Below are 52,759 nucleotides of genomic sequence, written 5' to 3'. Positions count from 1 at the left end.
ACACCTGTGGGGTTGTCGTGTCCATGAGGAGTCCTGTAAGCAATCTGGGAGCTAGAAGGGGCAGCTGTGTAGGCGAACAAGGGTGTCAGGTCACAATACAGGGAAGTGCTGGGCTCTGACTTACACACTGGTAAAAGTTGAGAGGTGCAATGGTGTCTCAAGACCACCTGACCAACAACTGAAAGGGAATTCGAGGAGTTAGAGAGAGGGCTCAGTAGGTATGAACAATGGTTATTCTTTCCAAGCATCCGGGTTGATATCCAGCACCCACATGGAGGCTCACAACTGGCTGTGACTCCAATTCCAATGGATCCAATATCCTTTTCTGGCCTCTGGGACACCAGGTTCACAGGTAGTGGAAGGCAAACATGCAGGCAAAACTAAAATAAAGATGAATAAATCTTTAAAAGGGAATTGAAGGCGTATAGCCAAGGGCAAGTTGAAAGGGTACAGCCAATCCTAGGTCACTGGTAGATAGGAACAGGAGAGAATTTGGGGAAAGAGAGAAGGCAAGGAGAGGGGAGAAGGAGGAAGTCATGAAAGTGAATGAGATTTGGTTAAATCACATCAGGCACATTTAGAAGATATAAAAAGGAGATCAGAAGGGCAGATAGAGTGGTAGAAGGGCAGAGGTGGCTGACTGGGATCACACTCAGCCCTGGGCAAGGTCATCTCGGTTTAAGAAAATGTCAGGGGCTGGGATCATAGTTCATTGGTAAAAGGCTTCCCAAACACACTCACGACCCCAAGTTTGATCCTTGGCAATGGAAGGCAAAGAGTAAGGCCTGGAATAAGCCCTCAGAGTGTTCAACTTACAGACAAGCCCAGAGCAAAAACAGGACTCATCACCCATGAGGAAGAGTTTCCCAGCAGTGGGGACGGGTTACCCGAATGAGGAAAATGACTTGAGCAAATCCGAGGTGAGGGAAAGCCTGCATGAGAGGTTGGGTAAAGAGGAATCCGACCCTGTCTAAGAAAGCACACTAATGGACCCCCCCCCAGCTGCTGTCCCAGATCCTGTTCCCCTGGTAGACACCTCTACACCCCCAGCAATAATCACCACTTTCTCAGCCCCTAAATGGAGCTAGTGTCTGAGCCTGGGATGGCCAGATTCTTGGCTACCGCGGGAAAGGTTTGGCTTGTCAAAAGAAGAAAAGCCACAGGGTGCAGGGGCAGGTGCCAGCAAGAGAGGCAGACATGCCAGAAAGACACCCACGGTGAGAGGAGCAGGTGGCCTGAGGGTGAGTTTGCTCACCTCACCCAGGTTTGCTCTTGTTGGGGCCAAGAGGATTCATGTGCCTAGGCCAAGGGCCCTTGGGGGCTCTTGCAGCTGGCTTATCAGGGCCCAGGCTCTGAAAAGCCAGGAACAAACAAGCTTCAAAGCCAAGGACTTGGCTGGCAGGCAGGAGACCCAGTCCTTCACCTCTGTCCTCTCTCTCTCTCTGATGATATATATAGGACACTGGTCACACCAGAGAGATGAGAAGAAGAGAGAGCCTACAAAAAATGGACGTGGGTAGCAAAGAGGTCTTGATGGAGAGTCCACCGGTGAGTGTGGCTTTGTGTGTGTGTGTGTGTGTGTGTGTGTGTGTGCGTGTGTGTGTGCAGAGTGTACTGGACTTGCCTGTTCCATGCTCGACAGGCTTTTTTCATCTTCTAGGCTCATATAGTCAATTAGTTTGGGATTGGGTTGTTAGAATGTAGACACCGTGATTATTAAAAGTCCCTGGCAGAGACAGGCGTGGCAGTCACGAATTCTTGTCCAGAGGGGTTGAGAGTCACCAGAGGGTTCAATAGGAAGGCCTGTGAAGAACAGTGATAGAGTCACCAAGTCATCAGGAGATCACAGGAAGCATCACAGAGAAAACGGCACATGAGGCTGGGATGTAGACCAGCAGGGTGGAGGGCCTTGCAAACATGGGTCCTGGGTTCAGTCCCCAGGACCACATAAGCCAGGCATGGGATGCATGTCATTTGGGAGTGTAAGCAAGATAATCATTCAGGGTTATCTTTAGAGATGTAGAGAGCTGGAAGGCAGCCTGAGTCATAGATATGATCTCAATAAGTAAGTAAATAAAATAAGAAGGAAGAAAGAAAGGAAGAAAGGAAGGAAGAAAGAAAGAAAGAAAGAAAGAAAGAAAGAAAGAAAGAAAGAAAGAAAGAGAAACGGTTCTGCAGATAGATAGGAGGGCTTGGTACCAAATATGATGGCCTGGGTTTAATCTCTGGACCTCATAGATGGAAGGAGAGACATTGTCTCTGAGTTTCACACACACACACACACACACACACACACACACTCACTCACGTAAATGTAAAAATATAAAGACGACACATGAACTGACTGGGAAGAATATTCAGGCACTCACCAGGCAGAGGAGGAAGGAACGGAAGGAAGGAAGGGAGGCTACATAAAGGTGTGGAGATGGCGCTCCCTGGATCCTTGGAGGGAACAAAAGGCTGGCTATGTCTGAGGTGCCAGGAGCCTTGGGAAAACAGAAGACAGAACTGCTAACTGGTTCTCTTGGCTCCTTCCAAACCTAGATTTTACTTCTAACTTTCTAAGTATCTATGAGTTTGTTAGAATCCAACCACCCTCCCTAAAGCCTTCTCTGATCTCGCCAGCCCTTCTCTGCATATTCATAGCCTAAAGGGGCATGAGAGGGTGTTTGGTTTGCACAGGGAGAGGAGTGAGCATCCCTCAATTGCCTGCTGGTCTCTCTGCTTCCCCCACTTCCTCAGGATTACTCAGCAGGTCCCAGGAGCCAGTTCCGCATCCCCTGTTGCCCCGTGCATCTCAAACGCCTTCTCATCGTGGTTGTGGTGGTAGTCCTCGTTGTCGTGGTGATTGTAGGGGCCCTGCTTATGGGCCTTCACATGAGTCAGAAACATACCGAAATGGTGAGCGGGCCTGGGCTGGGCAAAGGTCAGACGGCGGGTTGGGTGAGATGGGCAGAGAGATGGGTAGCTGCTGGAGAGGAAGAGAAGGGAGTGGACAAACAAGGGCATAACTTGGGTGACATAAGCAGAGATGGGGTAGCGGTCCAGCATAGATGGTTTTCCTCCAGCCCCTGGCCTGCTGTGTGATAACCACCAGTCTCTCTGACACCAGCTACGTTCAGCCTTCCTGAGATCTCAGGAAAGGAGGAATTGTATTTGAATAGGGGGCTCTGGGCAGATATGGGTACCAAGAGGCTGAGAGAAGAAGGAGGAATGCTAGGCGGCACTCTGACACCCTTTCCCTAGGTCCTTGAGATGAGCATTGGAGCACCGGAAATACAGAAGCGCCTAGCCCTGAGTGAGCACATGGACACCATTGCTACCTTCTCTGTTGGTCCCACTGGCATTGTTGTGTATGACTACCAGCGGGTGAGTATGTTTGAGGGACCAGTATGACTTTACTGCAACTGCCCAGTCATGCCACCTCTTCCCAGAGGTCTCTCCCCATTCTGTGCCTGGCTTGCCTCCCCTCGGATGCTCGAATCGTTGACTCAGACGTGTCTCTCATGGACAATCGAGGTTGGGGAGTGAGCAAGGCAAGGGACCTTCCTGAATGACCTCCAGTGTTACATGCCTAGCTTGTGACTGCCTATAAGCCAGCTCCGGGAACCTACTGCTACATCATGAAGATGACGCCAGAGAGCATCCCCAGTCTCGAGGCTTTCACTAGAAAATTCCAGAACTTCCAGGTGGGTATGTGAGTGAAGGGAGTGAGCTGTCTCCCTCCAAGGGCTGGGGAGAGGAATATTTAAAATGATGGCGAGTGCTATCTGCACGGTATTGATTCACCTGGGCCAGATGTATTCTTGCTATGGTCACCTGTGCCACACCTTCCCCAGGTGTCAGCTGGCCTGCCGCTAACTTGATGGCCTTGGCTGAGCTCAGACACTACCTGTGGGCCTCTGGTTCCAGCCCAGTCCCTTTGTATTGGTGAGGAAACTGAGCCTCAGAGAGTTTGCCTGGCCAGCCTAGTATCCCATAATAAGGACCGCAGGTGAGATTAAACATAGGTGCTCTTCCCAGGTCAAGCCCTCAGCAACCACCTCTAAGCTGGAGAGGGAAGAAGGGCATGAGACCGGTTCCGAGACTTCTGGGAGAGACCTGACTTTCCTAGGCCTTGCTGTGAGCACCTTGTGTGGAGAGCTACCACTGTACTATATCTAGGACTCCTCAGGTGAGTACCGGTTCCTTTCAGGATGCTGGAGCAACACTGGGAGGGCTTGGGCTGCCTGCTTTGTCAGCAGAATAGGGATCTCTTGAAGTCAGTGGTCTGGGGAGCTCAGAAGATAGCAGGCTCACAGACACAGCCCACATTGGAATCAAGCGGATGGGTCCTCAGTCCCCCTTCTTCACGTGATAAACATCAGTTCTTTGCTTCACAGGGTCGGTGGCCGCATCGGGACAGGAAAGACCGGCAGCAAAGGGTCTTTTGCAGACAAGCAGGAAGCTGCTCCTGTTCATGCCCGACAGGAGATGGTAGAAGCCAGTAGAGGAAAGGTGTCTCCTACGGGCCAGGGGGCTCCTTCCAGAAAACAATAAAGCAACCTGACTGAAAAACAAAGGGTGGCATTTCTTTTCTTCCCCGTTTTTTCAGCTCTGCTCCCGAGAGGAGCCGTTATGGGAAGGATATCGGGTTTGGGGGAGTTGGGGCGCTTTGCCACATCCTTTCTAAGAGTGATGGGGATTTGTTTCTACCCTAGGTAGTGTAGAAGGGGGCAAAATGCGGGGATACAGGGACGGGACCTAGGTGCCATATACGGGTGTTAGGCGCCCTCCAGCGGTGCGGCCACAGGGAAGGACAGCGACAGAGACAGGCAGAGAGACAGCAAGACAGAGAGACAGCAAGAAACGAGAGAGCAGGTCTGACACAGACAGACTGGAGTCTCAGGCTGAGGGAACGGACCGCTGATCCAGGGACCGAGAGGCTGGAACGGACCTGACAGCGTGTCCCGTGCCCCGAGGCACTCCGCCCGGCGCGGGACAGCGGCCACTAGGGGGCCCCTCGCGGGAGCCGTGCCTCCGGGCATCCCGGGCCCGCGCCCCCTCCCCGGCTCCGGCCCCAGGCAGCCGATCCCCCTCCGGGGCGGGCGGCGCTACTCTCGCCCTCCCCGCCCGGCTGGCGCGCTTCCCGGCCCGGCCGAGCACGGTCCCGGCCCCGAGGGGGGCCGAGCTGGGTGAAAACCCGCCCTCCAGCGAGCTCATTTCCCTAAAAGGGGGGGGGGGGAGTGGGAGGGCGGCGGAAAAAAAAAAAAAGAAAGGGAGCGACCGAGCCGAGGGCGAGGGGACGCCGGAGCCCAGGGCTGGAGCGAGCCGGGCCGAGCGGGGGGCGGGAGACAGGAAACGGGACGGGAAGAGGTGGCCGCGGGGGGAGAGCACCTCCCCTTCGCCTCCAGCGCTCCCTTCGCCGTCGCCCCGCTCCCGCGTCCGGGCGCGACCGCCACCGCTGCCCGCCAGCATGCCCGGCGTGGCCCGCCCGCCGCTGCCGCTGCTGTCGCTGCCGGTGCTACTGCTGCTGCTGTTGCTCCCGCGCGCCGGGCGGCCGCTGGACTTGGCCGACTACACCTACGACCTGGGCGAGGAGGACGCCCCGGAGCTCCTCAACTACAAAGACCCCTGCAAGGCGGGTGAGCGACCCCCGGTTCCCCCAGGGGCGCACGGGAGCCGGGCGTGAGCAGGCCGGGATCGAGGCTGCGAGCCGGGCAGGAGTAGGGGTTGGGGTTGGGGGAGGACAGTCCAGTGTGGGAAGCTGGGAGCTGCTTGGTTGGCAATGCAGTGGGGGAACAAAAGACCGAGGGAGAAAGGGAGGGGGAAGTTTGGGGGACTTTTAGGACTGAAGTTTTGCTGCTGTTTGTGGAAACTGCTGCGGCTGCTGCTTGTCTTCGAAGAGGATTCCTGGGGAAATCTCCCTGGGTCTCAGCGAATCCCGCTGGCAAGGCGGCTTTTTCTCCACAGGGAAACTTTACTGGCCAAACTCCGAGTGTGTGTGTGTGTGTGTGTGTGTGTGTGTGTGTGTGTGTGTGTTCTTTTCCCTTCTCCCCCGTTCCTCCTGCTTTGTGGAATATTGGTGTTTGCCCGCTTGTCTGTTTGCCATAGTGCTACACATCTGTCTGGTTTGATGCCCAGAAGGCCTGCAGCTCTAAAGGAATACACTTCCCGGATACTCAGCCCAGTGGAAGGAGAAAAGTTTTTCAGGGGGTTCCATGAGATCCTCCTTCTTGGGCAATTCTGTGCTTCTTACTAGCTGCAGCACCTCTCTGGGCACTCAGGAGACAGCTGTCAAAGTCAGAGAAACCAGGCTGGGGAAGGACTTACCTGTGCTGTGCTCCTGGGTGCCAGGAGAGCTCTGCCAGAGCCAAGTTGGAATAGCAAATGAGACACACACACAAAGAGAACTCGGATATTCTCCATCAGCTCTCTCACCCTACAGACACCTGAGACTAATTAGTCAAGGTCAGGGCTTCGTGTGTGTGTGTGTGTGTGTGTGTGTGTGTGTGTGTGTGTGTGATCTTTGTCCATGAGGACAGCCATGGTCCCCCGGAGTGGCCCAATACCAGGCACTCAGGCCATTGGCCTGATTGATATCCCTGAGCAGACTGCCTGGAACATACTGGACAAGATGTCACAACTTTTCCTCAACTTCCTGCCTCTGACTTCAGCCTTTCTGTGATGAGCTAGAGCCAGGGACAGGGACACAAGGAAAGGAAGTGAACACAGAGTCTTGGGACAGGTGGCTATAGTTCTGACCACAGGGGGCTTGATCTATCCCCTCTCCTTGCTCCAACCACCCTTGGGTGGATAGGGACCATTTTAGTGTGGGCAGGACAAGCCAAACCCTCAGTGCTTGCTCCTCCATGTCTGATGGACTGTGGGCAAACCGGGATATTAGCTGTCTCCATCTCATTGTGTGCGGTGGATGGGCAGGAGGAAGAATGAGCAGGGCATGGACTCTGAGGCACTCATTAGGCCCCGGGAGCCAAGCATAGTCTCTGAACTTCGGTTTTCTCATTAGTAAAACAGGAGCTGGCACTATATCCCTTCATAGAGCTGGTGGTAAAGTCTGCATCTGGGAACACATACAAATCTTGATGATTAGCATACAGTAAGCACTAAATAAACGTTTAGCCCTTGTGCTTTGTGCCTCATTTCTCTGGAGAGAGCCTAGCCTTGAATTTTAGGCAAAGCTAACATCTCCTCCACCCTGCTCTGTGTCTTTTATTCATTCAGAGATGCACATTCCCTGACACATCTCTGGCCTGGGTTTGATGTGGGAGGTGCAGAGAGGTGCCAGACAGAACTCTGTTCTTAAGGAGCTCACCATCTAAGCCAGGAACCCAGAGCACGCTACAGTTACCCGGCGTAAGCCGGGAAGAATAGGGGTTCCCTTGGCATCTCAGAGCAAAGTGATCACAGGGGTCTGGGAAGGTTTGCAGAGTGGAGGCTTTGTGGAGGATGTGGGACAGAAACCCAGCCTCAGAGAATGAGTAGGAAGCCATGCTGATGTTGAAAATGGGAGTGATTTGGGGGAATGGCAAGAGGCTCAGGGCTCCATCCCCAGTCTCAGATTTCATGTTAGGGTGGGGCCGGCTGAGTTGGAGCTTCAAACAAGGGCTGTGGAGAAAGCTCTCCACCAGGGTGAAGTGAGGCTGGTGGGGAGCTCAGCCAGGCCTGAGGTGATGGAGAGGGCCTAGAGCCTGACAAGGCCCAAAATCAGGGTCAGGTCAGGCCTTCTCCTTGGGTGTGACTGATGCCCAGGCCGTGTGGCCCACCCCTGGAGGGAACTGGGCTAGAGTACATATACATACACCTCGGCTGAACCTTGGCCGCTCACCCCTCTGCAGACCCACCAACTCTCTTCTCTTGCTGCTCCTCCCTGCCTGACTTTGCTTCTTGGTCCCTCCATAGCCCTGACTACCAGATGCCAGGGTACCCATGGCAGGAGCCTGTCTCTGCTTCCTTTGGAAGTGTCTGGTAGACCTCTCCTTGTTCCTCTTCCTTCCTCTTCCTTCTTCCTCCTTCCTCCTTCCCTACCTCTTCATCCTCCTCTTCCCTTTGCTTCCCACACAGAGGACTAGCAATGAAAGCCCTTTGATTCTTGCAGCTTAAGTGGAATCTCTCTATTGATTCTAGACATAGCCAGGCCTCATCATTTGAAAATATCTCTGTAGTGACTGTTTGAGTTAGATTTTTTTTTTTTACTCTATCAATGGTGTGTCACCAAATTGGCCTTGAACCTCATCATCCTCTGCCTTTAGCCTCCCACACGCTGAGATTACAGGGGTGAACCACCATATCCATCTATGGCTGCTGTTAAAGACAAAAATTAAGACCCCTGATGTCCTGGGGGAAGGCTCTGAATTTTTGGGCCAAGAGCCAACCTGGGCTGTTGGTGTGCTTAAGGCTGATCCTACCAAGTCTGCTGGCAGGGGATTTACTGGAAATCCTGGTTTCTTATATGTTGAATGCCCAGCCATGTAAGAGGATTTCAGATATTCCCAGCGTAGTGTCTCTGCCTCAGATGTCTTGCCCCTGACACACATGGCTTCCACTGATACCTCAGCTGTCAGCCAGGGGTTCTACAGGAGGAGAGGTGGATGATCCCTCTCCCCACCCTTACCCCAGAGTCCTTGTGGCCTAGGTGTGGAGTCCAGAGGAAGCACACGATGTTATCTCTCACCAGACAACATTCCCTCTTCCAGACACCCTGAGTGAGTCACTCCACCCACTTAAGACCCTGCTCCCAGCCTGAGTCACCTTCACTTTTAGGTGCCCCAGGCAAGAAGGAAAACACATTTCTGTGGGCGCTCATGGAGGGAGACGAGTTACATATTGCAGGAAAAAGGGACCCTTCCCTTGTTTTGAAACAGGATCTCACTATGTGACTGGCCTGGAACTCTCTTTGTGGACCATTCTGGCCTGGAGCTCACAGAGATTCACCTGCCTCTACTTCCTGAGTGCTGGGATTAAAGGTGTGCGTCACCACAGCTGACAGGAAGAAGGGACCCATGAACTGTGTGTCTCCAGTGATTTGGGAAAAACAGGCCTCTCCTGAGGGAGGTGTGTGGTGGCTCAGTGGGTCCCTTCCTCCCTGCACGTACGTACCTCGGTCCATTCCTGGAATCCCTTCTCCTTTGAGGGGCGTGGCTTGTGAAGTGCAGCGACCTGCTTTTGTTTTCTTTTTTGCATATGTCAGAACACCCTGGAACAGGCACAGGGAATTGGTTGCTGTTTGCATCTGCAGATGTGTCTTGCTTCACAGCAGGCCAGTTCACCTGTGTGTGTTGGGCTAGCACAGGTACAAGTGTGCACCGGCATGTATGCGGACAGGAAAATAAGCCCGTTTGCATATTCTGGGGCCACAAGTACATCTTCCCTCTGCTCCAGTTCTGCATCCATTGGGGTGGATATATACCCATCCTGAATACATGGCCTTGGTGCTCCATCACACCAACCAGGCTTCAAAGGGAGGGGAGGCCTGGCCATGCCAAGGGGGAGGGGACTTTGGAGTCCAGAGACTGACCTAGGGGCAAAGATTGCTCTCTAGGTCCACATGCACATTGATGTGTCTCTGTGATCTTTCCCCTCCGGCACCGGGCCTGGTGACAGAGCACCTTCAAGTGCTTCCTGGCTGCTTTACAGCCAGAGAGCAAAACAAAAACTTTTGATCCTGTGTGTGTTGAAAACAGCTGCTACTTTGACCCTGACCTTGACCCCGGGACTTCCTTTGGGCCAGGAAAGCATCCTGAACCCTCCTGCATCTAGATTGTCCAACTTCCTAAGGTTAGGATCCCAGATGAACCAGCTGTCAGCCCAGCTCCTGGCCATAGGCTCCTCTCCAACCCCACCCTGCCCCCATTCTGTTCCCATGCATTCTTCAGTCATGACATCTCCACCACAGGGCATCCAGCTGAGCTCTGTAGCTAGCCCTGCTCCTTCTACTTGCCCTGCCCTGGTCCCACACAGCCCTGGTCCCACAGGCCAACGTGGTTCTAGAGTCTCTGTCCATAGGTTTGTTCAGCTGGGGAGTGAATGCAAGGGACTGAGTGTGCATGGGGAAGACTTGGCGCTGACGTTGAGTCTTTGGGGTTGAGGTTGGTGTGGTGAGCGTAGTGAACCGTTAAGCAGTTGCTTTTTACGCTATGGGCTTGGTCTAGATGCTTCCTCTACACACCCGATTGCTTGCAGTCATCTTAGGAGATGCATTCTATCGTGTGCTTTCTTTTAAACAGAGGAGGAAACTGAGGTTTCTAAGAGTTTACATGAATGTCAGCTCGTGGGAGCCAAACCGAGATGCAAAGATCAACCTCTGCCTCCAAAGACTGCTCTTTGCTGGTAGTCTAGCCCCGTGGGTACAGCTGCCTTCTGTATCTGTGGGCTCTGCACCCACCGGTCTCACCAACCATGAATCAAAATTATTCAAGGAAAAGATTGGTCTGGATGGAACATCTACAGACTTTTCCATTTTTCCCTAAGAAATGCGGTATAAGCCAGAGAGACGGCTCAGGGGGTAGAGCGCCCGACCGCTCCGCCCGAGGACCTGAGTTCGATTCCCGGTCCAGCGTAAGTAGTTCCGTACCGTTCGTCTGTCAGTGCCCTCCGCCAGCCTGCAGAACGACACACAATCTTCCACTATCCACCCTAGATCTGCATAGAGTAGTAGGGGGGAAAAAAGTGGTATAATAACTACTTAACATTTACATTGTATGAGGTAATTTAAATCATCCAGAGATGATTTGAAGTATATAGGAGGGATGAAGCATATAGGTAGAAGGCTTGCCTAGCATGCACAAAGCCCTGAGTTCAAACCCAAGTACTGTTATTCAGGTAGGGTGGTTCCTGCATTTGGGAAGCAGGAAGCAGGAGGCAGGAACTCCACGGTCATCTTTGGCTATCTAAGGAGTTTGAAGCCAGAGTGGGCTACATAAGACCCCGTCTCAAAAAAGAAAAAGACAAGATCAGAGAGAGAGAGAGAGAGGAAACGTTTGAAGATATGTTAGGTTCTATGCAAACACAATACCATTTTATATATGAACGTGAACATCTGAAGATTTGATATCTCTAAGGGTTCTGGAATCGATACTCTAGGGAGACTGAGGGACAGTTGTGTCTGGTGATGCCCACAGGTGTGGGTGTAGAAGTGTGGAGGTGCCATGTTTGTGCAAAAGTACAAAGTGTACAGTAGTGTGAGGGGCTCCTGCATTGTCATATAGGAACCTACCATCTCCTCTATGGAGTCTCTCCTGTCTCAGGCCCTTTTGTGCCCTCCTAAAAAGACTCTAGCTAAGTTACAGGCTGGTGACCTTGGACATACTTTGGCCCCAGGGTCCTGATCTCTGTATTCAAGGGTGGGGGCTAGCATCCAGCTGTGAGGTTATCTCTCCAAATGTTTGTAATGGGACACACCTAGGGGTGTCATCTGGCTTACTGGGCATGTTGTGGGTGGGCCAGGATTAAGTGGACTCATTAATGAGCGAACACTGTGAACTGGAAAGCGCTGAGTACGTTTCAACAGACATTTACATAAGGTGTCATTATTGCTACTATTACTGGCTTAATGAGTTCTCAGAGCCGGCCACTGGCTTGTGTGTGTTGGAGCTTGTATCTGTGTTTTTTTAGAACTCTGTGACTGTGTGTCTATTTTTTTGTGTGTGTGTGGATGTGTGTGTGTGTCAGAGTGTCTATTTTCGTGTATCCGTATTTACAGTATGGGTTCCTGAGGGCTGATGAACTTGAGTAAATCCGCTGGACTAGGAATGGTGAAGCCTGAGTATAGAGCAAGTCTTCCAGAGGCCTGAAAGTACAGTCTATGGGAGGCAGAGGCAGGCAGATCTCTGTGAGTTCGAGGCCAGCCTGGTCTACAGAGTGAGTTCCAGGACAGCCGGAGATACACAGAGAGACCCTGTGTCGAAAAAAAAAAAAAGTATAGTTTAAAGTCAGTTTCCTTGTGGGCCTCAGTTTCCTAAATTGATAAATGAAAGACAGGCTTGATGATTGCTAAGGTACATTCAGGTGATGGTGTCTGAGTGAGCTTATGTCTCTGGGCATGCATTTGCAGACCAAAAGAAAACTGGCATGATCATTCATTCATTCATTCATTCATTATGTTCCATCTGCCCAAAAGCCAGTGCTGGGTGCTCCTTGCATGCGCAGGGGTGTAGTCCCTGACCTCAGTGGCTCTGCACAGACAGCATGGGTTTGGATGTCACCATATGCCCATAGGGACGTTAGCCATCGGTGACTAAGTGTGTGATAAAGTAAATGTATATGTATCCACCCAGTGGGGCCAACTGGGGAGGCGGAACCGGTGCGTAAGGCCTCAAGGTTAAAACAATTTGTGTAATGCTGACTCTGCCGGGATGAGAAGCAGATGTCACGGCTGCAGGGAAGCTCCTCCAGTTCCAGCCCGGCCTCCCACCTCCCCTCGGCCAGCCCAGCCCAGTGTGAATCTCACATCTGGGCTCCTTCCAAGGCAGACAACGCTATGCCTCTGCTTCCTCTTATCCGAGATGTCTCAGAGAGGAGACCGGCTGCTCATCCCACCTCTCCAGAAGCTTCTCTTCCCAGGCCCAGTCATGGAAATGACCTCTTGGGGTGTGTTGGAGAGATAAGGGTGCCCTACCTCTGGGCTTTTCCTCCCCAGAGGGAGGACCCAGAAACTATGGATTTGTTTGAGAGCTGTTACACCTTGTCCTGTTAGCTGAGCCTCCTGGTCTAAGTCTTGGCCTCTCAGATTTGCCTACCCGTGCTAAGTCTTGTCAGGCCAGGAAAGCATAGTAGACATCTCATAATACTTCCTGCCCTCCCCGGTTTGATTGCAATGGCATTTGCTATGTGACATGGCATACTCAATACAGAGTGTGGGCTCACAAATAGACTGCTAGTTAGTCCGCTTTCCAATACTATAACCAAGAGGGCTGACTTAGAGAAAAGGTTGATTCTGCCTCATGGCTCCAGAGTTTCCAGTCCAAGATAGTGGAGAACTTGGTTCTGGCATCTCTTAAAGACAGCGGCTTGTGGTGGGAACACTTGGCAGAATAAAATGGCTCATCCAGTCCACCGGGAGGCAGAGAGAGGCTGGGGAAAGGGCCAGGCCCCACGATCCCCTTCAAGGGCGCACACACACAGTGACATGAGCATCCCTCAGGCCCCACTTCCTAAGGGTGCACAGAACCGCCCAGTAGCACCACCTGGGGACCAAAGCCTTTAACTCGTGGCCTCTTAGACACCAGAGCATCCTTTCTTCAACGTGTCCCACCGTCAGAGCACTTTTCTCTCTGTGAACTTCAGTATTTGTGTGAACTTTGTGTTGTTAAGGTGGGGCCAGGGGCCTCTTCTGCCTTGCGACTGTCTGACTTAAGTCTGGCCCGTCATGGGGACTAATTATTTGCTGAAGATAATGGGAAGAGTGACCCAATTGTGTTTTCATGGGACTATTTATTTATTAGCAGCTTTATTTTCTGTCTGTCTGTCTGTCTGTCTGTCTGTCTGTCTCTCTCTCTCTCTCTGTGTGTGTGTGTGTGTGTGTGTGTGTGTGTGTGTGTGTGTCTGCAAAGCCCAGGCCCACGTGATCCTTCTGCCTCCGCGGCCTGCATAGCTGTGGCTATCAGCCTGTGTTATCGCGCTTCCTTCTTGTTGGGATTTGAAGTAAAGAGCAAGTATAATCCCTAGAGAGATTCTGGAAGCTGACCCCGTCATTGTCCTTCTCTGTCTTTCTCAGGTGGCCCCTGAGGATCCGAGTGGCTACAGGGGTCAGGGGCTGTGTATCACTGTGTCAGAGCTGTAAACGCAATGCACACAGCCGTGGGTAAGAGGATTAATTCAACCTCTGGCCGCTTTCTTTCTCCCCAGCTGCCTTTCTTGGGGACATTGCCCTGGATGAAGAGGACTTGAGGGCCTTCCGGGTGCAGCAGGCTACAGCTCTCAGACAACACACAGCCCGAAGGTCGTCCCTTAAAGCCGCAGGTACACCGGGGACAGTCTCTCTGTGTCCTCAACATGTGTTTCAGATCTGGGAAACAAGGATTTCTGTCCCCCACTCCCACCCCTGTTTCCAGCCTGGCCTTCCCAGGACAGAGGCCATGAACTTGAACCCAGCACAGGGGCTATCTTCCTTTGGGATATCTTTATCCTTTCCTGTCAGTAAATTCTGTCAATCAATGTTGACACCTGTGGGAACCAAAAGCTAGTATTTTTCTAGCATACAACTTACAAGGTGCTTTCAAAAGTGTTATCCTACTTGACTGTCTCCAGCCACCTTCAAGAGTGTCTTAGTTAGCGTTTATATTGCCGTGGTAGACCATCATGAGAAAACAGCACTCAGGTCAGACTTCACCACCGAGGGAAATCAGGGCAGGGACTCAAGGCAGGAACCTGGAGACAGGAATGCTATTCACTGTCCTGCTCCTCCTGACTGGCTCTGTGTAGCTTTGGAGACTGTCCTGGAACTTTCTCTGTAGACCAGGCTGGCCTTGAACTCACAGAGATTTGCCTGCCTTTGCCTCCGAGTGCTGGGATTAAAGGCATACGCCACCACCGCCCACCTCAGTTTGTTTTCTAATACATCCCAAGACCACTTGCCCAGGAGTGGCACTACCCACGGTAAGCAGGGCCTTCCCACATCAATAATTAATCAAGACAGTACCCCACAGAGTTGCCTACAGGCCAATCTTATTGAGATATTTTCTCAATTAAGAGTTCTTCCCAGATGACCCTAGCTTGTCTGAAGTTGACAAAAATATCCAACCAGGATAAGGGGTGTCAGGACCACTCATCTTTCTCAGAAGCCGTTCCTAAGCCTCGCAAAGGTAAAGTAATTTGCCCAGTATCACACACACACAGTGTGTAGATGGCAGAACCGGAACTAGAATTCAAACCATTGTCTCCCAATCCATCAGCTATGCCCAATCCCACAGTTCATCCTGGGTCTCCTGGTCCCAGTGTGTAAGCTTCTATGCATTTTGGGGAGCCATCCTCAGGAGTTTCTTCAGTATCCCTTGCAAACTGTCTCCAAGACCCAACTGTTCATCTTTACTTTCAGTGTTCTGCTGTTCTGTGTCTAGTTAGGATCTTTCCGTACTTTTCCCAATCAGAAAGGATTTATGTATGTGTCCTAAAGCTGGGCTCAATGCTTTTGGTTTCCTGGTGGCCCAAGCACCTACCAACCTATGTAGCATTGGTGATAGGGAAAAGAATGGCTGGTTTGGCTTTTCCTAGCCTTCTTGCTGCGATGCTGAGGGCAGTCTCACATCAGGATGGCACTGGACCGTGGTTCGGAAAATCTGCATGGAGCTCTCCGTTGCACAAGCGAGGGATTCCTATTGAGGTTCAGTTCTGGGCATACAGGAGCGTGCCGGGCCATCTTCCCTGTTCAGCAGGAGGGATGATTCTGGTATGAGCAATTGGGGGTTATAAACCAAGAGGGCAGTTGGCATCCAAGGGTAACCTGGTGTCTCGGGGACAAGAGACGTTTACAGGACCCCAGCGGAGACTAGTGAGGTTGCCACAGGGGAAAGTCTCACTAGAGTCTGCTGCCAGCTCAATAGGTGACTTGGGGCAAAACTTTGGCCTTCAGATACGGGCAGTGGCGCTTGCCCCAATGCCAGAGAACTGCTGTGTCATATGGGAAGCTGGGTCCCCAAGCCCTGAGACAGCACATAACTCCATTCTTCACTGGCATCGAGGCTTCTTAGACAAACAGGGCCATCTTCCAAACCTCGGATCGAGTCCCCCTCGTTCCTGGGAAAGGAGTACTCCTTGTCTTTGTCTGGAGTCCTGGCCCAGTCTTGCTCTCCGTGGCAGTTTCAGCTACTTAGAGCACAGCCTCAGCTGTTAGAGAACTTCATAGTTACTTTATCTAGTCACCGTGAAGAATGAATTAGCAAATAATGAGTCATTGCCCCTAGGAGAGACGCAGGCTCCCACCAGCCTTTGGTTACAGTCATCACTAGAGGACCCCATTTTTTATGTGTGTTTCTCTTAAAGGCACCTTATTTAATATAAAGTTAGTTCGTTAACACTGAACTCATAGCTACCAACATTGACTTCAGCCAGAACAAATTTATTGAATGCGGGCATTTCTTAGGAAAATACATTCCAGATTTGTTTTTGTTTGTTTCTGTACGCGTGTGTGATAATGTGGGTAGAACCTGAGACCTCATGCAAGCCAGGCAAGCATTTTACCACTGGGCTACATGCCTAGCTCCATTGTTTTGTTTTGTTTTGTTTTGTTTTGTTTTGTTTTGTTTTTCAAGACAGGGTTTCTCTGCCTGGCCCTGGCTGTCCTGGAACTCTCTGTAGACCAGGCTGGCCTTAAGCTCATAGATTTGCCTGTCTCTGCCTCCCAAGTGCTGGGATGAAAGGTGTACGCTACCACCGCCCGGCCCCCTAGCTCCATTTTTACTTCTTAATTTTAGATAGGGTCTCTCTTAGTTGTCCAGGCATTAAACTCACTGTGGAACTCAAGCTGCCCTTGAACTCATAACTCTGCTGCCTCAGCTTCCCCAGGAGCTGGATGACAGACAGGTCTGCATCACCAGGCGGGGCTTATAGCCCAGCTTTTTTGCCTTGGGAACACAAGAAAGCACAAGATCACTTTGCATAGGAGCCGTTTTAAACAGCCAAATTAAAGAAAAAAAAATACTTGAAAAGTATCGCTTGGTTTCCCTAAGAAAGGACATTTGTTTATAGTGTGAGGGGTGAAGCAGGCAGGCAGAGTTCCTTGGCTGGGAATGTGCACCCACTGGACCTTTCTACTGCTTGGTGCACGTCCAGAGGTGATCATGGAAGCCTGGCGATATTGATCTGAGAATTGCAAATAGGTTTTTAACAAAGCAGGCGAACGCAGATCCAGAATCTACAGCTAACAGAATGGGTTCCATCGATTCTGCCTCCCCCACTCTTCCTGGCCCCTTACTTGCTACCACTGACTACTGTTTCCTCCTTCCCAGGAAATTCTTCGGCCCTGGGTGGTCAGAGCACTAGTGGGCAGCCGCAGAGGGGAACCAGGGGCAGATGGAGAGGCAGGCCTCGGAGCAGGCGGGCAGCGACATCCAGACCAGAGCGAGTGTGGCCCGATGGGGTCATCCCCTTTGTTATCGGAGGGAATTTCACTGGTGAGTGTGCCGCGGTGAGCGAGCCTGCACCTGACCTTTGGCCTGTCCACAGCCCCCTGAGCCTGCAGAGCGCTGTGACATTGTCTCCGTGGGTGGAAGTGCCTCCCAGCTCACTTGATTGACACCATAACAGCCGGGCTTCTATCCTTCCGCAGGCAGCCAGAGGGCAGTCTTTCGGCAGGCCATGAGACACTGGGAGAAGCATACCTGTGTCACCTTCTTGGAGCGCACGGATGAGGACAGCTATATTGTATTCACGTATCGACCCTGCGGGTGAGCAGGAACCCCTGGACATTATACCCTTGGTGGTGATCCCCAGCCAGGTTCTGCCCTAGGCACTCCTGCTGCCCTCAGCTGGGCCTGCCCACCCCCTCTTCCTGCTGTGGGCATCCCCCATTGATCTGGCTCTGACCCTGGCCTACAGCCTGTGCATTGGGTGTTCAGGGCCATCCCCACCCCCTCTGCACCCCTGCATACTCCCCCTCGGCAGCCTGGCCCGGCCCCTGAGTGGATGCACTCCCCCAGCTCGGGACCACCCCCCTGAGCTGGCCCCGCCCTCCAGGTGCTGCTCCTACGTGGGTCGCCGAGGTGGGGGCCCCCAGGCCATCTCCATCGGCAAGAACTGTGACAAGTTTGGAATCGTGGTCCATGAGCTGGGCCATGTCATTGGCTTCTGGCACGAGCACACGCGGCCCGACCGGGACCGCCATGTCTCTATTGTACGCGAGAACATACAGCCAGGTACACACACCCCAGGGGTTGCATCCCATCCTAGGGCTTATGGAGCTGCTTGGGGGTCTGGCACAGGTCCTGGACATAGGGGTCAGGCTGAGTAGCCGAAAGCCAGCACTCCTGAGGAGAAGGCTGAGCGCAGCCAGCTTGTCCCTGGATATCCCCACAGGCTTATGTCTTTGCTAGTTCTGTTCTTCCTGCTTCCTGTCTGTGGTCTCCTGACCCTCCCCTTTCGGCAAGTTCTCCAGTCTCTTCTCCTGGAAAGGACTCCTGTATAGCCTGTCTCCTTTCCCCTCTGCATCCTCTACACCTTCAGATAGACAGCCCCTCACAGGTACAGGGAGGACACAGGCCACTCCCTCCACCCCACCCCCACTTCTCTCACGTTCTTTTCAGGGCAGGAGTATAACTTCCTGAAGATGGAGGTTCAGGAAGTGGAGTCCCTGGGCGAGACCTATGACTTTGACAGTATCATGCATTATGCCCGGAACACGTTCTCCAGGTGAGAAATGGCCTGGGCCTTGCCCAGGGTAGCCCAAACCTGCCTTCTGAAAGCCATTCCCTTGCTGATTTCCTAGTCTCTGTCCTGCCCTGTTCAGTCCTCTGGGTGCCTGCAGCCCCTAAACAAAGGGCTTGTGACTGTGACTGTGACTGACTGTGGCTATGGCTGCCCTAGTAGCTTTTCCCATTAGTGCAGCTGGCAGACCCCAGGCTTTGCCCATTGCTATGTGAAGCGAGCGTTTGTGGCTGAGAAGACAGGAACCCTGAGTTCACAGGTCCTGCTGTGCGGGGTCTCCAAACTGTGCCAACCCAAAGCAGCCGAGCTTGTCTCTTGTCTGCCACGCGCGTCCATTTCTTTCTCCTGTGATTCCCAGGGGTTCACCTCTTTCTAGTTGTCTGCCCCTCCCCATTTGTTTTTGTTTTGCCGTACTAGGACTCGAACACAGGGTGTTGTGCATACTAGGCAAGTGGTGTGCCCCTGGCTTATATCTCCAGCCCTTTTATTTATTTATTTATTTATTTGTGATTTTGTTTTTATTTTATGTGCATTGGTGTTTTGCCTGCATGCGTGTCTGTCAGGTCCCCCGGAACAGGAGTCATACACAGCCTTGAGCTGCCATGTGGGTGCTGGGAATTGAACCTAGGTTGTCTGGAAGAGCAGCCAGTGCTCTTAACCACTGAGCCATCTCTCCAACCCCTACTTTTTATTTTTGAGGGGGGCGGTCTTACTAAGTTACTCAGACTGGCCTTGAAGTCACTATGTGACTCAGGCAGAGTTCGAACTTAGAATTCTTTTTCTTTTCCTTACATTTGTTAATTTTTGTGTGCATGTGCCACACGGCACCTCATGGAGGTCAGAGGACAACTTGCAGGAATTCTCCTTTCTTCACAACGTGGGTTCTGGGGACCAAACTCTGTTTAGCAGGAATGGTGGCAAGTGCCTACTTACTGAGCTGTCTCGCTGTCCTGCGGACAGGCTGTCTTGCTTCAGCCTCTCAAGTCTCCTATTACAGACTAGGGCTGGCTTTGTCTGCTTTGTGACTAGCTAATCTGAACACAGCTTGGCCCTTGCCTTGCACTGACCCCACCTTGTCAGTTCACAAGCGACCTCCTTAACCAGGGCCTGATGTGAGAACACCCTCCTACAAGCCTAGGGGAAGCGCCCCACTCCTCATACTCCTCCATCAACTGCCCTTCTGTACCCCTATCCCTGTCTGGGTGATGGCCCTTCTCTCTTCTCTGAGCTCCCCTAGACCCATTCTTCCTGCTCTGGGCCTGGGAATGGAGACCAGGGAGGAAAGTGAACTCATTCACCCCTCCACCCCCACAGACCCTCCTTCCATTTCCCATCATACCCACACCCCTTGCTGAGCCCTGCCCAGCTGGATGTGAGTCAGGGACCCTGGGGATGGGGAGAGTGGCTGTCTCCACTTGGTTCTGCTCCTCTGCTGTGGAAACACAGAGATGAGCAGGAAGGAGTTGGGAAGTTGGGAAATAGGAACACTGTGCCCTGAGAACTGGCCGGCCACTGTGGAAGCTTCCCATCGGCCTCGGTCCAATCACAGCCATGTTAGAGGGCTAGCATTGACTCTAGGAAGTCAACGGAGAAGTTGACTGAGACTGAATCATCGTTTGAGGGCTGGAGGTGGGGGCTGGGTGGCGTTGCAGAGATGGCAAACAAGGGCCCAAAGCTCTCTCAGGGCTGCAAGTTGAAGTCAGTTTGAACATCAAGGACCTAGGTCCTTGGTCCTCAAAGCATTTCTGGGGCTCCCCCCCAGCTCCTGTGGTATTGCTGCCACGGAAGAGGGTGGCTGCTGGTCAGTGGGCAGCTTAATGACAGGGTGAGACATCTCCACCCTTCCCTGACCCGGCCAAGGAATGTCTGGGCCCTGACAGTGCCATGCCCTGTGGCTATAGATGAGCACGCTGTCCTTCTTCTTCACCCACCTTCCAAAAGATTCAGTCTCCTCATTTCCTTCTCAGGGGCATCTTCCTGGATACCATCGTTCCTAAGTACGAGGTGAATGGGGTGAAGCCTTCCATTGGCCAAAGGACCAGACTCAGCAAGGGGGACATCGCTCAGGCCCGGAAGCTCTACAAATGCCCAGGTTAGAGCCGGGAAGGGAGCGACCAGGAGGGATGGAGGGTAGAGTCCAAGGAAGGCAGGGGCCAGGGCCTAGGACCACCTAGAAAGTCATGGCTGTAAGTCTTCAGAGAAGGGTGTTGGGAAGGACAGACAATAAGGAAGGACAATGTTAAGGACCAAACTGGAGCTCGGCTAGTAGGTGGTGGGAGGGTAGGTAGTAGGAAGAGGAGGATGAATGGGACAGCAAGTAGCCTCTCTCCTGGACAGTGAGGAGGAGGTGGGGCCCACCAGAAGAGCTTGACCTGAACTCTGCAATCCATGTTGCCTTGACAACAGGGCATCTGGTTACCCTGGCAGCACTCGACCAGGGAAGTGCGATGGTTTATGCTTGCATGTAAGGAGGAGGGGTACATCTTAAAGGGACAGAACCCCTCTCTTCAGCCACTCATGTCTCCGTTATGGGTTCTAGAGCTGAGGGGTGAGCCAGAGACGGGGGTCTGGCACCTTCAGTCAGCAGCCTTGTTACTTTTTTGATTGACAGCCTGTGGCGAGACCCTCCAAGACAGCACGGGCAACTTCTCCTCCCCCGAGTTCCCCAATGGCTACTCTGCCCACATGCACTGTGTCTGGCGCATCTCGGTCACGCCCGGGGAGAAGGTAACTGTGATGGACCACCTGTCTGAGTCTCCCTTCCTCTATGGGGACCCCAGAAGTGGGAGAGCATCTCTCTCCAGGAGCCTCAGCCCAGGGACTTCTGACCCAAGGGTGACCATGAATGCGTTAAGTACGCAATGAAGGGGGCTCCCACCAGTTCCGGCCTCGCTCTGTCCCCCTCCTTCCAACGAGCTGTACATCTGTGCTAACCCGAAGGTGTTGCTATGTACAGTTACCATGTAGTTCTCTCGTGGTTGTCCAGCTCTTCTTGAGTGCTTTTTAAAGTGCTTGTCACATGGCTCCTCTTTTAATTTTCATGGCTACCCTAAGTCTTCATTTTGCAGAGGAGAAAACAGTTCACAGGAAGATGAATTTAAGTAACTTGCCCAGGTCATACGTACAGTTAACAAGGATAGGGTAAGATGTGAACCCTTCCTAGAGCTGGGTTCAGTCCCAGCCTTTCCTGGGATGCCCTGGGTGGCCTTGGGCGAACCACTCAGGCCCTGCCCTGGATTTTCTCCTCGGTGTCATCAGAGTTGGAGTCAGGGATTTCCAAAGGGCCCTTCTCAATGCTCACAGGCTGTGGTCCTGAGAACGGTTAAGAGCAAGGCAAATGTCTCCGGCCCTGCTTCTGGTCATGGCTGTCCTTCCCGCCCTTACTGTCTGGGACCCTCAGGTTCTGGCTCTGCCTGCTGTTCATGCACGTGAGCAGCATAGAACCAAAGGCGTGAGGGGCCAAGAGCTTGCCTAGTGCACTACCCCACTGCATGATTGATTAGCCTTGTTTGAATACCTGAGGTGACGAGAGCTTGGGACTTTCCTTACTATTCTGTTCTGTTCTCTTGCCAACTCTTCTTGTTAGTTTGTTTGCTTATTTTTCAGGACAGGGTTTTGCCGTGTACAGCTCTGGCTATCTAGGAACTCAATCTGTAGACCAGACTGGCCTTGAACTCAACAGAGACACCTGCCTCTGCCTCCCAAGTACAGGGTGCACCACCACCGCCCAGCTCTTGCTAGCTCTTAATGCTACAAAGTCTCCTGGGGAAAGGGAGACCTTCTATCCCTGAAAACCCTCAGGGCTTCTCAAGAGCAATTCATTGTAACTCACCCCCTGTTTCCCAGGCAGGAAGGTCGCTCTCCTCCCTTTTTAAAAATGACATTGCATGCATGGGTATGTGTGCCTGTGCATGCAGGTGCCCGAAAGGGCCAGAGGCATCAGATTTTGCTGGAACTGAAGTTGGGAGTTGGGAGCTGTCTGATAAGGGTGCTGGGAACCAAACATGGGTCCCCTGCAAGAGCAGAGACACATCTCCAGCCCCTCTTCTGACTTCTTAGGCTCACACGTGGGCTTGTCATGTGGCGTCTTGATTTCTCAGCCAACCCTGGACCTCTTGTGCTCCTCATATTTTTATTGTTCCCAAGAGTGAGCTGGTACATAATTGGAATTTTCCAATAATCCCGTAATTGGAACATGGTGTTTAATTTGATGTTACTGTTTTTTCATGGAGCCTTCCAGCACCTTGTGCAAGAGGGCTTAGAATCAAGGATCCCACTGTCCAGCTGGGCACTAGTAGCCTCTCACCTCTGCCATTTCCCATTGGATAGCTCTGCCATCTGAGACTCTGTCCTGAGCTTTATTCAGAATGTGGATCAGGAAACAGGCCAAAGTGGGCCTAAGATCTCCCTCCAAACTGCCATCGACCCTAAGCTGCTGGTTTCCACCAAGTCTTGATGTCCGGCTGATGTCCAGCTACAGACAGGCCACTACCTGAGGGTGATATGCACTCCTCAGGACCCTCTGTGGTCTTTCCCTAGCCTAGGAACCTATCCGGCAGTGATGGATACAGAGCTGGAACACGTCACCATATCACACCCACTGTCCCGATAGTTGGGAACAATCCCTTCAGAGAGGAAGTGTCCTCAGCAATGGGCCTTGTTTCTGGGCACCATACCCCACCCCCACCCCCACCCCACTCCACCCCGCATCCCTAAGCACTTCTTTCCTAAGTAGCCGCAGACTGTCTCTTTAATTACGGACTGGTGTTCTGGTTTACAGTTCCCAGAATCTGCTCCTGACCCCCTCTCCACAGGCACACACACGCGGATACACACATACGCCCCTGAAACTTGAGAACGCTTTTGCCGTGAGCTGGTCGCACTCACAGATCACATCTGTGAGTTATTTGACTGACCTCTGATGTCATCTGTGAAAGCCTAGGGACAAACGTCAGTTAGGAGCTCCTTACTCCTCCCGTCTGTCTGATTGGGCAGCGGCTTTCCTTTGCTTTCCAGATGAGGTGTGATTTTGTTTCTGCAGCTTGAAGATCATGCTTTCGTGTGACAGATTCTTGTTGAGAATTTGGTAATTGTGTTATCTCTCTCTTATTTGGCGGACTGCCACCTTCCCTCAAAAGCAATCTTGTCCCTTGTTCTTCTCATTCCAAATCTCAAAATTGCAAGCCTTTCTGCTATTTTTCAATAGGCTGAGCCCTGGCAGCCTCCTGAAAGGTCTCTGCTACTCCAGTCTTTGGAAATTTGGAAATCTTATCCACAAGTATGAATAATAATAATAATAGCTAACAGTTATCGAACTTATGATTAGCATGTGTTCAGTGATTTCTGTGTGTTAGGGTTTTATTTTGATTTGGTTTCTCGAGACAGGGTTTCTTTGTGTACCTTTGGAGCCTGTCCTGGAACTAGCTCTTGTAGACCAGACTGGCCTTGAACTCACAGAGATCCGCCTGTCTCTGCCTCCCGAGTGCTGGGATTAAAGGCATGAGCTACCACCACCCAGAATTGTTATTTTGTGTGTGTGTGTCTATGTGATGGGAATCAAACCCAGGGTTAGCTAGGTAGAGGCCTTACTGAACTATAATCCCCAACCTGGATTGTGCTTTTTAATTAGCATGATGGCATTTTAGTCTTGGTACTGACATGGTCTCTGTTTTGCTTATGAGAAAGAGAACTTAGAAAAGTTGATACCTGGTCCAAGGTCACATAGCAGCTGGATTTGGATACACTGGTCTGTGATTACACGGCTGCTCTGTTCTGAGGCCCCGTTGCAGCATTTCAACAATTCTGGTACTCTTCAGCAAACCTGTAAGCCTGCTAAGTGTGGGGCTGTGTCAATACACAAAAGAGCCTGGCCCTTGAGCAGCAGTCAGGGTAGAGCATGGCTTTCTTTCCGGGTCAGGAGTGGGATCAGGGGGCTGGATCAGCTTTCTCCGCAGCAGTTTCTGATTGCAAGGCTGACCCTCGTCTCTCGAGTGGTCCCAGGGCCCTGGTCCTCCCTGAGCTGTAAGCCCTCCATAATTTTCAAGAGACCTTTATCCTCTTTCAGAACCGTGCATAGAGCTCCAGGGCAAGAAGTGGATCCAAGATAGAAGTTATAAATGCACCAGTTGCATGGTTGTAGAAATGCATCAATTACAAAATGGTAAATCCAGCCTAGCTCCGTGAAATGCATCAATTACAAAATGGTAAATCCAACCTAGCTCCGTAGCGCTCGCCTTTGATCCCAGCACTGAGAGGCAGAGGCAGGCGAATCTCTACAAAGTGAGTTTCAGGACAGCCAGGACTACATTGTAAAACCTTGTCTGAAAACAAAACAATAACAACAAAAAACCAAGATGGCACCCTGGGGACATGACCCTCTGGAGGCGGCTACTTTCATAATAATCACCATTTTCTCTTATTCTTGATCTGTATCTCACTTTACAGTTGTAACCTTGGGCCCTGGATTTGTTGTTAGAACAATTTTACACCAAGCAATGAATCAGGCGTGTGATGCGTGGAGTCTCTTATGCCCATAGACGTCTTTAAGCTTGTCACTGTCTCCTCTGCTGTGTAGACAGAGAATTGAGGCGCTGGCGTGTAAATGTGACCTGGGAGTTCTAAACTGTGTGACTCCCAAGTCTGTCCTTTCAACAGCAGCCCTTAAATCAAGCCCCTGCCTGGGCAGATGGACTTTGACATCAAATCTGGCTGCTGGGAGGTGCTACTCTAGTGCTTAGCTCATGGTCAGGAGTGTGGATGACAGTCCCGTCTTGGTATGTCATGGGTACTTTATCTTCGAGAAGGAGTTGCTTCAAGAGCTGGGAGGTGGTGGCGCACGCCTTTAATCCCAGCACTCAGGAGTCAGAAGCAGGTGGATCTCTGTGAGTTTGAGGCCAGCCTGGTCTACAGAGCAAGTTCCAGGACAGCCAGTGCTGTTACACAGAAAAACCTTGTCTCAAAAAACAAAACGAAACAAGAACAAAACCACAAAAAAGCCTTCTGGTGGCCCAAGTGCCTGTCAACACTCATGTACTTAACAGCTGGCCTTGGGACTTGGCAGTGTTTCCCAAGTAATGAAGCAATCTGTGTCTTTGTTTTCCTACCTGCAAAATGGGCCCAGTGATTTGTGGGTTTATATGAGGATTAAAGGAACTCATATTCAGAAAGAGCTTGAGCAGTACAAACGTGTAGAGACATCTCAACAAAGTTGTGGTTGTCTTCTCTGTATTCCCAGTATTTCGATGGGAAAGTGCTAGTGGGTTTCCCCGATGCCCTACTTTTCTCTCTCTACTTCCAGGATTCTGATTTCGACCACTACATATTTCAGAATGTCTTAGCCTAGAATGGCTGCACAGGACTAGAATCGCACCTACTTGGAAGTCAGAGGCGTGAAGCTTTTAAGTTCAAGGCATGTCTGGGTAACTTGATGAATCCTTGTGTCAAGATTTTTAAAAAAAAACCTGCAGGAAGGGCTAGCAATGTGCAGTTAAGTGATAGGGCGCTTTCTTAGCGTGTGCAAGGCACAGGATTCAATCAGTTCCCGGTACTGCGAAGACTCAAATAAACTGAGTCTACTAAAAATGAAGTCCAGGCTTGCTGTCTGCCTACCTTGCACCAGATGGTGATGTAAGGTTTACTCATCTCATTTCCACTAAGCCCTGGGTGGCAGGTCCCATGACCCACTCAAAGATAAGAAAACTTAGTGCCAAGGAATTCAGTGACGTGTCTAAGATTGTGGAGTGAGGCCACCTTGAAGCCAGTGAGTGGTCTTAGGGGTGACGTGGTTAATGGCCTCATGCAGCTCCTCCCCAAGAGAGTTCTTCCCTGAGATCACCCCCCTGTGTGAGGGGACCTCTTCACAGATGGATGCCTACACTGTACTGTAGCCCCAAATGTCTCCAGTGCAGCCGCTGAGACCCTGTCCGATCTGTAGACAAATATCCGGAGGCGTAAGGAGCTAAAGGCCCCAGGTCCTCAGCCGGGAAATAGCAGAGCTGGCCAGGTTTCCTTTGGCAAAGGGCACTGCCGCTGCCACCAGGGCACAGCTGTGTCCACATGACAGAAGTTAGTACAACTCTTAATTAGGCACCCCTGCTCTCAATATAGCCACTGCTGTGCCTCCCTCGAGGATGCTACTGACCACCAACACAGGTCTCTCCGCCACCCCCCCAAATCAGGTGACCTCTGTCTGTCCAGCCCCTTGGGAGGTCTTGGGTGGGCCCTCTGGGGTTCTGCCCTCTGGGTGTGGTGACTTTGGAGCCTGAGGGAAAGTCGATGTTTGTTCTTATTCCAGCTGCTGAGCAGAAAGAAAGACTGGCAACCCAGGGGGCCGTCTGCACGAGGGGCAGAGGGTGGGAGCGTGGGAGTCGGGGCTCTGCGCCTCAGCTTTCCTCACCCCTTCCTCCATCTGGCATTCCGCGAAGGATATTTTTGTCGTGCGTTAGATATATAAAAATAACATGTGCATGATATAAAATGCCTGAACAGTCCATAAACACAATGTAAAAAAAAAGGAATATTCTCCTCCTTAATCTTTTATATCCCACTTTCCAACACGGACTGAGCACAAGGAATGCTTTGATGTGTGTGTCTGTGTGACACACATAAAGCCAAAGGGACTCACATTCACACAATGGATTTCTGCAGCTCGCCTTGCGCTTCCCAGTAAATCCTGTCCTTGCTCTGGGTCAGCTTGTATAGATTTACCCCATCTATTTTTACGGCTACTTTCCCTCAGTCCGCCTCTGTCTCTCTCTCTCATTCTCGGTGATAAGGTTTCTCTGTGTAGCCCTGCCTGTCCTGAAACTCACTCTGTTGACCAAGCAGAGCTTGAACTCAGAGATTCACCTGCCTCTGCCTCCCAAGCGCTGGGACTAAAGACCTGCGCCACCACCCCCGCATTGTCTTCATTTGTCTTCATGTAATTTTTCAACTACCCCTTGCAGGACTCTAGTGAAGGACAGTTAGTGTTAACTTTTCATTATTACCCAAAATGCTTCAGTAGACGTCTTTATACTTCCATCGTTATACATTTAGGCAAGTCTGCCTGAAGAGTCCTAAGAACAAAACTGTATTTGAGAGATAGTTTTTAAGTACCTACTAAGTGCCACCTGTGCAGATTTTGTGCGACAAATGAGATTTCTGCCTGTATGGGTTTGCGTTTCCATGTTGGAGGAGAAACAGAAAGAGTGGGCCAGAAACTCCCCAGGAGCAGGAGATGGTGATGCATGCCGGGGAGCAATCAGCAAGGAGAGTGACTCACGTGGGGTTTTCAGACTTCATTCCTGGCAGGCGTTTGGGGGCAAAAACCAGCAGGAAGTGAGGGAGCTCCTGCAGGCTTCTGGCGTGAGCTTCCAGCTGTACGTACAAAGGTCCTGAGGTAGGCGTGGTGTATTTGAGGATGAATGTGGCCCACGTGGCTGGAACCTCGTAAGGAGGAATGGTGGGAGACAGGGCCAGAGGTAGCAGATGAGACAGAGAAAGGCCTTTCAAAGTAAGGACGTCAGAGTTTATTCTGAGTTATGCATCCGTGACCCGTACTAAATGATTCTGAGCAGAGGTGGGTATGATCAGATTTACGTCATAAAAACTGTACTCAGTACTGTGCTTCAGGCAGGGCAAAGCCAAGAGCAAGGACCTTGGAACTAATCCCAGACAAAAAGCTGGTGGTGGGACTAGGATGGACGGATTATCAGAAGTGGCTGGAAGACAGAGGGGAGGTAAGAGCTTGGGGATGATAGGCAGACTTAGCAGCACCAAGGCCCCAGTGGGTAGGGAGCATGGCATCCCAAGTGGCACAGTCACACACACAGGCAGGTGTGCCTGTCCGTATAGACAGAAGACAGTGATCTGGATGTGCCCAGCTTGTAGTTTTTAGGTGAGAACAGTGAGCTGAAAGAGGAGGGTGTGTGTGGGGAGTTCACACCATGGAGGTTGAGTGTGAGAAGGTGCCGGTGTGGGCTGGCTGTGGATTCGCTTTGAAGGCTACCCTGCCAGCCCTTAGCTGCTTCCTCTGTGGGAGGATTTGGTCATTTTTCTAAACGGGGTGAATTGGGTGGAGGGGCTTGTGCTTTCAAAACAGAGCCAGGCGAATGGATCTCTGTGAGCCTTGTCTACACAGGGAGTTCCAGACCAGCCTGGGGTGGGGGGACGTGACACTTGGCTCCACGGGAAGAGTTAGAATGCATTTGCAGCTTCACCCTTGGGAAGTGCTGACGTTAGTAATGATGACAGCAACAGCTTTCCATAATAATCGCAAGTAAATGAGCGCAACATAGAATTCACTTTTCAAAAACACAGTCTCATTCAGATACATCTCCGGTCACTACGAGTGATGAAACTCGCATGAATTCAGTAAGAAAGAAAAGTGGGGACTGTGGACGAAGGAGTGGGGCAAAGAGGAGTCGTAGAAATGCCTAGAGTCCCAAGACGTTGAAGGTCACAGTGAGGACGTTGCAGGTCGCAGAGAGAACCGCCGGCAGCACTGTGAGCTTGGAAAGATGGGCTGCGGAGATGGGGCCCTAGGAGCGGAGATTGTGGAAGGGGCACGTGCTTATTAGTGAGCCTAGGGCATTAAGTGCTGGGGTGTGGCTCACAAGGATAAAGAGAACCAGACAGACGGTGTCCTGGAACCGAGAGGTCAGAAAAAAGGACTGATGAGGTGGTGACTACAAATCACCCGGGAGGGCTGGCAAGATGACTTGCCCCCCAAGTCTGTCAGCTTGAGTCTGATACTTGAAACCCACATGATGACGTGATAGAGGTGTCTTTCTGAAAGTTGTCCTCTGACCCCCATGTGCCTGTACATACACACACTAAGTAAATAAATAAGAAGCATCCACACCCTTCACTGACAAAGCTGGCTTGGGAGAATGCCCAGGAAGCAGGCACCTGTTGACAGCAATACAGACCTTGGGTGCTGGTGCCTGCCATGGAATCTGTCTCATTCTAACCTTGCCATCAGCATCTAGCCCCCACCAACGCCTTGTCCCTTCTTTAGCACAAAAACCCACTAGCTGAGTGTCCGCCATACATACCCCACAGGTTGTATCAAACCTGACCCTGGAACCTTGATAGCACAGCGGACTTAGGGATCCTTCTGGACTTTTCCAAGCAAGTAGATTCCCTTAAGCCTCTGCCTTTTCTTTTCTTTCTTTCTTTTTCCCTCAAGACAGGGTTTCTCAGTAGCTTTGGAGCCTGTCCCGGAACTCGTTCTGTAGACGAGGCTGACTTCGAACTCACAGAGCTCTGTCTGCCTCTGCCTCTGCCTTTTAATCTGCTGGGATTAAAGGCGTGCACCACCACCACCCCGCAAGCCTCTGCTTTTAAAAAGCCACTGGTCTGGGGGGCTGGAGAGAATATAGCTCAGTGGTTAAGAGCATAATGCTGCTTTCGCAGAGGATCCAAGTTCGATTCCCATCACCTACGTGGGGTGGCTTACAGCCACCTGTAACTCTGGTTCCAGAGGTTCATACTTTCTTCTGGCCTCTGGTACACGTACATATATTCAGTCACAAAATGATATACATATACCAAGCTAAATGAAAAGAAAACAAAAAGCATTTTAAGACCCTGTCTCACTGGGTGGTGGTGGTGTGCATCTATAATTCCAGCTCTTGGGAGGCAAAGGCAGACAGGACTCTGTGAATTCAAGGCCAGCCTGGTCTACAGAATGAATTCCAGGACAGCCAGAGAAAGAACAGCCCTGTCTCGACCCCCTCTTCCCCACAAAAGAAGACAGTGTCTCTCTATGTAGTTAGTCCTGGCTGTCCTAGCCCTCGTTCTGTAGACCAGTCTGGTCTCGGGCTCACAGAGATCCTTCTGCCTCTGCCTCCCCAGTTCTGGGACTAAAGGCGTATGCCACTACGCTGCCTCTAAAGAATTTTTTTTTTAAATTCTCGATCATGATTATGGAGCATTGAGACTTACCAAGGGGCTGTGGCAGGTGTCAAGTCTGTACGACAGTGTAATCCTTTCTGCCTCCAGGGAATACTGTGATGTCAGAGGCTGTCGCATGACTGGGTGGCATCAGGGAGGTTGTAGTTGGCCTTATGACTTAGCAGAAAATATAGGCTGATTTAAACCCAGGTCCTTGGGCTGGAGTTTGCATTTTTTTTTCCTGCACAATCTCTTTCATACACCTGCCATCTCATTCATAAACTCCCTGAGGGCAGAGACAGAACATTAAATCCTTTCATGAGAGGGACCTGCAGATACCATGCCCCTTCCCAGAATCAGGGCCCAGGGAGTTTGTATGACTAGTGTCTCAACCTCCTTCCTGGCCTCTTCTTTCCTATCTCAGACTGTCCCCCACCCAGTAACCCCACACCATTCTGAGCCATTCTTAGCCCTGCCCTCATCCATTGTAAGGGCATCATGATTTATACTGGTGGTGAGGGAACCTGATTGGTTATTTAACCCAGGACAATAGCCCTGTACTGGGGTGGAGAGTGCAAGGCTGTGAAAGTCATGCCCTCTCCTGGGTGTTTGTGATGGGGCCAGTAGACAGGTGTTTTCAGTTAGACTGATGAGGGCTACATGGTAACAATGCTGATGGTTAGCTCTCATTCCCGCCAGGGGCAGGTCCAGAGTGGGAACAATGTAACCTTCTCTCCTCACCCCTTCTCGCTTTCCCTAGATCATCCTGAATTTCACGTCCATGGACCTGTACCGTAGCCGCCTGTGCTGGTATGACTATGTGGAGGTGCGTGACGGCTTCTGGAGGAAGGCGCCCCTCCGAGGTAAAGGGCACTGGCCCCTCAGCCTCCTCAGCACCCTAGTTCCGTGTTGGAACCTTCTGTGGCCCAATACCCTAAGGGGGCGGGGGGTGACATCCTGATAGGAGACAAACTACAGGCTCTGGTGTAGTTTGTCCTGGCTTGTTCTGTCACTAACTAGTGCTGTGACAGTGGGTGCCTTCTGTCTGTGGTCCAGACTTCCAGTTCTTACCGCAAACTTTTGAGCTACCCGCTGAAGATGCTATTAAAGGTTGAGGAGTCCCAGGAGCACACAGAGATGTCTGTTTTGCACATCCCATAGCTCCAGGCTCACACTCTCACTGGGATTTCCTTGATCTACAGGGCTTTAAACCTAGTAGGGCAGGCCCTTGACTCGCCTTGATAACTATAGGCTTGGAACAGTTGCCTGACTCTCTTTGACCAGATACTTTATCACTAATAGTGTGTGAGCGTGAAGTGAGACAGAGGGTCAAGGCCACAGGATAGATCTAGACGTAGTAGTGCCATACTTCCAACTTTGGGGAGGCTAAGGCAGAAGGATCCTGAGTTTGAGGATAGCCTGGGCTACATAGTAAGCCTCTATCTTAACAAAAAAAGCACCCCTGGACAAAGAGGCAGCTTGGTGGGCATAGAATTAAAGCAAAAAGGACATCTGCGCTGAGCCTGAGGTGTTGTGTGATGCTGTTCATTGTCCATCTGCACACAGTCTGACGTGTTTCAGGGCTCCTCATCCTCAGCGTCTTTGCCCCATAGTCTGTGGGGAAGCAGCCAGCTGCTGCCAGACAGTCATCTCTTCACTTCCATTACTGATCTTCTAGTGGACCTGTCAGTCACCCAAAGCAGCTGACATTGCAGCATTCCCTCTGCAGTGCATTAGGTCTCCCAGGGTACACTCTCTTTCTCGGAACTGACATTCCTACGCAAGCACCTACCTCTTGGCCCTTGCTGAAAGTTGAAAAACACTCAGTTTTATTCGGGGCACACAAATCATCCCTGGTCAACTCTCTTGACTCCAAGGATCCCACAGATGGTCAGCCTCACCCCTTGTGTTGACTCTTCGTGAGTTTTATTTGAACAGGATTGTTTTCTGCCCCTGTGCCCAGATTTTGGAGTTTGGAGTTCTGTAGGCATCCCCTAACTTTGACCCCATGGTGGATGCAGGGGAGAACATTCAGTAACGTTATATGCAGAGAAAGCTGTACCTATTGTTTGCATGGAGACCTCATGAAGGCCAGTCATGATGGGAACGTGCTTTTAAAAAAGGTCAATAAAACTTTGATCCCAGGACTTTGAAGGCTGAGACCAAAAGTTCAAGGGTTGGGCCTGGAGCGTAGCTCATGTGATAGGGTGCTTGCCTAACATGCACAAAACCATAGGTTCAGTCTCTTGTGCTTAGAATCTTAGCACTGGGGAGAATATAGTCTGGGCTATATTGTTTGTTTTTAGAAAACAACAACAGCAACAAACCCTCCCCAAAACAGCATCTCCCTCCAAAATCAGTAAAACACATATGTCATTCAGCTCTTGTCCTGTCCTGTAAGGGGCTTCTGGCTCTCCTGGTGGTCTTAGGAATATGCACAGTAAGGTGGCTGCAGACTGGAGCCCTGGGCATCCTGGGAAGTTGGGGCTTATATGGAGAGAGCTGGGACTCAAGCGTCATCTATCTCTACCGTCTGCAGGCCGGTTCTGTGGGGGCAAACTCCCTGAGCCCATTGTGTCCACGGACAGCCGCCTCTGGGTGGAATTCCGAAGCAGCAGCAACTGGGTTGGAAAAGGCTTCTTTGCTGTCTATGAAGGTACTGAGGGGAAGGGGGGGGGCCTTGCACGGGGGCGGGGGTGTCTTGGATATTCTAGTGCCAGTTCCTCCTGTTGCCTCCTGACTCTCTGCTGTGGGTTCTCCAGCAGGGTCAGCAGGGTGGGCAATGGGGAACAGGATATGTGGGAAGAGCAGGGAAGAGGCACTTAAGCAGGGCCGAGCATACTGACCACCATTATCCCGTGTTCCCAAAGCCATCTGCGGTGGGGATGTGAAAAAGGACAATGGCCATATCCAGTCGCCTAATTACCCAGACGATTACCGGCCCAGCAAAGTCTGCATCTGGCGGATCCAGGTGTCTGAGGGCTTCCACGTGGGCCTCACGTTCCAGTCCTTTGAGGTAGCTGCAGACCCTTCAATGCCTACGTTTGTCTCCAGGACGGTCAATGTCTCTGGGGGTAGGGATCCTGGAAACCTGCTCCTTACCCTGACAGAGCCCCTGCTTCCTAGATCGAGCGTCATGACAGCTGTGCCTATGACTACCTGGAAGTTCGCGACGGGCACAGTGAGAGCAGCAACCTCATCGGGCGCTACTGTGGCTACGAGAAGCCCGAGGACATCAAAAGCACGTCTAGCCGGCTCTGGCTCAAGTTCGTCTCCGACGGGTCCATTAACAAAGCTGGCTTCGCAGTCAACTTTTTCAAAGGTGCTCTCCCTGCTGTCCTGCCTGCCTTCTGTGGCTTTTCAGTCCCTCTTTGTTCGTCATCCATTTAATGTGAAGACCCCACGAGAGATGCAAACACAGGGACCCTGAGGTCGTGATATTAAAGCATTGTGGGTAAATAGTAGCAAAGGTCAATCCTGTGTGGCGCAGAGCTACGGAGGCTTGGGGAGAGAGCAAGATAGAGAAGTTTTTGTTTGTTTGTTTGTTTGTTTGTTTGTTTGTTTTTCCCCCACCAATGTGATCTATGGCAGACTGTTTCCACAAACCTCAGTTCTTCACCTATACATTGGATACCATAGCTGCCTCCATACTAGATATTGCATAGTGAATGAAGGAGAAACGAGAGGACAGTGCTTGGGTGGGGACTGGTACATAGGCGCTGATACCTAGGGACTGGTACATAGCCGCCAGCCAGCCTGAACGCTTGGAAGCTGTTGTGGGATATACCCTGTGGGTTCTCAGCTGCCATGGGGATTTGGGAATAGCTCGGAGCTGAACGGACAAGCGAGGTTTTCAGGGGACTTTCCCCTGCAGTGTGGGGTAGGCTCACAGGAATCCCGAGACTCTGGCTTGAAGGAGGAGGAGCGAAGTCGGGGCCGTGGTTTGTGACGTCGCTTTCTTCTCCATAGAGGTGGATGAGTGCTCCAGGCCCAACCGCGGGGGCTGTGAGCAGAGGTGCCTGAACACCCTGGGCAGCTACAAGTGCAGCTGTGACCCCGGGTATGAGCTGGCCCCAGACAAGCGTCGATGCGAGGGTGAGTGCCCCACTCTGTCCCTGGGCCACTGATTTCTTTCCCTTCCGGTCAGTCCATCTCATTCTGGACAAGCTGGAGATGTTCCCTAGTCCCATTCCCAGCCATGGATGAGAAAGCCATCCTGCATGTCAGCTTGGGCAGAGCAGACTGGCGGAGTGTGATACACACTGGTATTGGGGGGGGTGGTTATCCTGACTCCTTTGTTAATACTGATCTTGACCTGGTAATGGATGTCACCACCCTCCCTAGGGTCATGATCCACAGTTTGGAAGCCACTATTTTTCAAAGTCTCGGGCTGCATGTTAGTGACAGTCCTTCAGGGCCGCAGCTCCTGATCAGGCTGGTCTACTGCCTTTGAACAGCCCCTCTCTGTGTCTCCCAGGGCGGCCACGTATACACATTTCCCAGGCCCCTCCGTGCCCCCTCCCAGCAGATTCCTTGCCCATTTTCCAGAAGAGGTGGTAGAAATGCCATATTTGCAGCTAGCCGGCTCTTAAACTTTGGGCTCACCTCCAAAGATTTCCACCTACTGTCCCATGACCCCAGGTCGTGGGACCCACAAGCCCTCATCTCCCCCTGACTAGTGTCCAGCCTAGGACTCAGACCCCTCCCTCGAGTGGGGACTCGTGGTGGGTGATGCCACCTCCCTTGTCCCTCCAGCTGCCTGTGGTGGATTCCTCACCAAGCTCAATGGCTCCATCACCAGCCCCGGTTGGCCCAAAGAGTACCCTCCCAACAAAAACTGCATCTGGCAGTTGGTGGCCCCCACCCAGTACCGTATCTCCCTCCAGTTTGACTTCTTCGAGACTGAGGGCAATGACGTAAGTGTCTCTGGAGCCAAGGTGGGTAGGAAAATTGGGGCATTGACTCAGCGGTTATCTTTCACCGTTGGGAGGGAATTGGAGAGAATCAGGCTCTGAGAGCAGAGAGGAGACTACCCAGTACATGGAAGCTCGGTGGGTTTGAGAGGCCAGGAAGGAACAGCTGCAGGTGAGAAAAGGCACAGAGTTGGAAGCTGTGGAATGCGGCAGGGCTTGGGGCCAACTGCCCTGGGGCTCTACAATGACCTGAGCTACATTTGATGGAGGAACAGCTGCTTAGCCTGACAGTTTCCCTGGAAGGGAGTCATCAGGAGAGAGGCTTCCTGAAGGAGGCAGCCAGAGCTGGACTTTCCGGCAGGTTTGCAAGTACGACTTTGTGGAGGTGCGCAGCGGACTCACAGCGGACTCTAAGCTACATGGCAAGTTCTGTGGCTCCGAGAAGCCGGAGGTCATCACTTCCCAATACAACAACATGCGTGTGGAGTTCAAGTCTGACAATACTGTGTCCAAGAAGGGCTTCAAGGCCCACTTCTTCTCAGGTAGCCCTGGATTTCTTGGTCTCTAGCTCCATCTCCCACCCGAAGAGGGGGCTCCCCTGCCCTCCTTTGTCTCCTAACCTCCCCAACTTATCGTCCTCCATCGGGTTAGCCCTTGGGGCATCTGGATATCTTTACTAGGAAATCCTTAAAACCTTAGTTGTGCCAGGCCTAGGGAGGGGCGGAGCATTTTAGTGCAGAAATGAAGAAGCCTGCGAGCCAAGGCCTGAAAGGGGAGGTCCGAGGACAGGGAGTTCAGTTGCTTAAGAACAGAGTTGCCTGGGAATAGAGAAGAGAAGGGTGTTTGCCTTGGACTGTGTAGGGCAGTTCATCTGGCAGCAGCTGGACTTCTAATCAGACCCCGCCTGGCCCACTGGGTTCATGCCAGGCCTTCTCAAATGTGGAATCGCCTCCACCCTCTAGTACCAAAGCTGCCCACTCCCCTGCCATAGAAGGCTTGGCTTGATCCATCCCTTAGCTTCATCTGACCCTTTTGAAGTCCCTCTCTGGGTGGTCCAATCCCTAGCTTTTCCAGGCTGGACCTCTGGGGTCTTGAGAGACCTCTCCCCTGCGTTAGGAATCCCAAAGTCTTTGACCCCGGGTTAGTGTGAGGCCAGGAGCAAGGGCCCAGACCCAGCAGTGAATGTGAGAATTCTCTGCTGCAGAGTGTGGAGAGAGCAGGATGCTGGTGCGCTGGCTGGAGCAGGTGGCTTGTGGAGGGGTGGCTTAGGGACCTTCACCCCGACTTCTCCTAGTGGGGTGGCCGTAGGGTGGGCAGGAAGCAGAAAACCCATGATTTTGTCCATGCTCCCTCCCTTCTCCCCTCCTTACCCAGGGTCCTGCATCCTTCAGCCCCCTATGCGGCTGCCCCGCACCCTTGCCTGTCCCACCTGGATGCCATGCACCCGTCCCTGTGCACTGGTTCCCCGCTTGGCACTGCCAGCTGCCCCGCTCTGCTTAGCGTGCTCCGTTGAGCTATTGCCCCCAACCCCCTGACTCCTTGCTTGCTGGGCCCCTCTCTGTGTAACACCGAGCCCCTCCTTCCCTAGGCCCACGTAGAACAAAGGTGCTTTCCCGAGGCTGAGGGGATATAATACCTGCCAGGGTGGGCTTCTCAGAGAAACCATTACCTGCTTACTCTTGTCTGTCTCTGCCCTTCTGTTGCCCCAGTCTTAGAGAGGATGGGGGCACTATTCATGTCTGTCTGGAGTTACTGCCTTGTCTCCCCATCCCCAACATAAGACTCAGCACTGTACAAGATACGTACATGCCTGTGCACATGTTCACACCGTGTGCAGACACACGTGCCCACACACGCATGCACACACATGCATTGCACAAGAAACCTGCAGAGGACCCTCATGGATGGGCATCAGAGTTCAGCCTCAGGGCCTGGGGCATGTGACTCTGGCCCCCAGGAGGGGGCTGTGTGGACTTTTGAGACACCCATCGAGGAGACCCTAAGACAAGAAGGAGAAGCAAGAGCCTGAAGACCTTCGGTCTGACCCCCAGCACCTCCGGGGCATTTGGGCACTGTAGGGTGAGTGCCTTCTCCTTACTGGGGTCTGTGCCACCTCCCCTGCCCTGATCCCCCTGTCTACTCTTCAGTGTGCCAGAGTCCCCTCCCAGATATTAAGGCAGCCACCCACAGAACCAACATTCCCTTTAGTTATTCGCTTACCCATCCACCTGTTGACTTACTGTTTTTTTAATTTTACCCCACCTGTGTTCCAGGCACTGGACTAGGCAATTGGGGAGCACTTATGAAGAAGGCATGGGGGTCCAAACATGCTAGGGAAGCTGTGGCTTCCTTCGTGAGTCGTGCTGGCTGGAGCTCCTAGCAGAGCCGAGAGAGAGAGAGAGAGAGAGAGAGAGAGAGAGAGAGAGAGAGAGAGAGAGGCGCCCCCTACACCTGCAGAGAGAGAGAGAGAGAGAGAGAGAGAGAGAGAGAGAGAGAGAGAGAGGCGCCCCCTACACCTGCAGAGAGAGAGAGAGAGAGAGAGAGAGAGAGAGAGAGAGAGAGAGAGAGGCGCCCCCTACACCTGCAGAGAGAGAGAGAGAGAGAGAGAGAGAGAGAGGCGCCCCCTACACCTGCACTCACGGCATTTCTCACAGGCACATGCCATAGCAGCTTCCTTGGTCAGGCTCTGCTCTCCAGAGGAGGCTCTGGGGAGGGGCTCGTCGCTCTACCTCTTAGCCCTATGCTCCTGTGGACTCTCGATGGGTCTAGCTCCGCAGAGCATGTGTGGGAGAAGCAGGGCCTTCTGGGAGTCAGTGCGGCAGCCCTCAGGCTCCTCCCCTCGGGCTAGATTAGGAGCAGTGTCCACTTGTCACAGACCTGCCTGGTGAGTGGCGTGCCAGCAGCCATCTTTTCATGTCATGGTTCATCTCTGACATTCCTGGTGTAACTGCGATCCACACATCTGTCCTGACTGCCTGCTTCTATGACAGGCACACCACCTTAGAACAACGGTGTGGCCTACATAAGCCTGTGACTGTGTGCATCTTTGTGTGTGTGTGTGCGTGCATGCCTGTCAGCGTGTGACTAAATGCCCACATGATGGGCATGAGCACCTCTGCATGGATGTATATCTGCATCCATATTAAATCCTTATGACCCCACGTTTGCACATTTGTCTGTCTCCTGCCTATGTGTTTCTGTCTGCATATGCTCATATGCTCACACACACACACACACACACACACACACACACACACACACACACGGAAGGAGGTCACGTGGGTCTTTTGAGTGCAGCCATCCCCAGATGGGTGAGCAGGTTGTATGTGTGTGACTATAACTCTGTGACCGAGTCTTCGTGCTGCCTGTGTGTGTGAGATGCAGGACGTGTGCCCCTGTTTATCTGTGTTTCCGTTCTTGTACAGCAGTTCTTCCACGCACAGGGTTGCGTGGGGAGCCCGTGTTTACGTGTGTGTCTATGTCTCACACACTGTCTGCAGCTGTCAAAATGAGGGTGAGCAGAGCTCTCACGCAGCCCTTTCCCCGGCTCCCCTCTACCCACAGCTCCGAGTTTCTCTTTCCCAATACGCACACCTCAGAGTTGTGTTATCCCCGCAGCCCTCCCCCTCGCCACAGGCTCAGTCTCGTCCCCTGTTGCTGTGCCTCTTGCTAACCCAGCCGTAGTGACATGGCCGTCCTGCATGCGGGTCTGCCTGCCCCCCCCCCCCCGCCCCACTCTGCCCTGCCCACTTGTCTGGAGACCCTGGGTCTAGTTGTCGCTGATCTCCCTCCCTGGTTCCCGCCCGCCACCCCCACTCCTCGGTCCCCTTTCTCCTTCTCTCTCTCTCATTTCAGAAAAGAGGCCAGCTCTGCAGCCCCCTCGGGGACGCCCCCACCAGCTCAAATACCGAGTGCAGAAAAGAAACCGGACCCCCCAATGAGGCCTGCCAGGCCCCCAGACCCTTCATTACTCAGGAAGCTCACCTCGGACGGAGTGGGCTGGGGGTTTTGGAGCCCACCCACTCCCTGCCTCCACTCTGCCATTCCAGCCGCCTCCTTTGGCTGGACAGAACTGGTGCTCTCCTCTTCCCCTGCCCCCTTCAGCAGACAGGGGAACCTTCCCTGCCCCCTCCCATTTTGATGGTGTCTGTGACATTTCCTGTTGTGAAGTAAAAGAGGGACCCCTGCGTCCTGCTCCTTTCTCTTGCAGTCTGCTTGTCCCTGTGTCTGTTTTTCCACTTGTCCGTCTGTCCAGTAAGCAGGTAATGGTAGAGGTTCCCATGCTGGTTAGTTCCAGACCCCAGCCCTCCCGCCACCTACTTCTGCCCACTTCTGCCTTCTCTGCCCAAAGCAGAGGCCCACTCAGCTGCCTCCACTGACGCAGCGGCGAGAGCTCCATCATCACCCTGACCTCCCACGCCACGCCCCGCCCCTCCTGCGCACTCCCTCCCACAGGAGGAAGCCCCTGCCAGGCCTCCCACGTCCCCTGGGGTGACCAGACCTCAGCCCATACAGACCCATTGCTCTTCTTTGCATCCTTACAGACAAGGATGAGTGCTCCAAGGATAACGGTGGCTGCCAGCAAGACTGCGTGAACACCTTTGGCAGCTACGAGTGTCAGTGTCGAAGTGGCTTTGTCCTTCATGACAACAAACACGACTGCAAGGAAGGTAAGGTCCGTGCAGAGGGTGAGGAAGATGGAGAGGGTGCCCAGAGCATGTCAGGTACCTCACACTGCCCAGAGGCCTCCGCGTGCAGACAGCTCCATCCCGAGGAATAGAAGGCTGGCACCTCCCACCTAGTGCGTGGGCCACCCTCCCTTACTGTGGTAGCCAGGTCATCTGCACGGGTGCTCTCCCCTTGCCCACACCAGGAGAAGAGTCCACAGATGCTGAAGGTCCCTTTCTGGGCTCTTAGGACCTGCATCCAAGCCTTTCTGTTTGTTATGGCCTCCCAGACACAGAACAGAAAGGAGAGCAGCTAAGCACACACTCTGAAGCTAGGTTGCCTGGCTTGAATCTGTCACTTGGTTGTGTGCCCTTGAGTGCTTACTCTCTCTCTGTGCCTGGATTGTTCCCGTGCTGGGAAGTGATGAAGCAGTCCCAGTGACCACAGTTGAGTGCATTGCCATTATAGGCCATACCTCACCCTGGAGACTCCCAGAGCAGGGCTGCTGCTGTTTCTGACACCAGAGCCCTGCAAAGACATGTGAAGCACCCCTAAACCAAACACTCAAAATCCAGGCTGTTCTAAAAATCTGAAACTTTTTGAATACCATCATGATAGTACAGTAGGAAACTCTACCCCTGACCTCATGGGATTGGTTGTAGTCAAAACGCAGGCACGCTAAAAATATTATGAAAGATTGCCTTAATGGACTGGAAAGATGGTTCAGCCTGAGTCCCTTCCTATAACCTGTGTAAGGGTGGAAGGAGAGCTCCAACTTCACAGAGTTGTTCTCAGGCTCTCCCACACGTGCTGTGGTGTGCACACATGCATCCACACACATCATAATATTCCGACATGTATATATCTATATATATGTAATAATAACAAATTTAAATTTTTTAAAAAGATTTATTTTATTTTTAATTGTGTGTGTATTTGCACATGAGTGCAGTTACCAGTGGAGGCCAGACGAGGGTATTGGATTCCCCTGAAGCTGAAAACTTGATGTGGGTGCTGGGCACTTAAATTTGGTCCTTTGAAAGAGTGGTATGTGCTTTTAACCACTGAGCCAACTCTCCAGCCCCAAATTTTACAAATTTAAAGAATACTTTCAGGCTTTGTTCATAGGGTATATATGGAACATGAATGAATTTAGCTGACACTTGAGTTCCATCCTTACAGCTCATTGCCTGCATTCCTATATTACAACACTTCTGGTCCCAAGCGTTTTGGATGAGGGATGCTCAGTTCTCCCAACACTCATAGCTTCCAGTGCCTCTTTGGACATGTCACAACGCTGTTCCAGCTCATTCGTTCTGTGTCCTGTGCCTGCCTGGGCACTACAATCCCCACAGCCAGACAGGCCTGCCTCTACCACTGGGGGAATTACTTAACCCTGTCTGCCTCTACCACTGGGGGAATTACTTAACCCTGTCTGCCTCTACCACTGGGGGAATTACTTAACCCTGTCTGCCTCTACCACTGGGGGAATTACTTAACCCTGTCTGCCTCTACCACTGGGGGAATTACTTAACCCTCTGAGCCTGTTTCCTCATTCATTACACAACAAACAAACCAAACCCTGATCTTTAGAGCACTAAGCTTTATTGCTATTATTCTGTGCCCCGAGAGTGTCCCTCACAAATGACTCCTCACGATCATTGAGTGAACAACCCAACTATAAATAAATAAGCAGAATTAGAACTGAAGTACCCGACAGTGAGCCGCGTGGCATCGAGAGCTTCTGTCAACCACCGAGGGGTGCCCCGGTCGGGAGCATCTGTCTCACTGAGCACCCTCTGCCTTTAACTTGCAGAAGCCAATCCTGTGGTTTTCTAAACCACATGCCATTTCTACAGTTTAAGTGGAAAGGGATGGTGGAGTGCTCATTGTAACATGATGGGGGCCGGCTTGTTGGGGTTTCTGTCCTGCCCGGTACCCCACAGCTGGCAAATCCCAAAGAGAAATCACACACAGGACTCCATAAGGTTATAAACTGATTGGCCCATTAGGTCAGGCTTCTTGTTAACTCTTATAACTTATGTTACCCCATTATCCTTATCTATATTAGCCACATGGCTCCGTACCTTTCTCAGCTGGACAAGTTACATGCTGCCTCTTCGGTGGTCTGTGCAGGAGTGACAGAGGAACCTCCCTGCTTCCCAGAATTCTCCTGTTCTCATTGCATCACCTCTACTTCCTGTCTGGTTTTCCCGCCTATACTGCCTGCCTGGCCAATCAGCGTTTTATTAAAATATGATTGACAGAATACAGACAATTCTCCTGCATCAGCTCATCAGCTCCCTTCTGGTGCACTTAGAAACACCCTGTGCCCCTCGCTTGGAGGTGGGCTGACGGCAGATCAGTCCACACCCCTGGTCCCCATGGAGGATCTGATTCTGTTTAATGTTCCTTGAGAGAATGTACACAGCAATGGCACCCAGCCCGAGAAGAGATGTGGGGTACCTGAGAGGTGGGAGTCAGTGCAGAGATTGGAAAGGCAAGAGTGGCCTTCAGAAGCTGCAGGTGAGGGATGGTGACAGCCCACACCTCAGCATCAGAGAAGCAGGCAAGACATCCGCTTAGTTTAGAGGACTTAAGAGCTAGGTGAACCTTAGCTCTAGTCTCGGGGTGCGGCCTATGTCTGCCTGTCTTTTTACCCTCGACAACCCCGCCACACCCTGAATGACCACTTTCTGTATTAGCTTTGTATCACCCCAAAAAACATCTGAAGAAAACAACTTAATGAGGGGAAATTTTTGACCGGTGGTGGTGGTGCACACCTTTAAGCACTCCGGAGGCAAAGGCAGGTGGATCTCTGTGAGTTCGAGGTCAGCCTGGTCTATAGTACGAGTTCTAGGACAGTCAGGGCTACACAAAGAAACCATGTCTCAAAAAACAAAACAAAACAAAAACAAACAAAAGGGGGGGTGAATTTTATCTTGGCTCATGCGGGGTTTGGTCTATGGTCAATTGGAGCAACAAGCAAAGCTGCCCAACTCATAATGACAGAAAGGGGAGGGGGCAGAGAGGCAGAGAAAGGCAGCTATGGTCAGGGACAGGAAATACCCTTCAAGGACTAGTGAGGCGCTCTTCCTCCAACTTCACCTCCAAGAGTTTATTGACACCCAATAGTCTGTTCAAGTATGAATGGATCAGTGGATTCATCTATTGAGATCCAGTGACATTCCAAAAGCCATATTGCTCCACTGGGGACATCTCTTGAGTGTCTAAGGGACATTTTAGATCTATATCATATACTTGTCTTTAAGGGTCCTGTTACTGTTTGATCATGAATAGTGACCGTTGGTTTTTGTTTAGTTTTTAGACAATGTCTCACACCATAGTCCAGGCCAGCCTTGTCCTGACCTTGTGGCAGTGATAATCAGCTTTTAAATGTGTGTTTGAGAGGCCTTGCTCGGTATGGAAGTCGGGTTACTATAGGCAGAGGAGGCATAGGTGATGAGAATGTGGTGGTAGTCAGATATGTGGAAGATCATCTGGGAAGAAAAATCAAGAGAAAGAACCAAGGCTGGAGGGCTTCCTGAGATGGGGAGGGTGGCTTCAGGGGCTCATGCTCCAGAGCTGGGGGAGAGTGACCATGAGTCCTCTTTGGTGGAAGTGTCCCCTGGCTATTGGCAGCAGTGAACACCAGCTTCAAAAGGACAGTCCATTTTCTCAGGGAGGCAGGACAACTCAGAGGCCCCATGATGCAGGTAAGGAGAGGCAAGGAGGGTTCATATCTGAGGGCATCATTTCTTCAGGACTCAGGAGGGAAACTGAGGAAGGAGGAAAGGCTGTTGAGACAGTAGCTTGAGGAGAAGGCTGAAGGTCTGGAACGGTTGCCGATAGGTGGAGGTGTTGAGCAGCAAATGCAATGAGGGTGTAAGGATTCGGGGTCCTGGCGAAGTAGGACACTGCAAAGGGATTTTCTGTTTACTTATTTGGTGTGTGTATGTGTACAAGTGTGTGTGTGTCGGGGAGGGCACATGTGGAAACCACAGGTTGACATTAGGCATCTTCTCTCAATCATTCACCGTAGATTTTGAGACAGGGTCTTTCACTGAATCTCGGGCCCGTGACGTGGCTAGACTATATGGCCAGTGGGCTCTGGGGATCCTCCTAGCTTACCAGTGCTGGGATTTTAGGTGTGTGGTACCACACCTGGAGTTCATGTGGATGCTGGGGATTGGACTCTTACATTTGTGTGGCAAACACTTTATTTATTTATTTATTTATTTATGTTATTTCATGACAGTTTGTGTGTGTGTGTGTGTGTGTGTGTGTGTGTAGACTTGGCTGTCCTGGAACTCACTCTGTAGACCAGGCTGGCCTCAACCTCAGAGATCTGCCTGCCTCTGTCACCTGAATTCTGGGATTAAAGGTGCCACCACTGCCTGGCTGGCAAGCATTTTATTGGTTGAACCATCTCTCTAGAATCCTCTTCTTGTTTGTTTGCTTGCTTGCTTTGTATTGGGGATTGGATTTAGGGCCTTAACACCCAGGCAAGTAAGTGTTCAGCTACAGAGCTACGTCCCAGATCTCTTTTTACTTTTTATTTTGAGGGGAGGTTTCACTAAATAGCTAGCTGAACTGCGATCCTCCTGCCTAGGCCTCCCTTGTAGCTGGAATTACAGCAAGTGCTCCCAGGACCAGATGAATGGAGTTTCTAAGGTAGAAGGGTAGGATGTCAGGTGACCAGCCATGTAATCCAGCTGCAGAGGGCAGCCAACTGATCTCTGGAGGAAGACAGGCTTTTAGGTGGTGGGTCCATTATTTGAATTCAACCAACCTCCTTCTGGAAATACAGTTAATCCTATGGGCAAACATTATACCATTTTATATGAGACTTGAGCATTGTGAATTTTGGCAGTTGTAAGGGGTTCAAGATCAAATCCCTTGAAGATACGTAGGGACTTCTAAGCATGCTGAGGAAAAAAATGCAAGAAGGTGATGCATATTGGGAAAACCCAGCGTGAGGTTGTGGGGAGAGATGGGAACGAGAAAAACCGAGACGGTCAGAAGTCACAGAGGCTGTGATGGGTGAGCTGGCCCCTTGTCTGTTTCTGTCACCTGTGATGGAAGCAGGAGTGGAGCCTGGGGACGGCTGAGTCAGGTGTCAAAGTCTTCGGATACATAACCTCACAGTGCACAGACGCTCCCGGGTTGCAAAGGGGAGGAAGAGTGTGTGACAGCTGGACAGAAGTGGTGTGGCCATGTGGTCACCAAAGGGTAGATGACCTCATCTGATGCGCCTAGGAGGTCCTAACCAAGGCGTCATCAGAAACCAAGTCAGCAAATTCTCCCCCAGCCTGGGTAACTGGATGAGGAGGACATGCGTGTCCTCAGTCCATTCTGTAAATGGAGGACAGGAGGCAGAGCGAAGAAGTGGGCAGGAGGGAGACACCGTCTTCCCAGGAGATGTCGGAGTGGGAGGTCCCCGGTGACCCCCTTCTGTCACTCATCCCGCAGCCGGCTGCGAGCACAAGCTGACGTCCAGCAGTGGCACCATCACCAGTCCCAACTGGCCCGACAAGTACCCCAGCAAGAAGGAGTGTACGTGGGCTATCTCCAGCACCCCTGGGCATCGGGTAAAGCTGGTAAGATACCACTTGGCACCCTGTGTGGACACCCCGCTCTTCGCTATCAAGTGACCATTTGCTTCTGCCATCTGCAAAGACTTGTGTGAGTCCAAGGTGTTGACTGTAGCCGGGGTGGCCTGATTGAGCTTCAGGGCCTACCCATCCCTATGGAAACAAGTCTCCCTAAACAGGAGCCCTCTTTCTGAATGTATTTTGGGGATGTCTCTGCCACTGCCCATTCCTGAGTCCTCCCTCACCATCATCCCACAACCCGGTTGCTACCATAGTTGTAATTGAGTTGGAAATTAGAGGTATAGAGGTTTAGGAACTCCTCTCAGCTGCCCTAGCCATGCCTCTAATCTGGACTCCTCTCTTGTACCCCCCCAGACCTTCGTGGAGATGGATATTGAATCTCAGCCTGAGTGTGCGTATGATCACCTAGAGGTGTTCGATGGACGTGATGCCAAGGCGCCAGTCCTCGGCCGATTCTGTGGCAGTAAGAAGCCCGAGCCCGTCCTGGCTACAGGCAACCGCATGTTCTTGCGTTTCTACTCAGACAACTCGGTACAGAGGAAAGGCTTCCAGGCATCCCACTCTACAGGTGAGGCTGGCCTCAACCTACGTGATGCCCTTAGGCTAATGTTGACTCCTAGCACGTTGCTGACTCTGGTTGCCAATCCTGGCCCTGAGCTTGCACAGGACCTTTGAAGGCCCGTAGAGCAGAGCCCTATAGCCCCAGGGCCAACAGTGTTCTGAGACACAGATCGCTGGAGTGGATGCTGAGGCATGGGGGAGAAGTCAGGGATTACAAAGGTCAAAAAACAGGGTATAGCGACTGTGGTCAGAGGAAGGCGTGGTTAAGGAACCTACGAATGGGGAGAGCATCCCCGATTGTCCCTGCTGTAGCATGTGCTATAGCAGCTTTGGCTACACTCCATCCCTGCAATGTGCTGTCTCTTTCCTTCTAGAGCTGGCTATTTCCAGGCAGCCTGCGTAAGCCATCATTCTGAGTGCAGGTCCAAAAATGAGCCTAGCAGGGAATCCAGATCCCAGCCCTCAAGCAGCTTGCTCTGCTTGTTTATTTGACCAGGGGCACGTGGCAGTGAATCAGCCCTTACCCTGCCTGCCCTAGGAACTCAGAGTTCAGCGGAGAGATAAGCCCTAGGCATGGATGATTACAGCCTAAGACAAAACATGACTTGGGCAAAAAGAACGGAACCTGACTTAGGGAAGCTGCTGGAGTCATTCCAGGTTGGGAGGGGGGCAGGGCAGACCGAGCTCCGGCTCATGGTTCACACAGGTGGACCGCTGTGTCACCTGGTCTGACTAGAGCGGGGGAAGGGGGAGGTTGTGAGGACGGCTGTGGGAACCAGGTAGCTGCAGAGGGAAGCTAAGCTAGAGGCCAGTCCTGAGAGACCCAGATGCGGACCAAGGATGTCAGTATTAAGTTTCCTTGTTTACTGGTGAGTCCTGGGCATCCCAGAATCAGTAGGCCCGCAGCCCTCTACCTTCCCATTTACCTCTATCCTAGTACAGCCCTTGCCTAGCTCACCTCTTTCCCAGAAATTGAGCCTAGGTATAAGAAGAAAGCCAGAGACATGCAGAGGAGGGCGGGTGCTTCCATGGTGCTTTGCGTGTCATTTCCCTTGCCTAGCACACGTACACAAACCAGAGGCTGGAACTCCATCAGTGTTTGACCCACAGTGGGGTGCTGGGCTTTATTTGTTGTTGGTGATTGGTTTTTTTGTTGTTTTTTTTTTTTTAAACTTGAGTCAACACTTAAAAAAAATCAGCTCATGTACAAATGTATAGCTTTTCTCTGTTAAGTGTACAGTCTGACAGTGCTGGGCTGTGTTCTTCATGACAGCCCTCAGCTAGGACACAGGAATAATTCCTTCTCAGGTAAAGCTGACCTTTCCCAACACCACTGTTCAATGCAACCTCTTCCCCGGGGTCTCACCCTTGAGTGTCTCCTAACCTCCTCCTTCGGTCTCTGTCCGGAGGTGGCATAACAGGGCATTTGCTTGAGGCTCAGCCAGATGCCGCCTCTCACTGGCCACATGGCATCGGTACCGGAATTCGTCTCTGTGGTTCTGGGTGGTTCTGTAAATATTGTCTTCTCATCAGTGACGGTCAGTCTTGTCATTCCTCCCCTGCAGAGTGTGGGGGCCAAGTGCGGGCAGATGTGAAGACCAAAGACCTTTATTCCCACGCCCAGTTTGGCGATAACAACTACCCCGGAGGGGTGGACTGCGAGTGGGTCATCGTGGCCGAGGAAGGCTACGGAGTGGAGCTGGTGTTCCAGACCTTCGAGGTGGAAGAGGAGACCGACTGTGGCTATGACTACATGGAACTCTTCGATGGCTACGACAGCACAGCTCCCCGACTGGGGCGCTACTGCGGCTCTGGGGTGAGCACCCTCCTGGCTCCTGACCTCCCATTGCCTTCCAGCTCTCACCCTAATCCCCCTGCCCTCTGCAGACACTAATATGCTAAACTTGGGTCGCTTACAGAGACCATCACACCTTGGGCTATCCTGACCCAGAAAACTGGGGGCCTTTCTAGGTGTAAAAGTTACCACAACTCCTCGACTGGGCCCCACCCTGACCTCTGCTCCCTCAGGACCAGTTTGGTCTGGCCTGCGGAGTTGCACGTATCTGGAAGTGGAAGTGATAGGGTTCTCCCTCAACTGCACAACCCTTGACCCCACCACCCCCAGTTTCCAGGGCTTAATTGGGTTGTGGAAATGGAGCAGAAGTTAGAACCTGAAACAGAAACAGGGGCCGTGAGCAGTTGCTCTAAACCAGACTGCCTGCTATCTGTCTGTCCCCTGGTGAGAGGGCTGTGTCCTAAAGCCATTGCTGCTGTTGCTATCCAAGCAGGCCTTTTCAGGGTTGCTTCAGATTCTGTCTAGAAGGTAATCTGCAGAAGCTGTGGGCACAATCACTTTGGTTTGTAAGAAAAGCCAGGCCTAGCCTGTAGATGTACTTAATTTCCTCCCAGTAACAGATTAGGGTCTTGTGCTCGCTCTCTCTCTCTCTCTCTCTCTCTCTCTCTCGCTCGCTCGCTCGCTCCCTCCTTTCCTCCCTCCCTCTCTCCCTCTCTCTACCTCCTGCTCCCTCTCTCCCTCATCCCCTCTCCTTACTCTGTCTTCATCCTCTCATCCTTCCCCATTTCCCTCACACACACCACACTCACATGTCCATTCTGATGCAGGCCCTGGCTCCTGCCCTTCTCTCCTCTTTTGCTGCCCCCAGAGAAGGTTAAATTTCCCTGGAGCCGTCTCAGCTGCCAGGCCCAGCATCAGCTGAGCTCCCCCTTCAGGGCAGTGGTTCTCAACTGTGGGTCAAGACCTTTTTGGGGGTTGAACAACCTTTCCCAGGGGTCGCCTGAGACCATCAGAAAACACAGATATTTATATTAAGATTTATAATAATAAGAAAGTTATAGTTATGAGGTAGCAACAAAAATAATTTTATAGTTGAGGGGAATCACCACAACATGAGGGACTGTATTAAAGGGTCGCAGCATTACGAAGGGAAGAACCACTGCCTTAGAGACTGAACTTCAGCCTAGCATGAGCAGCAGGGTCTGGGCCAAAGGGGAGCAGGCTACGGGAGGAGAGGCAATGTGGAGCCCCAGCCTAGCTACCCAGCCTCTCTGGCATCCCTGGCTGGCAGGTGAGTGCCTCCTCTCTGCTTTGTCCCTTCCTTTTAGTCATAGAGCAAATGAAATGTCATCGGGTGGCTCTTCCAGGAATGTCCCCAGGTCGGGGCCCACAGAGGGGGTGTGGGAGAGGAACCCAGGCAGGCTTCTTGGCACAGTTACTGGAAATATCTTCAAGGCTGTCAGGAACGATTCCTTCTAGGATTGGGGGGCCAGGGCATAAAGCCACCTCATAAGAACATTGCCCATCTTCCTCAGTCCCTGGACCCCGGCTTGAGGCAGCTCTTCAGAGTCTGGAGTCAGAGCAAGAAATTGGGTCTAGAAGGAACCAGGGCAAGAGCAGAAATAGGTGGAGGGCAGCATTGCCCACGTTTGGGCTCCCTGCATAGCCAGGTGGGCAGAGAAGAGTGCTCCCATCTCCTCTAAGTGGTGTACACTCACGATCCTGGCGCCAGTGAAACAGACAGGCAGACGCTGGGGGCTCACTGGACAATCACTCCTTGGCAAGTTCCAGGCCAGTGGGATTCTATCTCATCAATCAATTAATTAATTAGTTAATTAATAATGAATGTTATCTGATGAATGACTCCCAAGGCTGTTCTCTGACCATACACACACACACACACACACACACACACACACACACACACACACACACACACAAGTAAGTGAATAAATGAATAAATAAATATAGGAATGGCTGACTCAGCTGAGTTTGGTGAGTTTGTTTTGTTTGGAGGCAGAGTGTCACTGTGTAGCCCTAGCTGGCCTGGAACTCGCTCTATAGACCAGGCTGGCCTTGAACTCACAGAGATCCTCCTGCCTCTGCCTCCTGAGTGCTGGAATTAGAGGCCACTCTACACCTGCCCAGCTCTGATCTTAAAGCAAGCTTCCCTTTCCAGATTTCACTTTAAATTCCTAGTAGCATGAAACTCTGCTTCATTTTTAAAGAAAAGATTTTATTTTTAACGGTGTGTAAAGGCGGGGGGTTGGGGGGCTTGTGCAATACCTAAAGAGGCTAGAGACAAGGGCTTCAGAGTCCCTGGAACTGGAGTCATAGGTGGTTGTGAGTCACCCATTGTAGGAACTGAACTCAGGTCTCCTAGAGAACAGGAAGTGCCCTCAACTGCTGAGCCATTTCTCCAGACCCTTATCTAGCTGTAAAGAGATTTTATAAATATTATATTTATATATATGCATGTATGTATGTATGTGTGTAGATATATTATATATTCTCACTAGAGAACCCAGACTGCTCTCCTTCTGGCTCTCTTTCTTAAGTGCCAGGATTGCAGGCACACACTGCCCTGCTTCATGGGGAATCTTGAGGTACTGAGGACCTCCGGCAGGGAAGACAGCGGCCCCATCCCATCCCAACCCCTCATTCCCATCTTTCTCCCTGGCAGCCTCCTGAGGAAGTGTACTCGGCCGGAGATTCCGTCCTGGTGAAGTTCCATTCTGATGACACCATCTCCAAGAAAGGATTCCACCTGCGGTACACAAGCACCAAGTTCCAGGACACACTCCATAGCAGGAAGTGACCGCCCCTGCATGGCAGCAGGAACTGGGGTCCTGCTTCCCTTGGTCACCCAGACTGGACAATGGGGGTGACAGGCAGATGGTGACACACCATCCCTCACCCCCAGGCACCAGGACCTACAGGGCCAATGGGCCAGGTGTCATCGGAAGATAGGGGAATCGGACTCCTGACAAGCCAGTTCCCCACAGCCTCCCACCAGAGGGGCCAGGGAACCAGAGGTTTCACCAAGACACTTGAAGTGACCGTTCCTCCTTGGGGCTCCGCCTCGGGCAAGACAGTCTCTGTGCAGGACCCTGCTGCCTCCCTGCCGACTCTACACACCATATTGTGTATAGCCGGTAGCCCTAATCTTCATTGTACCGTACATTTCCTGCCCCTTCTCCAGCCTCAGTTTGGTTTTATTTTGAACCCCCGTTTCCATGTTTCCAGGGGCACAAATATCTGTGGGTATCCCCTTGGAGCTATACGGTGGGGAGTTGGAGAGGAGGGAGTGGATAAGCAAGACAGGGCTTCTCTTAGGCCCACTGGCTCATCAGCCACACCAGGGCACCCCAGCCAATAAACAGAGAGTGTTACAGCCAATACCCTGTGCCAGATGTTGTCTGCGATGTGGGGACATGTGGATTCTTCCAGATGTGTCAGTTTGCTGGGCGTCTGGAGCCAGTACGGTGCCAAAACACCTGGTTTTGCTGGCTGGCCTTCTCTCTCAAAATTCCAGGACTCCTAAGGGTGTGATTTCACACTGAAGTGAACACACACACACACACACACACACACACACTGCTTATAGCCCTCCCACACAACAGGAGTAGAACATTCTATAAAGAGGCTGTCTGGGGGAGGGAGGAGGCATATAAAAGAGGTTTAGGGTATGTTTGTCCATCTGGCTTTTCTGTCTCTTGGTCTGGGGAGGGAAGGGTCTGTGAGAGTGTCTAGCCGGCATGCCCACTAGAAGTGGGAAGACCCACATTGACTAAGTTAGGTCCATTCCTGACCCGCAGAGGCTGGGTGCCAACACCAGGAATCCTCTAACTCTCTTTGGAGAGGAAAGTCAGGATGGTTCAGTAGTCACTGAGTAAACATTCCAGCTTGGGCCCCTCTCCCCAGGCGACAAAGGCTGCTGTCTTGTCCAGTCTCCTCCTCCCTGCTGTTGCCAACAGTGAGGCCCAGACAGGAGCCCAGAGAAGGCAGAAAAGAGCCCTACCCCCTCCTTTCTGAGACTGTATCTCACAGAAAGCAGGGCAAGGCTTTTTTCCCTGTTCTGGCTATACCCTGAGGCAGGACTCCCTGAGATGCTAGGATTCTTCCAAGCTCCTCCCTGTGGCAGATGCAGACACTCTGCCAGACCACCTGCACCCACCCCTAGGGAGCAGCATGGCATGGTGGACCTCATATAGGCTTTTTATGCAGAAAGCCGTGGTAGAATGTAGACAAGCACCCAGGGCCTTCCAGAACATTAAATACTCTCCTGCCAGCATGAAGCCACCCTGCCCCCTCAGACAAGGCTATAGACGAGGCTCTGGAGACCTTCATGCACACACGAGATGCCCAGAGGTCCCTATCACTTATCCTTAATCCCCCTTCTGTGGTGAGTTAAGCCTGTAGGGCCATGAGCAGAACTCAAGAGCTTCTGAATGATGGGAGTCACATGGCATCTCCCGTACCCTCTGGGTCAACTACCAACTTAGCAATGGCTCCTCCATGACAGTATGTAGTCATTGGTCACGGTTATCTCTACCAGCCTTCCAGGTTCTTGTGAAATCCAAAGGAAGGCAATTCCAGTTCCTAAGGCATATGCCCAAAGGAGCCAAGAAGGTCACAACCTTGTCTAAACTCAGACTTCCAGCCGCTGAGATGTATCAGTTCTCCACTTTGGTGGTAGAGGCAGCTGTGTGTGTGTGTGTGTGTGTGTGTGTGTGTGTGTGTGTGTGTGTGTGGTGAGCAACCACAGCATGACTAACGATAGATGACCTACCCATGCAGCTGCCCCAGGCACATGTCCCAAGACTCTATCACCCAAGAAGACTCATATTCCTCTGAGGACCCCAGGGTAAGCCTTCAGGTCTTTTCTGGGTCCATCAGAGATGGCCAGTGAAGCAATGGCATTTCAGTTCCAGGGAGTGACAAATGGGACATTGTGCCAATAGCAGAAGGTG

The 52,759-nt window shown here is 51.9% G+C and overlaps 2 protein-coding genes across 5 annotated transcripts; both read left to right on the top strand.

Moving 5' to 3' along the window:
- The first annotated feature begins 1,439 nt into the window (after nt 1-1,439).
- Nucleotides 1,440-4,561, top strand: Sftpc (surfactant protein C). The gene is made up of 6 exons (XM_087912206.1): nt 1,440-1,548; nt 2,743-2,901; nt 3,247-3,369; nt 3,579-3,689; nt 4,024-4,174; nt 4,383-4,561. The coding sequence occupies exons 1-5, from the start codon at nt 1,480-1,482 to the stop codon at nt 4,162-4,164; spliced, it is 603 nt and encodes a 200-aa protein (XP_087768332.1). The 5' UTR covers nt 1,440-1,479; the 3' UTR covers nt 4,165-4,174; nt 4,383-4,561.
- Nucleotides 4,562-5,262: 701 nt separating this feature from the next.
- Bmp1 (bone morphogenetic protein 1) lies at nt 5,263-51,185 on the top strand. 4 transcript variants are annotated; one of them, XM_048421790.3, is made up of 20 exons: nt 5,263-5,624; nt 13,846-13,959; nt 16,944-17,108; nt 17,264-17,381; nt 17,671-17,849; nt 18,237-18,342; nt 20,325-20,449; nt 20,969-21,084; nt 30,995-31,097; nt 32,774-32,890; nt 33,105-33,250; nt 33,361-33,556; nt 34,204-34,329; nt 34,990-35,150; nt 35,509-35,689; nt 39,692-39,817; nt 45,288-45,415; nt 45,785-45,998; nt 47,557-47,807; nt 50,470-51,185. In XM_048421790.3, the coding sequence occupies exons 1-20, from the start codon at nt 5,456-5,458 to the stop codon at nt 50,602-50,604; spliced, it is 2,976 nt and encodes a 991-aa protein (XP_048277747.3). In that variant the 5' UTR covers nt 5,263-5,455; the 3' UTR covers nt 50,605-51,185. The 4 variants fall into 4 exon arrangements, with proteins under 4 accessions (XP_048277747.3, XP_085554823.2, XP_085554824.2 ...); XM_085698697.2 differs by lacking the exons at nt 47,557-47,807; nt 50,470-51,185 and having other exon boundaries at nt 5,311-5,624; nt 45,288-45,500; nt 45,785-45,924; XM_085698696.2 differs by lacking the exons at nt 5,263-5,624; nt 13,846-13,959 and having other exon boundaries at nt 16,970-17,108; nt 17,634-17,849.
- Nucleotides 51,186-52,759: the final 1,574 nt, after the last annotated feature.

This window comes from Myodes glareolus, chromosome 12 (genome assembly GCF_982192425.1).
Source record: "Myodes glareolus chromosome 12, mMyoGla1.1, whole genome shotgun sequence".
Classification (NCBI taxonomy): domain Eukaryota; kingdom Metazoa; phylum Chordata; class Mammalia; order Rodentia; family Cricetidae; genus Myodes; species Myodes glareolus.
This window is presented reverse-complemented; position numbering and strand designations above follow the sequence as displayed.

Coding starts and splice junctions, on each gene's coding strand:
- Sftpc (XM_087912206.1), top strand. CDS start 1,480: ATGAGAAGAAGAGAGAGCCTACAAAAAATGGACGTGGGTAGCAAAGAG. Junction 1,549..2,742: donor TCTTGATGGAGAGTCCACCG/GTGAGTGTGGCT, acceptor CCACTTCCTCAG/GATTACTCAGCAGGTCCCAG. Junction 2,902..3,246: donor GTCAGAAACATACCGAAATG/GTGAGCGGGCCT, acceptor CCCTTTCCCTAG/GTCCTTGAGATGAGCATTGG.
- Bmp1 (XM_048421790.3), top strand. CDS start 5,456: ATGCCCGGCGTGGCCCGCCCGCCGCTGCCGCTGCTGTCGCTGCCGGTG. Junction 17,850..18,236: donor ACGCGAGAACATACAGCCAG/GTACACACACCC, acceptor CGTTCTTTTCAG/GGCAGGAGTATAACTTCCTG. Junction 33,557..34,203: donor CGCAGTCAACTTTTTCAAAG/GTGCTCTCCCTG, acceptor TCTTCTCCATAG/AGGTGGATGAGTGCTCCAGG.